At 31.8% G+C, this 72089-nt stretch overlaps 2 protein-coding genes and 1 pseudogene across 3 annotated transcripts; 2 read left to right on the top strand and 1 right to left on the bottom strand.

Moving 5' to 3' along the window:
* Nucleotides 1-36188: 36188 nt before the first annotated feature.
* On the top strand, nt 36189-38617 carry LOC130982729 (transcription factor HHO5-like). The gene is made up of 5 exons (XM_057906803.1): nt 36189-36451; nt 36550-36686; nt 36966-37290; nt 37635-37711; nt 37827-38617. The coding sequence occupies exons 1-5, from the start codon at nt 36253-36255 to the stop codon at nt 38130-38132; spliced, it is 1044 nt and encodes a 347-aa protein (XP_057762786.1). The 5' UTR covers nt 36189-36252; the 3' UTR covers nt 38133-38617.
* Nucleotides 38618-39684: 1067 nt separating this feature from the next.
* On the top strand, nt 39685-49036 carry LOC130980384 (uncharacterized; annotated as a pseudogene).
* An 8823-nt stretch (nt 49037-57859) lies between these two features.
* Nucleotides 57860-61066, bottom strand: LOC130982820 (LOB domain-containing protein 36-like). 2 transcript variants are annotated; one of them, XM_057906923.1, is made up of 3 exons: nt 60811-61066; nt 59291-60515; nt 57860-58121 (listed from the first exon to the last, which is right to left on the bottom strand). In XM_057906923.1, the coding sequence occupies exon 2, from the start codon at nt 60273-60275 to the stop codon at nt 59352-59354; it is 924 nt and encodes a 307-aa protein (XP_057762906.1). In that variant the 5' UTR covers nt 60276-60515; nt 60811-61066; the 3' UTR covers nt 57860-58121; nt 59291-59351. The 2 variants fall into 2 exon arrangements, with proteins under 2 accessions (XP_057762906.1, XP_057762907.1); XM_057906924.1 differs by lacking the exon at nt 57860-58121 and adding an exon at nt 59029-59057.
* Nucleotides 61067-72089: the final 11023 nt, after the last annotated feature.

Here is a 72089-nt window from a genome sequence, read left to right as displayed (position 1 = left end):
AATTTTTTCGCCCTTTTTCTTTTTATTTTGTTTTCTGGTCTTTCAATCTTTGTATACTTCATTATTTATCTTAGTATTTCTGCAAATTCTATCATCGATTCATCACTATTTTCTAGAGATTCTATTAATTTTTCTAACTCTTCAACTTCTCTTTTTAATTTGTCATAGATTATTTTTAGGGCTTTAAATGCTCCTTGATTTATTTCAGAAAACTGTAAATAATTCAACCGATTTTCTCTTTCAAAGAGCTCTTGTTTCTTGTCTTGATAGGTTACATATATTTTTTCTTTATTTATTGTCATAACTTAGTGTTTAGGGTTTCATTTAATTTTTCGACCTTTTTTGTTAATTCTTTTATTTCAGAATTTTCTTCTTTAGACTTTAACTTAGATAAACTTAAAGGGCTATTAATTTTGGATTCTCTTATTTAAAAATTCGATGAAACTAATTTTCCTGATGCTTCTTTTAGTAAAAGAACTGGGTTTTCAATAGCTTTATATTTTGGTATTTCTGTCTTTACAATTTTCTGAAATAATTCATCAACATAAATTCTTTCTCTGTTTTTAAATATTATACTATGATGACTATTTGTTAAAGCATAATTTATTGCATATGTAATTGAAAATGGTTCATCATCTTGTTCCATTAGATTCTTTCTGTGAAATTTATAAGCCAAACTTATAGATCTTCCAAGATTTTCAGTTGACAAAGGTATAGCATATCCAAGATGGGCATTGAATTTAACATTTACGTTTGCCAAGTTTCCATGAACAATTCTAATTATTTGATCTATTGGGTCATCAGTAATTCTTTTGTCACAGATTGCTAAGCTTATTGGTGAATTAATTCCTTTCATATATGTGGATTTGATTAAGACTTGTATAGTACTAATATGAATCCATCCAATTTTAGATCTTTTTTGTTGATCCTTAATTTTCTCAATCTGTTTACTCAATTCTTCATCATTTATCAAAGCTATTTCAAGTTCTCCATTGGCAGATTTTATCTTTATAGGGCTTCAAGTTGAATTTTTCCATAGTATATTATATTTTTTCTATTAAAAACTTCTTTTAAAAGATTTTGTTTATTAAAATTTTCATTTGATTTGAGATTTAATTCTGTTTTTAGAACAGCCTGTTTTTCATTATCTAATAATGCAGATAATCTATAATAGTCAGATTCTTCCGTTAATTCTAAACTTTCTAAATAATTCATAACTAAGAGATTAGGATAAAGGCGTACCTTTCTGGAGAAAAACTTCTTTTATTTAGAATATTTTACATGAGATGTTTTTTATCTCCAGAGGGGAGATTGTAGATACTAACTCCAGAGGGGAGTTTAGAATTGGTTTTTCCTAAGGGAATTCTTCTTCAAACTATAGAATCGCCTCGGCAGCTTCCTCTTTGCTCTCCTAGCATATGAGTACTCTTAGCCTCCTGCTTTCTATGGTTTGATGATCTCTACAATTGCCTAAGCAACCTATTTATAATGGTTGGGTCTGATGGACAATTCCCATCCTTACCCTTCTTATGACGTCATTGCTTACGTCATTGTTTATTATCTTGCACCAGCTACATTGTTGGTGCTCTATGACCTAAGCGCTTACGTCATTATGCAATAATGTTGAGAGATGCTTCAGATGTGCTGTCCTCTTCTTTCATTATGTGGCCTTCAGATGCGTTGTCTCCTTCCTTTATCATGTGGATTGATTCCGTTTCATTATTGCTTTCTTCAGATAACTCTGAGACACATAGCTGGCACTTGTGGTCTTCTCTGTCTTTTATCAAATAGCAGAGATTCCTTTTTATCCCTTCGGGGAGCTTTTCTAAGAGCCCAGATAAGTTGTAGAATGCTGATTCAAATTTCACTAAGAGTCTCATCTCTCTTTCTTCAATTTCATTCTTTTTACTGGATACAAGCAAAGTATTTCTGCTTTTATAATTGATTCTTGTGTGAGATTCCCTTGTTATCCTTTGAGTTCTTTCGAAGACCCTTGCTAGTGTGCTGGCTAGTCTTCCTTCATGACTGTAGATTGTTAAATCTTGAACTTGATCAATTGGTTGAAAATTTCCTGGGAAGACGGACATGAAGATTACTTGATGTGCTGGAACCAAGCATTCTTCTTCTTCATTAAAAATAGGTTGACTATTCGTAAATTTTAGGGATATATCCCTTGGATTTACGTTGTCAATCATATTTTTAAATCTCTTTACTGCATCAACGAATCCTGCAGGAAACTCACTAATAATTTTTAAATCATTAAAAATTAAAATTGTATCAATTAATCCATACTGGAAAAACTGATAGGTGTCAAATGGGGAAGCATCTGGAAATATAACCAGCTTTGTTAGCTGTTCTTTGGCAATAGGATAATATCCCAAGATTGCCCTTTTTTCTTCAGTCCAATTTAGGACTATGTTAAGGGTTTCTCTGAGATTTGATCTACAGACCCTTTTCTTTTCCTTGATTTCAACCCTTGTAGGAATGTTTCTTATTATCCCTGTTCTCTGGGTTTGAATTGGGGCTTTATCTACTCTTTTTAGGGTTTGCTCTGGATGAAGAGCTTCATATTCCCTGAAGGATTCTTTTGCTTCTTCCAGTGTTAAAAACCCTCCTTTATGAATTATCCTTGATTGGTGTGTAAATGGTGCTGCTTTTTCCCAGGCATCATATACTCCTTTCATGGAGCCATTATAAATTACATAATATTTTTTATCTTGGGTGGATTTTTTGATAATTTCAGCAATTGTTTTGTTTTCTGAAATTTTTTCTTCACCTGATTTGTCCACCACGCTTAGCTGGCTGAACTCTGATGGTTTTGGTTGTTGTGTTGATTTCATTGCTTCGATGGCCTTCTTGAGGGATTAGATCTGTATCCTTATTTGCTGACAATGCTTGCATTTTTCGAGTTCTTGTTCGTATTTTTGAATTTCTTGATCTAATGCGTTGTAGACGAACTCCATTCTCTTATTAATGTATCTGCAATAACATTTTTGTCACCCTTAATATATTCAATTTTTATTGGATATTGTAACAAAAATAATTGCCATCTTACCAATCGTCCATGATTATAATCAACTTTTAAATTATATCGTATAAAACCTGTTAGGTAACTTGAATCTGTCCTTAATGTAAATTCTTTGGGTAGTAAATCGATTTTCCATTTCTTAAGAGATTTAATTGCTGCCAGAGTTTCCTTTTCATGAGTGGTATATCTCTGTTCTGTCGGAGTAAAAGTTCCTGAAATATACCTGCAAAGTAATTCCTTTGGGGGATATTTAGAATCTAGTGATTCTTTTTCTTGTTCTAAGCTTTTTATAGCTTTCTTAGCTTTTAGACATCCTGACCAGGTTATGTCTGAGGCATCTGTTTCTACTATTAAGTAGTCATTTTCTTCTGTAATATAAAGTTCTGGAAGTTTTTCACATAATTCTTTAATTCTTTGAATTTGCATACTATCCTTTTCATCCCATTTCCATTCTTTTTTAGTACTTATTTTTGGAAATAAGCTTTTAGTGTATTCTGTTATATTCTTTAAAAATCCTTGATCAGAAATATAATTTATACACCCTAAAAATCTTTGTAATTGTTTTCTATCTTCTATTTTATTAGGGAATAAATTTACTTTTTCTAAAACATTTGGTTGTAGTTTTAGCTTTCCTTCAGTGGATAAAATTAATCCAAGAAACTCTATTTCTTGTTTTGCTATTCTTGCTTTCTTTTTGCTAAGAACTAATCCTTTTTCTTTACATCTTTCTAAAACTATTAATAATTTTTGAAGATGATCTTCTTTATCCTGTTTTGTAAAGATTAGTATATCATCAATGTACACTAAAACAAATTCATTTAACTCCTTTAGATTTTCTTCCATAAATCTTTGATAAATACCTGGGGCTTGTTTTAATCCGAATGGTAATACATTCCATTCATAGAGCAACACACTTGTTGATTCTTTTGTTGGGCAAGTAAAAGCAGTTAATTTCTTTGTTTCTTCGTCTAAACGAAGTTGCCAATATCCTGATTTTGCATCAAGAGATGAAAACCAAGTTGCTCCTTTGATTTTTTCTAAAATAGAATCTTTTCTTGGAAGTTTATGAGCATCACCAATAGTTGCTTCATTCATTTTTTTATACTTTATTACCATTCTTCGTTTTCCCCTTTTAATTTCATTATTGTTTTCAACGTAAAAAGCTGGAGCCGCATGAGGACTTTTACTTAATCTTATAATTCCTTTTTCCAAAAGATCTTTACATTCTAGTGAGAACTCTTCTCTATCTCTTGCGGAATAAGGAATTTTATTTGGAACATTTATCTCTTTTGTGGGTTCTTTTAATTTAATGCTTACTAATTCGTTATTTGTATTTTTAATATCTAAAGGATTTTCAGCACAAATTTCATTCAAAAGTTCTTCTATCTTTATTTCAAGATTATTTTTTGGAATATTTATCTGAAAGTATAGATTTAAATAACATGTTTCTAATATAGAAAATATTTTAAATTTTAAGATCTTATCTATAGTAGTAGTTGGTATTTTTATACGTTTTGATTTTTGATTTATTGAAGAATCGTGTGGAGCTTTTAAAACTATATATGTTAATTCTTGAATGAATGGATGATATAGCTTTAAAAAGTTATTTCCTATGATAACATCCATTCCAGAATCTAACATATATATAGATGGAACAATGAATCTATAATTTTGAATAAAAATTTCAACCATCTCTGCTTTTTGGTCAATTTTATGTATTGATTTATCAGCTATTCTAACTCTTAATGGTTTCTTTAATTTTTTCCAATCAAGTTTTATATTTGAACTAGCAAAGCATTGTGTTGCTCCAGAATCTATGAAAGCATTTATAAATTTTTCTGTTATTTTTATAGTAATAAATGTAGCATTATTACTCAGTCTCTGAGTCTGTTTCTGAGACATATTCAAAAATATAGTCTAAGTTATCATCAGATTCTTCTAATGGTTCCATGAGACAAGACTTAGCAATTTCTATTTGTTTAGTAAGATCCTTTTTATCCTTCTTTTTTGGGCATTCATTTGCGTAGTGTCCTTCTTCTTGGCAATACCAACATTTATAATTTTCTTTTTTATTCGGACAATAGTTATTTCTTTGTCTTTTGTTTTTATTGTTATTTTCTTTCCTAAAATATCTCTTTTTTCTCCAGTTTGGATAGTATTTTCTTCTTCTAAATTGATATTTTCTTTTTCTTTGAAAATTTTTATTAAGACCATATTTTTGAGGTATCTCTTCATTATCCTGACAGCAAATTCTAATTATATTTGCAAATCTTTTTTGAGTTGCTTCTTGCATACAACGTTCTTTTATTTCCTCTCTTATTGCAGAGGTTGCTCCACCAAAATTATTTTCAATTGTTCCTCTATTTATTTCTCTTATAAATCTTCCCATTATAAATTCATTAGCAGGATATGGAAGTTTTGTTATATACATACTGAGATAATGATTTTTATCTTCTTCTTTTAATTTGTAATAATGTATTCTATATTCACATATATAAGACTCCACATTACATAAATCATATATCTGAATATTAGCTAAATGGTTTTTTGCTTCTTGATATTCTTTATTATAGACTTCTTGTCTATGATCTATAATATTTTTTCCAAAAAATTCTTTATATAGAATCATCATTATATATAATATCTTATCATAAGCTGTTGTTTTTGTTTCTAATTCTTCTATTATTTGGTTTTCTATTGATGTCATATAATCTCTTATAGTTCCTTTAGTATGAAATCCTATGTAATTCCAAATGTCTCTTCCAGACAATTCACTAAGTTTTGGATTAGTAAAGGCTTCTAATAAGAAGGAATTCAACCAATTTTCGAAAATTTCTTTTTCGTTCTTTTTGCAGTCTAAATCGAGCATTCTTTCTCCTTCCATTTCCTGGATTTTAGGAACGTATTTTGATGGTATTTTTGTATATTTTGAATCTTTATTTATAAATCCTTTTTTAAAAGCATAATTATCAAAACCTGTTTCCCATTTAAATTGAGATTGATTATCCTTAGATGTTCCAGCTTCATTTTTTACTTGTATTGGTATTGCTGGTTCTTCGTCACTTGAATAGTCTAGAATGTGTTCTTCATTTTCTATATTTTCATCATTTACTAATTCTTCTTCTATTTGAAAACCATGTTCCATAATATTATTTTCTTGAGCCATTTTTAATTGTTTAAAAAGCATTGTAACTTCTTCTAATTTTTCTTCAATATTCATAATTTCAATGGTGGTTTTACTTTTAACTCTGTTATGTTGATTATATTTTGAAAATTTTCTTCTTTGGGATTCTCTTTTTCCTTATTTCTTTGAAATTTTATAGATACTAATATTTCTTCAAGCATATCTACTATAGAATTTAATTGTGGGTTAAAAGTATGATGAAGATGTGGGGAATCATTTCCATGGTAGCATTTTTTAGAAATTCCATGTGAAAAATAAGTTTTTTCAAGTTTTTGAAGTCCCTCAATAAAACTTATAGTAAAATAAAGATTTTGAGAAAAATCATTTTGTATTGATTTTAAGAATTCAGTGTCATTACAATTAACATTGGTTAAAATCATTAATTTTTGATCTATTAGTTTTGATAATTTAATTATTTCTTCTCTTAAATCTTCTAATTTACTTTTTTCCATTAGGTGACGCTTTTCTTTGTAAAAGGCTACGGTTTTAAGTTAAAAGTGTGGTTTTAGAATGTGTGATTTAGATTTTGTCACATAAGCACATCTTTAAAACAACATCTTTACCATATATTTCACCATATAATATATGATTCTGAATCATGAACTCTCTGTGAAGTAACCTTATTCTGGGTACTTCCAAATGAATTATTGTCTCTAAAATAAGGTGAAAGATATTTTCACTTAAAATCAATTAACAAGATACGAACCCCAAGATAATTATTATATATAGTTGAGACTTTGTTTGATGGCAGCGGCCATGGGAAAAAGGGGAAAACCATGTACACCGTGCGTGGACAGTTGTTTTTAATTTGTTGCTTCAATTCCTTTGAAATTGCTGCTACGTTTGAAATGTATGAAATTTTTTTATGTCATATGTCAAATGAATCTTCAGGATGTAGTGTAAATAAAAAATGTCAAGTTGTCAACACCATTGACACACTGAATAACGCTAATTATTTTTTAATACGATAGATGAACTTGTATAATACACTAATAAGAGTCTAAATTGGTATATTCTGAAAAATCGTGAGTACCAATTTGTAGATTTTGTAAATTATAATTTTTTTTAAATTAAAAAATTGAAATCGTGACTTATGATTTCTGATTATCTTTTATCCTGTTTGAAAGCGTGATTCACATTTTTTATTTTTTTATTTTTATTTAAAATTATTACTCACAATTTTTTTTTATTTTATATACGTTGACCCATTATTTATTCAGGTCCAAAATGAATAAAGTCCAATCTACTAATATTATTCAAATCAACACTACGTAACCTTAATAGAGGTCGAACACGACGACATGAGTTTAACCCTACTTATTTAAATAAGTAACTAACTCTCTCAATATCTCATGTTAATCTAGAAAGGAGATTTCAACAACCTCCCTAATAAAAGGGAACGACTACCTACTATCAAAGATGGAACAATTCTAAAAGGTAGTTATTGATTCCATATCTACACTTATAAATATCTTGACACCCTCAAGTATTTTTCTAACTCCAATATACTAAAAACATGCCTAAAACACTTGCTAACTTAAACATCGGAGTCCCTTACAAATACTACCCCCACCTCCTCACAAGAAACTCAAACGGCGGCACCTCGACACCAGAAGACGTCGGGCGCTCCCCAAAAAAGAGTCTAGACCTCGCGTTCAGACCCAAATCCATCCATTTCAGGTAACCCTCAGAACATTGGCGTCGTTGCTGGAGACTCGAAAATTAAGACCTTACGATGGCGGACGACATCCCAAAAGATGGACACACGACTTCTGACTTGGAAGCCCTAGAAGAAGAGTAACACAACGACGAGCGAGCATTAGTCATACCTTCCCGAGCTTATAAAGGGAAATGTATAGCCAGAGATGCGCACCTTTTAGACTCAGAAGGACACATGATAAGTTTGGAAGTACACTGACCTAAAGGATCTGGGCCAAAGATATCCCACAGAGATCATGAAACTTGTCTACGAACATTAAGAACGGCTAGAACAACTCAAGAAGGAGCTAGAGCAACAACGAGAAACTGAAAAAGCCTTGAGAAGGGAGGTTAGATGACGAAGGAAGTTAGAAGAAAAACTCTTGAAACTAGAGTCTGACTTTAAGGTTCCTAAAAACTTTAAGAGTCCGGACATGGATCTTTATGATGGACTACCGATCTGAGGCATCATTTGAGAAATTTCAAAAGCCCATGTATTTGAGAGACGCGTTGGATGCAACTCGGCGTAAAGTCTTTCCAACTACATTAACAAAGGTGGCCATGAAATGGTTTGATAGTTTATCATCTAAATCGGTCACATACTTCGATGATTTAGCAAGAAGCTTCCTTACCCGATTTTTCATCCAAAATGTTGAGTTTGAAAATAAATAATATTGATGATGACAAACATTTGGTGTTTAAGTTGAAAGTCCAATTGTATTTGTGATTAGTGTGTTAGTGTGTAAGAAATTAATTAAATCACATTGGCCCAAGAGAATGAAAATAAGCCCAAACTGAGTTTGACCCATTTACAAAAGTTCATGGAAATAATTGTTCATTACTAAATTTTTGTCGGAGATGAAAAGAATTCTTCAGGAATCAAAGAAAGCAACTGGCCTAAAGAAATAAACAAGCCCAACGGTGGTCCAAATCCAAACTAATTCTCTTGGTTCTAAACTATGTGATTCAACTTCTATTTCATTTGAACCATACTCAATCCACCGAAACCACATTCTCTCTTCTCTCTCTTCTCTCTTTTACATCACTCACGTGGTTTCTCCACATAAAGAAATCAACAGCTGGGATGCCAGGTGTCCTTCGAGTATAACACATAAGAGAAAAAGAGAGTTCTTTATTGTAAATTTTGTCTTTCAGATAATACACAAAGAAGAAAAAGGAGAAGAAGCTTCTTAATGAAGAGGTCAAATCAATGTAGCCAAAAGCAAAGGGCTCCTCTAGCTTGATCAGAAGATAAAGGTAGATTATTTCCACTTATATGCATGTTGTTTGCTTGATTGAAACCTACCTTCTTCTACACATACTATTTATGGGCATACAAAAAGAAAATGGATTCATCTTACCTCTGCTATGAATCAATGGCTACAATTATTTCTTAGAGGCAAAGCACAAATTTAAGGGTTTGAATTTATCAAATCCATTGAAAATCTATTTTCAAAGAAGTTGTATTACTTATCTATGATTTTAAATCCCTTATTTGTAGGCCTGATGGAAGAAAGAAGAAAAAAGATCTTAGCTAGTCCTAGATTCAAGAAGCTGACTTTGTGAAGTAAGCTCTTGATGCTGAGACAGAGTTCATACAAATAGGAAAATCACTTCAGTTTAAAAGCAAAGAGAGAGAACCCAAAAGAGAGAGCAAAGAGAGAATCCTCACTACTGAGTTTGAAGTCTTGGAAACATTGCACCTACACTAAAGGGAGTACTCTGCCAAGATGAAGAACAAGGTTATGAGTTCAGATGTTAGATTCAGTGCATACAGTTAAAGCTGTGATTTATCAATCTCCTTCATGTTTTACTGTTTTATAATTCAGTTTCAATGTATATCTTTCTTAGTTCTCTTTGAGAGGTAAGACAAGAAAGAGAGGTATTGAGAAAAATTCATAGAGTGAAAAAGCCTAAGAAATACACTTGAGAGAAAAGCCAAGAGTGATTTCAGATTTTTTTGTTGTTGTATCTTTTGTCTTGTGTCATATACCTAAGAGGTATTCTTTGCTAAGTTGGGTAAGCACTCAGTGTAATGAGTCTAGGTATTAGCATAATCAAGTCAAGTTTATGTTGAAGCTTGTGTACCCAGATAGGATTGAGTTGAGTCCTAGGAAATTGGTGTATGTAATACTTGGATCATAGTGAAAATTCCACTAAAGTTGTAGTAGAGACTAGATGTAGGTTGCATTGCACAAGGCAACTAAACTAGGATATATGGCTGTATCATCTTCTTTTTCATCTTCTCTAGTTTAGTTCTATTTTCTAGTTTTTATGAGACAAAACGAAATTGTCTCCTGATTTATCCGCTGTGCAGATCAACAGAAATCAGTTTTAAAGTTCTATCTTTACAGGGTTAATAATTAAAAGTTAAAGAAGGCCATAGATTGAACCCCCTTCTCTAAACCTTATGGAACCTTCAATTGGTATCAAGAGCCAAGGTCTCAAGAATCAAGCTTAACAGCTTGGAGCAAAGATCCAGTGGCAAATAACTGAGGGTCAATCAAATAACATGCCTCCCTTCTTCAACGGAAAGAACTATGCCTACTGGAAAGAGAGAATGAGGATCTTCATTTAGTAAATAGACTACAACATATGGAAGATAGCGGTGAATGGTCCCAAAATTTTAACAAAGACAAGTGCTAATGGAGTGGTGACTCCAAAGGAGAAAGCTGAATGGAATGATGATGACAAAAAGAAGGTGGAACTGAATGCTAAAGCTATCAACCTGCTGTATTGTGCTATCAGCTTTGAAGAGTACCGAAAGGTATTTAGATGCAAGACAGCCAAAGAAATCTGGGAGAAACTCCAGGTTACACACGAAGGCACCAAACAAGTTAAAGAAACAGGGATTGATATGCTGCGAAAAGAATATGAGATGTTTACCATGAAGGATGGAGAAAACATTGATGAGATGTTTGAGAGATTCTCAATCATCATCAACATCCTTGATTCTATGGGCTTAACATACACTAAACAAACCTTAGTGAGAAAATTCCTTAGAAGCCTCACATAAGAGTGGAAAACAAAAGCCACTATCCTAGCTAAGAGTAATAACCTAAGTTCTATAACCTATGATGTGCTAAGAGGAAAATTTCTTGCTTATGAAACCACACACACTAGCCAAGACTCAAAGAAAAAGGAAATATGCCTAAAATCAAAAGTAGAACCAAATGAGAGTGAGTCAAGTGATAGTTTTTTAGATGATAAAATTGTGTGTTTTGCTAGGAGGCTAAGGAGGCTAATGAGAAATAAAGGCAGGTTCAAGAGCTCGAGCTCAAAGGAATACAAGTAGGACTTGAACAAAGTGATATGCCACAATTGCATGGAGGCTGGACATTTGAATTACAACTGCCCAAAGCTCAAGAAGAAGAAAAAAGAAAGAAAGAAAAGAAGAGAGTGCTCATGGCCTCTTGGGAGGATCTTGAGAACGATTCGGATGAGGAAGAGGACTCCGAATACAAAGCTCAAGTTTTTTTCATGATTGGTGAAGATCGACTGGATGAGATAAATTACTATGACCTATCTATGGATGATTTACACATCATTGTTGATGATCTTACTTATCATTCTGAAAAGTTGCTAAAAGAAATATAACAAATGCAAATCTGAAAATGAAATGTTGAAGGATGAAAATGATTTCTTGAAAGAAAAGGTAAAAAAGAACGAATGTGCAATGGACTTTATTAAAGAAAATAGATTTTTGAATTTTGAAATTGAAAAATTTAAAGGAAAGCACATTATGGATCCTTCACAAGAACTTGTTGCTGAAAATGAAATGATTAAAAGATTGAATAGTGATTTAGTAAACTTTGCTCACAGTTCCAGTAACTTGGACAAATTACTTACAAATAAAAAACCATTGTTTAGAAAATCTGGCTTAGGATATGTTACAAAAGAGAGTGCAGCTTTTGAAAATTCTACTACAAAATTTATGGGCTCTTCTTCAAAAGCAAAATCCAGTTTCAACAAATCTGGTTTTGGATATGTTCCCACATAGAAGATGAATTTGAAAAGCCTTATTTTGATGAAATTGCATCATCTTCAAGAACCAAACCTATCCCAAACAAGTCGGGTTTGGGTTATGTCTCAAACAATGAGGTTATTTTCAAAAAATCACATTCTCACAAAAGAGCCTCATATTCAAGAAGCCCATTGATTCAACATAATTCTGGTTTAAAACCTTTGGAAAATAGAAGTGCATACACTAAAAATAATTTTGTCAGAAGAAATATTTTTCCAAGAACCAAAAAAGTTAACTCTTTTAATCATTTCTAACATCAAAGCTTCAATCAATTTCAGAAACATGCAAACAGAAACTAGTTTTCAAATTGTAAGAAACCTGGTCACTCTTACTCCCAATGATTTATTGACAAAAAAGAGTAGGAAAACAAACTTACAATGTTGTTTGTGACTTTAATGCACTTGGGCAACCAAGGTGGATTAACTTCAAAGGATCCAAATTAATTTGAATACCTAAGGTTACTTGAGAATGCATGCAGATTTGTCTAGCATCCAAGAAGAGCAAAGATATGTGGTACTTGGATAGCGGATGCTCTAGACACATGACGGGAAGGTCAACCTTCTTCATAAAACTCAACAAGTATGATTGAAGGTTTGTGACCTTTGGAGATGATGGTAAAGGTAAAATTATAGTTGTTGGAAAAGTAGGCAACAATCATTCTACCTTCGTTGATGATGTCTTTTTGGTTGATGGTTTCAGGCATAATCTTTTGAGTATTAGTCAGTTGTGTGATTTGGGTTACTTGGTAATATTCAAAAGACTAAAATGCCGTGTGGTGAGTAAAAAATCTAATAAAGTTCTATTTGTTGCAAATCGATGTAATAATGTGCATGGTCTCACTCTTGACGAACTAAATAATCAAAATATAGCTTGTTTTCACTCAAAAGAATTTGAAAAGTGGCTATGGCGTAAAAGATTGGGTCATGCAAGCATGTTTCAAATAAACAAGCTTGTCAAGAAGGGATTAGTAAAAGGTCTTCCTTTGGTAAAATTTGACAAAGACATCACTTGTGATGCTTGTCAAATGGGAAAATAAACAAAAAATTTATTTAAATCAAAGAAATACGTCTCTACTAAAAGTCCACTTGAAGTGTTACATATTGACTTATTTGGTCCAACAAAAACTCAAAGCTTGGGTAGTAAGCATTATGGTTTGATAATTGTGGATGACTACACAAGATTTGGTTAGATTTTGTTTCTTGCTCATAAAAATGATACATTTGCGGCCTTTGAAGTATTTTGCAAAAGAATCCAAAATGAAAAAGATTTAAAGATTGCCTCTATTAGAAGTTAGGTAAAGAGTTTGAAAATCAATTTTTTGAATCCTTTTGTGATGAACTTGAAATTTCACATAAGTTTTCTTATCCAAGAACACCACAACAAAATGGTGTTGTTGAGAGAAGGAATAGAAGTCTTTAAGAAATGACAAGTGCCATGTTATGTGAATGTGAAGTTCCTAAGTTTCTTTGGGTTGAAGCCGTGAATACGGCATGCTACATTTTAAATAGAACAATCATTAGAAAGTTTGTAAAGAAAACTCCTTATAAACTTTGGAAAGGAAACCCACCAAATCTAAAATATTTTTATATCTTTGGATGCAAGTGCTTTGTTTTAAATACCAAAAATAATTTAGAAAAATTTGATCCAAAGGCCTTTGAATGTATTTTTGTTGGTTATTCCACAACTAGCAAAGTCTATAGAGTTTATCATCAAGAGGCTAGAATCATTGACGAATCCATACATATTACATTTTGTGATTCTAATACTATTCCAAGTATTTCAGAAGATTGTGATGCAGGAAATCAAATGGAAAATAACATGAGTGAAACTCTTAATCAAGACCAATTTGAATCTAATCTGCCCCTGTCTCAGCTGATGCAAACAATTCTGCAGGAGATAATATGATTTTATCTCCTGCAACTGATGAAATTCTTGGGAATGTCAACTAGACTGAACCTTCTCAAGCTGAATCTGTTCCTAAATCATTAAGACCCCGTGAATGGAGATTTCTAAAGAACTATCCTCAAGAATTCATCATTGGGGATACCTCTCAAGGTGTCACTACAAGATCCTCAACAAGAAGAGTACCAGAAGAAAACAATTTAGCACTTCTCTCTCAAATTGAACCTCAAACTGTCAAAGAGGCTCTAGGTGATCCTTCTTCGGTCAAAGCCATGGAGGAAGAGCTGCAGCAATTTAAGAAGAATCAAGTGTGGACTCTTATACCGGATCCAATTGAAAAGAAAGTGATGGGTACTAAATGGATTTTCAGGAATAAATTGAATGATGATGGAAGCATAGCAAGGAATAAAGCTAGATTGGTGGCCCAAGGATATGATCAAGAGGAAGGGATAGATTTTATGAATCATTTGCTCCTGTGACCCGAATGGAAGCTATAAGACTTCTCCTTGCTTATGCTGCCCATTGTGGTTTCAAACTTTTTCAAATGGATGTGAAATGTGCATTCTTAAATGGTGTGATTGATAAAGAAGTGTATGTGGCACAGCCCCCTGGTTTTGAAAATAAAAATTTTTCAAATCATGTTTTTAAGCTTTCTAAAGTACTTTATGGTTTAAGGCAAGCTCCTAGAGTTTGGTATGAAAGACTTAGTTCTTTCTTTTTGAAAATTAATTTTCAAAGAAGCACCACAGCCACTACTCTATTTATTAAGAATTCTAATGATTCTTTTATTCTAGTTCAAATTTATGTTGATGACATAATCTTTGGATCAACCAATGAATCACTTTGTTCTGATTTTGGTAAACTCATGACAAGTGAATTTGACATGAGTATGATGGGTGAACTTAACTTTTTCCTTGGGCTTCAAATTAAACAAATTTTAAATGGAACTTTTATTCACCAAGAAAAGTATGTCAAGAAATTAGTTAAGAAGTTTGGTATGAAAAACGCCAAACCCATGGGCACTCCCATACACCCTAACTCAAAGCTAAAAAAGGGTGAAACTGAGAAAGATGTTGATGAGACCAGGTATAGAGGCATAATAGGTTCTCTCATGTATCTTACATCCTCTAGACCTGATATTGTACAAAGTGTTGGAGTTTGTTCTAGATTCTAATCACAACTTAAAGAATCACATCTTTCTACAGTAAAAAAATCATTAGATATGTACATGGCACATCTAACTATGGTTTATGGTATTCTAGGTCTGATAAATTTTTTATAGTTAGGTACTGTGATGTAGATTTTGCTGGTGATAGAGTGGATAGGAGAAGTACTTCTGGTATATGCTATTTTCTGCGAAGTTCATTAAATGTATGGTCAAGTAAGAAGCAATAAACAGTGGCTCTCTCTATGGCAGAAGCCGAATACATTGCTGCATCTTCTTGTTGTTCCCAATTGTTGTGGTTGAAAACATAATTAGCGGATTATAAATTGAATGCTGATAATATTCTCTTATTTTATGATAACATGAGTGCCATTAATATTTCTAAAAATTCTGTTTTGCACTCTAGAATAAAACACATTGAAGTGAGATTTCACTCAATTAGGGAACATGTTCAAAAAGGAAATATAAGCATTCAATTTGTTAAATCAGAGGAACAATTGGCTGATATATTAATTAAACCTCTAGCTGAAGATAGGTTTTGTAAATTCAGGACAAATTTAGGCATTTTGAGTTATGATTCTTTTTTTAATTGTGATAATGTCTTATTTGAGAATTTTGTTTTGCAGATCAAAGAGACATTTTTTGGATAAGAAATGAGTAATCTGACTTTTGAAGTGTAGAAAAGGACACGGACCATGCTTGAATCTTATTACACATGTGGTTACTTTTATTTTCTGAAATTTTCTTTTTGGGTCCATATGAGTTTTTACCAAGGATATCTTAATTTTTTTTATAGCTCTATTTGGTACTGGGTGTACTATTGTGCTACATATATGATGTTATTTTCTTTAAACATTACCTTCATTTGCTTTCAAGTTTATTTTCACAATATTTTAAGACATTAAGTTTGAAGTCTTGAAGAGAGAACCCGAAAGAGAGAGCAAAGAGAGAATCCTCACTACTGAGTTTGAAGTCTTGGAAGTATTGCACCTACACTAAAGAGAGCACTCCACCAAGATGAAAAATAAGGTTATGAGTTTAGATGCTGGGTTCAGTGCATAGAGTTAAAGCTGTGATTCATCAATCTCCTTCATGTTTTACTGTTTTGTAATTCAATTTCAATGTATATCTTTCTTAGTTTTCTTTGAGAGGTAAATGGCAAGAAAGAGAGGCATTGAGAAAAAGCCATAGAGTGAAAAAGGCTGAGAGATACACTTGAGAGAAAAGCTAAGAGTGATTTCAGATTTCTTTTGGTTGTATCTTCTGTGTTGTGTCATATACCTGAGAGGTATCCCTTGCTAAGTTGGGTAAGCACTTAGTATGATGAGTCTAGGTAACAGCATAACCAAGTCAAGTTTATGTTGAAACTTGTGTGTCCAGATAGGATTGAGTTGAGTCCTAGAAAATTGGTGTATGTAATACTTGGATCATAGTAAAAATTCCACTAAAGTTGTAGTGGAGACTGAGTGTAGCTTGCATTGCACAAGACAACTGAACTAGGATATATGGCTGTGTCATCTTCTTCTTCATCTTCTCTGGTTTAGTTCTATTTTCTAGTTTTTATGAGACAAAATGAAATTGTCTCCTGATTTATCCACTATGCAAATCAACAGAAATCAGTTTTAAAGTTCTATCTTTATGGGGTTATTAATTTAAAGTTAAAGAAGGTTATAGACTCAACCCCCCTTCTCTAAGCCTTCTAGAACCTTCAATTGGTATCAAGAGTCAAGGTCTCAAGAATTAAGCTTAACAGCTTGGAGCAAAGATCCAATGGCGAACAAAATAGGAGATAAAATATCTATTATGGCTCGCTAATGTGGTGCTCGGGAAGAAACAAAATGGAAAGTAGGGGATATGTATTGACTATACCGACCTCAACAAAGGTTGTCCAAAGGACCCTTATCCCCTCCCCAATATTGACGCTCTGGTAGATTCGGCCTTAGGTTATAAGTACTTGTCTTTTATGGATGTATATTCTGGATACAACTAAATTCTAATGTACAAGTTGGATTAGGAAAAGACCTTTTCATCACTCCTAGAGCAAATTACTGTTATGTGGTAATGTCCTTTGGGTTGAAAAATGATGGACTCACGTATCAACGATTAATGAACAAGATATTTTTCTCTCACCTTGGAAAGTTGATGGAAGTCTACGTGGACGATATGCTTGTCAAGACAAGAGAAGAAACCAGTTTGGTATTCGACCTAGCAGAAGTGTTCAACACCATAAGGCAAGACAGGATGAGATTAAATCCTACAAAGTGCACATTCGCAGTAGAAGCCGAAAAGTTCTTGGAATTCATGCTCAGTCAAAGAGGTGTTGAATCCAACCTGGATAAATGCAAGGCAATATTGGAGATAAAAAGTCCAATATGTCTGAAGGAAGTTCAATAGCTAAACATTAGATTGGCAGTTTTGTCCAGATTCTTAGTAGGATCAACTTTGAAATCCTTGCCTTTATTCTCAATACTAAAAAAAGGATACCAATTCTAGTGGACTCGAGAATGTGAGCAAGCCTTTTAATACTTTAAAAAATTCTAAAGCCAACCACCTATCTTGACCCGACCTAAAGAAGGACAATAACTCATAATGTACCTGGCCGTAGCAGACATGGCCATTGCCTCTGCTTTCATTCGAGAAGACAAAGGCGGGCAACGACCTGTGTACTTCACGAGTAAAGAATTACAGGAGGCAGAATTGAACTTTCAAAAAATAGAAAAAATTGCCCATGACCTCATCCTAGCTTTCAAAAAACTCTGACCTTACTTCCAAACCCACACCATCCGAATCTGAACTAACCAATCTATGAAGTACATCCTCCAAAAGACATATATTGCAAGTCGGATGCTACAATGGTTGTAGAATTATCCAAGTTCGACCTAAAGCATGAAGCTCATACAGCTATCAAATTCCAATACCTGACCGACTTCTTAGCCAAATATAGAGGCAAACTACAAAAAAACTCGGCAGCTTGTCAATTATATGTATATGGGTCATCAAATAATGCTGGTAGCATAGTAGAAATCATTTTTGAGAATGAGGAAGGAACTCGGATAGAGTTTTCATTAAAATTCGAATTTCCAGCCTCTAATAACCAAGCTGAATATGAAGCCATACTTGCTAGCTTAAGGCTGGCCAAAGAAGTCAGAGCAACAAAAGTCATAGTGTTTAGTGACTCCAAGTAATAATTTCTCAGATAAATGGAGATTACTGATGCGTGAGCATCTTTCCTATCTTTTTCTAGTAAATTTGCATCTAATTTGTTGAATTTAATAAAGAATTAATTATCTTTTAGCCAATATGGATGCTACTTTGAGTCTTTTGCAATTTTGTTTATTTTAGGTAGCATTCGACTGGATTTGATGGAGTTTCTGCAGCACAAGAACAAAAGGAGATGGTAGCGAGGAGCGACGTGTACGTGTGACTGACGCGTACGCGTGATTTGGAGCTTTTTATGGCGATGTGTGCGCGTGACTGACGTGTACGCGTGATTTGAAGAATTGCACAGCGACGCGTGCGCGTGACCGACGCGTCCGCGTGACTCGCGAAAAAGACTATCGATGTGTACGCGTGACATACGTCACGTGTAGAAAATGCAGAAAAATGTTGGAGGCGATTTCTGGGCTATTTTAACTCAGTTTTCAGCCCAGAAAACACATATTAGAAGCTACAGAATGGACAAAACATGTGGTCCCCACCCATCAATTGAAGACTTGTCAATTAAATTCAAATTTAAATTCAAATATTATTTTTAGGAAAAGATATTATTTTTAATTTTAGATAATTAAATTTTAAAATTATTAGGATTAGTTATAAAAAGGAGAGACTTCTCTTCTATTGAGGAGGTTCCATTAGGGGGATTCCATTAGGGAATTCTATACAAATTTATATTCCGCATTCTATGAGTAACTAAACCTCCATTGTTAAGGTTAGGAGTTCTGTCTATTTGTATGGATTGATTCATTTGCTCTTTCTAATTTAATTCATGTTTTGATTTATATTTCAATAATTATTTTCGTTCTTTATTTTATGAATTTGGGTGGAACAGAAGTATGACCCATGTTCTAATTGAGTTCTTGTATAACTTGGAAAAGCTCTTTACTTGAACAACAGCTTGAAAACATATTATCCTGAATTTCTAATTGTTTGTATTTAACGGGATACGTGACATATAATCCCTTTATTTTTGGATAATTAGGATTCTTGTGGCATATAAACTGGAATTTGATCATCACCTTCTAATTGGATTTAATTGACCAAGGAATTGGCAGTTAATGAATTTTAAAGGAGACTAGGAAGGTCTAAGGAATTAGGGTCTAGTCACATATAGTTTGCCATGAATTAAATCATACATGATTAAAAATAGTTGAGTCAATCCGAAAAATAGGTAACTCCGAAGCCTTAACTGTTTTTTCCATATTTTATTCCCAACTTATTTATTTATCTATCCTTTTCATATTCTGATTTTCAAATTTAAACCTTTGAATATCTTAAAACCCTTTTCTGCTTGCCTAACTAAGCCAATCAATCAATCAATCATTGTTGCTTGATCCATCAATTCTCGTGGGATCGACCCTTACTCGCGTAAGGTATTACTTGGTACGACCCGGTGCACTTGCCGGTTAGTTTGTGGGTTGTTAAATCACCGCATCAAGTTTTTGGCGCCATTGTCGGGGATTGACTGTGATTGACAACTACTGGTTGTTTGATTTCTTAGATTAGGCGTTTTTACTTTAATTTTATTTAACTTATTTCCTTAAATTTTCAAAAAAAAAAATATTTTTTGATTTATTTTGTTTAAATTTTTTTTCTTTCTTTTCTCTTAATTTTTGAAATTAAATTTTATGTCTCCGTAGTAATTTTTCTCTAAATATACATATATATATATATATATATATATATATATATATATATATATATTTAAAATCATAGTATCTTTCTTTGTTTAATTTTTGAATTTATAGTTCACTTCTTTTCATTTATTTTCAAATTTTTTTATTATTTTTTATTTTATTCCTTTTTAAAAAAAATTCTGTTCTGTCTTCTTTGCTTTCCTGTTTACCACACGGTGCGTTTAATCCTTTTTGGTGTTTTGTGCTAAGGAAAAATAATGGAGAGAGATCACATGGGTTACTACTCCCACCCAAGTAGTGATTCATATTATGGTGGATGGGGGAACTATCCAAATTTTGGTTGGCAAAGTAAAAACCAAAAAAACTTCAATGCTCCACGTTCCAACTATCTAGAGCCACCACCTCCATGTTCATATCAAGAATCACCATCTCCATATTCATATCAAGAACCACCACCTCTCTATCCATATCAAGAATCATCAGCCTTCTACCCATATCAAGAGCCACCATCTCCCTATTCATACCAAGAACCATCCTCTTTTTACACTTATCAAGAACCATCATCTCCTTCTTATGCATATCAAGAGCCACCATCTTCTTATTCATCTCAAATACCATCTGATCTTGAGCTTCTCATGAAAGAATGCTTACATGATATAAAGACAAGTGTCAAAATGTAGAGAAATATATGCAGACAATGATCAAGAACCAGGAAGAAGAACAAGTAACTTTCTTTCCAAGAGATACAATGCAAGATCCTATGGAAGAAAGTGAGGAAACCAATCAAAAGAGTTTATACTTCAGTGAATTAGAGAACTTTCCACCCTCACATATGGAAGAAGAGGGAGATGCACAACTTCCCATGCCCTTGGTAAGCAATGAAGAAGAGATTGAATTAGAAGAAAGCTACCAAGAGGAAGAGGTTGAAATTGAAGAAGCTTGCAAAGAGGTAGAAGAATTCAAGGAAGAACACAAGGGAGTGGAGCTTGCAAGACCTCTTCCAAAGCCATCACCATCCAATACAACATTCAAGTGGGTAAAATTCCTATCCTTAACCTTTACTTTCCCACTTGAATATGGGCTACTGGAGACGGATGGTCAACTTAGAGCTCTTTGTGGCATTAAGAGTAAGAGGAAGATGGTTAGTGGCAAGAGTTGTCAAGCAAGATTCAATATGGTTGCATGCTCCAAATTGAAGTGCAAGGATTGGTGTAGAGCTCAATTGAATGGATCTAGAAGGTTGTTTGGATGTCTCTGTGAGAATTCAGATTACTTGCCACCCGGTGGGAACAATGGTGATCCACAAGGAGACGGGTATAAAAGCAAAGTTTGGGACCCTGGAATTCATTCCCACAATCAACACTCTTGGGGCCTTGTCACTTGCTTCAACTTGCTCAAAGGCGTTAAGCGCCTAGTTTGGGATCCCGGTAGCCATTGGAATTACAAACATTGGTGGAGATTCCTGGATCAGTACAAGCACAAGCCACCATGACAAGGAGCTCACCACATGTCCAACTTAAGGACTTTAACTAAAAGTGCTTGGTGGGAGACAACCCACCGTGGTATGATCGCTCCTTTTCATCCTTAGTTATTTTTTGTAGTAGTAGTTTTCTTACTTATTTGATTTTTATTAAGTTCTTACTAATTTTCTGATCATGTAGCTATTTTAGAACAGGAACAAAAAAAGAGAGGGCACACGACGCGCACGCGTCAGATGGGTGTGCGTAAAAAATAAAAATGAACAGAGAGTTGCGCGGGAGTGGCGCCAGAATGATGCCTTTTGCACGAACAAGCCCACGCGTACGCGTCAGTGATGCGTGCGCGTCATTCGTGATTTTGGCACTCCACGCGTACGCGTGACCTTGAATTTCAATGTAAATATGTGTTAGGCAGAGAGTTGTGCTGGCTTGGGGCTGAAAGTGTGCTAGAAGCACAAAACTTGTTCACGCGTATGCGTCCATGACGCGTACACGTCATTTGCACAAATGGCCATCCACGCGTGCGCGTGCATGACGTGTACGCGTCGATTGAAAATCTGGGTTCCCAAGCCACACGAACAGCAAGTTGTGCGTGCGCGCGGTTGCCTTCACGCGAGTCGCACAAAACCATGGGCATGCAGACGCGTGCCTGACAGTTACGCGTCATTACGAAAATTTCGCGTCCCACGCGTACGCGTGCTGCACGCGTACGCGTCGCCTGCGCCGCACAACTCCACTAGTTCGCCGCCCAGTTTTTATTTTTTCTTTCCCCCTCTCCCAATTCTTAATTCTCTCTCGTTCTTTTATCCTTTTTATTCTTTTTCCATCTTACTATTTGTTTTTGTTTTCAGTTCTTATTTGCTTGAGGAAAAGTAAACTTTCAAGTTTGGTGTTGACGCTCCGCTTAAGGGTTTTTCTGTTTATTCCTATGGCACCAAAAGGGAGGCGAATCATCTTCACAGAGGAGTACAACCTGAAGAATAAAGCGACCGCTAGGATAACTAAGGTGGTTGAGTTCCTTTCATATTTTTTATTCCTCCCCTCTTTTTCTATGTTATGTTCCGGTTTTCTGCTAGTTTGCTTTGTCTGTTGCATGATCCTTTATTAGTAAGAATCCTAGGTCTAGTTTAGTTTTCCCTTAAATGCTTTAATTCTGAAAATATGTCTCATGTATTACCCACTGAGCTTGAATTCAAATAAAAAATACATAAGTTATGTATTGCATGAGAAACTGAGTTAATTTTAAGAGTAGTCTTATTTACTTAAATGTGGTGGTATTAATTGTAATTCTGAATGCATGACATGAACAGTGCATATTTAAATTTGAATCAAAGAATGTTGATGTATAAGGAACAGGAATTTAGAGAATTATTATGATTTCTCTGAAATTAATAAAAGTTTAATCCTTGAAGCAAAAGAAAAATAAAAAGTAAGGTCCAAGGCTCTGAGCATCAATGACTAGGGAGGTCAGACATGATTAAAAGCTCAAAGAGTTGTTTCCCTAGTCACATGCTTGTGGTGTTCTTGTGTCAAGTAATCCTTGAGACAAAATATTTAGAGTCGAAATCAATTGCAGAGTACGCCAAAGACTTTGAGCACCACTGTCTGGGAGTAACTGAAAAATAATAATAATAATAATAATAATAATAATAATAATAATAATAATAATAATAATAATATATTTATAACTTAAAGAGAGTTCCCCAGTTAAGTGCTTGTGGTGTTTCTGTGTCAAGTAAAACTTGAGACAAAAATATTTAAAGTCACGGCTAGGCTCAAGGTGCAAAGCACAAAAAAAATTGTTGTGTTCAAGGATTAAATTGAATCACAAAAGATCAGAGAATTTATAATATTATCTGGATTCTAATTCCAGATGACAGTAACATTCTTCTGATTCAAAAAAGAGTGAGATGCCAAAACTATTCAGGATTGCAGTTGTAAACCCCACTATAAGAAGAGACATGAGCTTAATCGAATTCTTATTCTCATGCAAATTCACATCCTAAGCTTATATTAGTTTTGGTTGCTTGAGGACTGATGAGAGAAACTTTTGCGTGGTCTAGAAATTTGCGGATAAATCATCGTGGCAAGTATAGTTTCTAAACCTTCAAAAGTCCTTTCATACAAACGTTTTGGGTGTCACAAGTAACAAACCCCTTTAAAAATTGTTAACCGAGTATTCAAACCTCGGGTCGTCTTCTCAAGGAAGTGCAAAGAAGAATGTTCTTATTATTGGCTATAAAGGTTGTGAATTCGGGGTTTAGAAGGTGAGAAGCAAGTGATTTAAATGACAAGTAGAGTAAATGGCAATTAAAAATAAATAAATAACTGTAAAACAACTTTTGGCAAGATAAGGGAATTTAGAGGTCTAACTTAGTTATCTCTCTCAACTATAATAAAAGTTGAATCTAAACTCCACTTGGTCAACCTTTACCAGGGCAAAGGAAAGTCAAGGGACTAATTAAATTGACCTTTGAATCCTAATTATTTCCTAAGAAAAGGTTGGGATTATTTAGGTTCAGCTCAATTAGCAAGATAACGATTATTAATTACGTTGAGTTCAACAACTGTTGAATTACTAAATTCTTAATCAGAACCAAAAGGGGAAAAAATAAAATTGCTGGAATAATAAAAATATTCTCAAATCGTAAACAAAGATAACCATAAATTAACAAGAGCAATAATAAACTAAAAAATGCCTCAATACCATTAATTCAAATAATTGTCTGTAACATGGAATAATTCATAAATTAAATTATAAAAATAAATGATCAATTCAAATGCTGGAGTAAATAATTATAGAACTAAAATAAAAGAACATTTAAAACCTGGATCCAGAGTTACTCTTGAAACAAGAAGAAATCCTAAATCCTAAAAGAGAGAGAGAGAACCTCTCTCCAAACTAGATCTAAATCATTGAAAACTAAAATTATGCCAGCCTCCTTCAATGGATACATTCCCCCACTTTATAGCCTCTAATCTGTGTTCTCTGGGCTGAAAACTGGGTCAGAAACAGCCTAGAAATCACTTCCAGCGCTTTCTGGTCCGTACAGGTCGCGGAAAAGTGACGCGGCCGCGTCGTCCACGCGACTGCGCGGATTGGGTGTTGGCCAGGTCACGCGTCCGCGTGACCCACGCATTCGCGTCGCCTGGCGTCGGGGCAACTATGATAAATTATATATCAAATCGAAGTCCCGGATGTTAGCTTTCCAACGCAACTGAAACCGTGTCGTTTGGACCTCTGTAGCTAAAGTTATAGCCATTTGAGTGCGAAGAAGTCAGGCTGGACAGCTTAACAGTTTCTCCAACTTCTTGTATTCCTTCCACTTTTGCATGCTTCCTTTCCATCCTCCAAGCCATTCTTGACATGTAATCTCTGAAATCACTTAACACACATATCAAGGCATCTAATGGTGATAAGAGAGGATTAATAATAAGCAAATATAAGTCCAAAGAAGCATGTTTTCAATCAAAGCACATAATCAGGAAGGAAATATAAAACCATGCAAATAGTATGAATAAGTGGGTAAAGAGTAGATAAAAACCACTCAATTGAGCACAAGATAAACCATAAAATAGTGGTTTATCAACCTCCCCACACTTAAACATTAGCATGTCCTCATGCTAAGCTCAAAAGAAGCTATAAAGATGAAGAGGAAAGGTGAAATGTTATGAAATACAACCTATGTATATGAATGCAACTACATGCAAAATGTTTCTACCTACTTGGTTTAAAAGTAAATAAATTCTCCAAGAATAAATATAAACCAAATTCCACTAATTCAAATTACACAATAAAAGATAAGTAAACTTGTAAGAAGATAGCTCATGAAAGCAGGGAACATAGAATCAAGCATTGAACCCTCACAGGAAATGTATATGCACTTCTAATCTCTTAACTGTTTTCTCCATATTTTATTCCCAACTTATTTATTTGTCTATCCTTTTGATATTCTGATTTTCAAATTTAAACCTTTTGAATATCTCAAAACCCTTTTCTGCTTGCCTAACTAAGCCAATCAATCAATAATTATTGCTTGATCCATCAATCCTCGTGGGATCGACCCTTACTCACGTAAGGTATTACTTGGTACGACCCGGTGCACTTGCCGGTTAGTTTGTGGGTTGTTAAATCACCGCATCAATTACCAGGCCAAAGATCCTAACATGAAAAGATACTTGGAAAAGATACTAGAACAACTATCACACTTCCAATAAACAGAAGTCAAGCATATTACTCAGGAGCTCAATTGCCGAGCCGATGCCCTCTCCAAACTGGCTAGCACTAAGCCAAGGGGCAACAATAAAAGTCTAATCCAGAAAACTCTCTACGCACCATTAGTGGCCAAGGAAGTCGACAAGTCAGATGTGCTAACAATCTCCAATCTAAACTTGGGTTGGATGAATCTTATTATTGAATATCTCAAATTCGATATTGTCTCTAAAGAAGAAAGGGAAGCACGGAGACTTATAAAAACTTTATTGGTATCAAGATTAGAAGCTCAATCCTAACACTCATGAAACTGGCCCACTACACACTCCTCTACTTTGTCTAAGTCCTCGAGATTATATTTGATAATGTTAGGGACCTCCTTCCAATATAGGCTAAACACGAGTTTATCTCTCTCATTTAAAAAAAAAGGTCGGACACTCTCCACAGGTCGAACTTTGAAGAACTAATTCTTAAAACTATCAAATGAATCGTCAAAAATGGAGAATACTTTCCTTCTTTGAATAATTCGGAAAGAAATCCAATGTTATTTTTTAGAACTAAATGGTTTAGTAAGCTGAAAAAGGTAAAAGAAAACTTTGAAAGACAATGAAAGATCAAGCTCCTGGCTAACTAGCTGATAGACTTTCATGAAACTCCAGGCATTAGGATGAAGTTGAGAAGGGGTAACTCTATAGATACGAAAGATTTCCAACTCAAAGTCGGACTCACCCCCAACCTAATGAAAAAGCATTCATACATAAGAATGAAATGACACTCCGATTTATCAAGTCAGGGAAAACAAATCCTATCCTCAGAATTGGGGGGCCACTATCTCATACTTTTTCTCATCCTCCCTCCCCTTACAAAGCCTATTCTACCTACGAAAAGTCTCTATATACTCGTTATCGACTATGGGGACAGCAGAAAGAATAGTAACATTTACCCAATCTAAGTCGGACAAAACTTTAGTATACATGTTGAGAATTACGAAGCGAGACATAAAGGGTTATACCTATAAAACAAAAAGGAAGTTGTTACCATAAAAACTCACAAGCTACAAATCGGGGACAATAGCACACAAAAAGAGGTCGGGTCATCCTTAAGGATGGGACCTTCAACCTACTCTACTAGAACGCAAAATGGCATCATTACTCAGAATAAAAAATGGCACTATTTGGGGCAAGATAAAATCTTCAGAAATTCAACAACAAAGTCACAAATTAAGATTTTAACAAATTCTACAAATTATTTCTACCAAATTTCACAAATTCTTGCAAACAGTAATAAAGATTCACGAAGAAAGTTCACGATAACCAGAGTGAAAAAGCAGAAGGAGAAAGGGTATGAACTTCTATGAACAAGCAGAGAGAACCCATATTTACAGGAAAACAAGCCTTTTTTAGAAGAATATTTGAAGCAACAACATAAAGCTTTAGCAAAAAAATCAACTAAGCAAAAAGCAGATAAAGAAAAAGAAGAAAAAACTAACCTTGTTGAAAAATAGGAGGAAATAACTGCGACGGTAACGTTGAACAATCTCCAAACGTCTGTTCGAATCAAAATTGAACTCCAAGATAGAGAAATCTTAGAAGAAGAATCGATAGAAATGGAATCTCAGTAAAGGAGATGAAAAATTGAAAGAGACAAAGTAAAAGCATAGAAGATGAAGCGAAAAAGAAGAAAGAAAATGGCAATATTTATATATAGTGACTAGGGGAAAAATGATACGCTTACCCCTTATTTAATGGTAGGCGCGGTTACCAAGATAACTAAAAAGACACACGAACGGTTACGAAAAGACATAATGTTCAAATTCAAAATACACATCGAGTACCCGACCTATCCCTAAAAAAGGTGGTATATCCGACGTGATGAACTGAATGCTAAGAAAGATCAAAATCGGTTTGGGAATGCGTGAGTCCGAACCGATGAAGTTTGGCCTCAAGTAGAGTTACTATTCATACCCTGACCTATCACTTAGTCAGGCCCAAAATGAATAAAGTCTATTCTATTGATGTTATCCAGACCAATGCCTACCTAATCTTAATAGAGGTCGGATACGGCGACATGGCTTAATCCTATTATCTAAATAAGTAACTAATCTCCCCCAATATCTCCTATTAATCTAGAAAGGAGATCTCAACAACCTTCCTAATAAAAGAGAACGACTACCCACCATCAAAGGTGGAACAACTCTAAAATGTGGTTATTGACTCTACATATACACTTATAAATACCCTGACACCCTTAGGTATTCTTCAAATTCCAATCTATTAAAAACATATCTAAAATCCTTATTAATTTAAGCATTGAAGTTCCTTACAGGTACCACCCCCACTTCCTCACGAGGAATTCAGACGGCAACATCTCGATACTAGAAGACGTCAGGCACTACCCCAAAAAGAGTCCAAACCTCATATTCAGACCCAAATCTATCTATTTCAGATAACTTTTAGAACAACTATATTACACCAAAACATCATAATATTAACAAAAATCACCAATAATATTCTACTATTAAAAAAAAAAATTAGCCATTGAATCAACAAGCTAATTAGGGCGAACCAAATGTACAAATATCGGATTAATAATTTAATCGAATGCACTTTAATAATAATATTTTGTTACTTTTCCAAATTATATTTCACTTATTCTATACGTTGGCAGCTGCATTTTTGTGTTTAAAAACTAAAGTGATGACATAAAAGTTACCTAAAAATTTCGTGATGTGGATTATGGAATCTATTCCTCATCATATATCAAAATGTAAGAGATCGATGAGTATCAAATACTTTGGCATATAAAATATCTAGATTCTAAGAAGCGTGTACCAATTATATTACAATAAATAAATTAAAATTAAGGTAGTTTCGATTGTTTAATTTTAAGGGGCACTTAAGAAACAAATTACAGTTAAACTCTTAAAAATAAATTAGATGAATAAAATAAAATAATTCACTCATATTATTGCATTACCCTCAACTAACTGAGTCAATTAGGAAGTTCACACCGTACTATAAGAAATTTATTATTAAAGGTTGGCTTTTAATCTTTTATTTTGTTAATAATATAGTTTTTTTTCTGTTTTGCACAATTATTAAAATATTCGTGAAGTTCTATTGTTGAAAACTTATAATCATAAACACAATTATTATACACTTTTTATTTTTTCTACCATTATAATAATATTAATGTTCTCTTTTCAATAAATGTTTAAAAAATATAGTATTATTAAATTAATTAATGAGTTTTAAATTTGAAAATAATAATTAATTAATTTGAAAAAAAATAAAAGAGACAATTAATTTAAACAATCATACTAGCTATATACAAAAAAATCAATCACTAAATTAATTATTATATATAATATATAATAATTAATTTAATGATTGATATTTAGTGTGTACGTAGTATTTTGTTAATTTAAATCGATGACATATAATGGATTAGATGCTAAATGAATGCATATCCCTGGCTTCCCTCACCTGAAATCTGATCTAGCATCAAATCTATCCGGATCTATATATATTTATTTTGCCACCACAAAGAATCTGTCTTATTATCGCTGTGCATGTATCATGAGGGTTTGTTTTCCATTTCCTTTTTCCTAAAAAAACAAAATAATGAATAATCCCAAGTCCCCAACCAATCAACGATCAAGCAATAAACATAGTAAAAATTATAAAAACTAAAAAGCAAAAGGTGTGAAGACAGAACTAATGGTTCCGAGTAATGGTCCTTTATTTGATACAAATGAACGAATGAAATGAGGAACAAAAGGAAAAGTGTATGTTTCAGAAAAAAAAAAAATAATAATAATAATAAGAAGAAGAAGAGGCATCTCGTTCATTGTCTTTTTGTCTTTGAGCAACACAAACAAAACCAACCAAGCCCCATCCGAGGCGAATCCTTATCTCTATGACCAGAGAGAGGATTGTTTATTAGCTACGGTAGGACCCATATACAATACCATTACATTACTCTTTTGTTATATACTTAGTATTGGTTGTATCATTGAATTATAATATGTACTGGAAGTCTAAAATATTTTATATAATTATATAATTATATTTATTTTTTAAATGATCATTTTGTATAATTAATATAAAAATAATTATTTTTATTAATATAATATTATATAATTAAATATATATAAAATTATTTACACAAGATATTAAAATTAAATTCTATAATGTATTAAAATATTCACATGTGGGGAATTATTATGAGATGCTTCTAAAAACGTGTCGAAGCTGAAATAATGGAATCCCAAGGCATAATGCAAGTCTTGTTGTTGTTGTTGCACTTATAATGGTCCTGTCTTTTGTGTCGTTGGATTCAGAAATTCTGGAAGCAACGATTCTCTGGTTGCGGACCAGGACTGCCGCACAGGAATCTCACCGTTCCGTTCGTCAAAAGGTTTTGTTCGTGACACGTGTCGTTCTGGCATTGGATGTGACAACCGTTTTTGGTAATGTGTGAGGTACGGTTCTTATTCGGAACATACACAACAAAAGGACCACATACGCTACTTTAGGTTTAGGTCATTTAATTTGATAGGTGACGAATGAGGATAAAAGAAAAAATAAAAAAAAATAAGGGCAATCTATCTCTCACTCTATCACTCATCATCTTCTTATTGATAGACATAAAATACTTATTTACCGTAGCTAGAAAGAATCTTGCACATGAGAGACACGAAATGAGACATATCCATCCCAATAATGGTCGAAAATATTTGATAATAAAAAAAATTATTTAAAAAAAATTAAAATTTATTTTATTTAATTATTTATTAATTATTATAATAATTAATAATAATAAATTTATTTTTTTATTTTTTTAATATTATTTAATAAAATAAAAAATATTTTATTTAATATTTATTTATTAATTATTATAATAATTAATAAATATTAAATAAGATAAATTTTAATTTTTTTTTATTATCAAATATCTCCGTATCCATCCCATGTTGCTTTCCATTTCAGGGGAAATTGTTATATTGGCGTGCTTCTCAGATACCTAAATATAAAAGATTAGAAGAAACAAAATTTTATGATCTTTATTTTCTTTTCACGTAGCTTTTTGGTTAAGCAATGATAATATTGTTGGCGAATTACATTTATTGTTTAAATATAAAAGGATTGTAAAAGGTTTGTTGAATTTTTTTTAATAGTTTTTTACGATGACAATCTTTTAATTAACAATCAACTAATAAAATAATGGCGGACAAAAATTAAAAAGGGAGAAAAGGAAATTTAAAAGAAAAGAAAAATATACCTACAATTTTTTTCTATCCATATATTTATATGAAAAAGGTAACTATTCTTAAAAGTTTTGGATCTAAAATTATTTATTAATAAATTAAAAAATAAATTAATAAAAATATTACTGGCTATTAATCTTCTAATAGTAATCAAATCCATGCCGTATTGTTTCGGTAGTAAGTATTTTAATACAAATTTAATTTTTACAAATTAACAAAATATTTTTTTTATACAGACATCCAATATAATATTATAATATTGATAAAAATAATTTATTTTAAATTTATTATTTAAAATATTATCTAAATACATAAATTTAATTAAATAAAAATTAAATTTTTTATGTAATTAATATATTAAAATTAAATTCTTTTAATATGTGTTACGTAAAAAAGAAAGATTCAACTTATTAATAAGAGACTTAGCTTCTTGCTCTAAAAAGAAGACTTGTTTGTTGTCCATTGGTAGTTGGGTTTACTAACAAAAAAAGAATTGGGAGTATTATTGAAGACTTTTTTCTTTTGTTAATAATATTAGCAATATTCTTTTGGCATGATTAATGCTAACATTACATAAAGGCATTAGCGTACTATACATTATCATATGGAAAAATATAGGGTACCAATATATTATGTGCCAATTTATTGTCAACAATGATTAGTTATTATATTTTAAACACATATATAAAGAGACACATCCCAAAATATATATATATAAAGACACTTCTATTAAAATACAGCTATAAAAAAGATATTTTTATTAGACATATCCACAAAGACACTTTCATTAAACATAATTATAAATAAGAGTTGACAGATGTTGGTAGAAATGGTATTAGTAACGTAGCGGGATTGTTATCATATATAAACAAAGGAAAAGGAACTTAAATAAATTAAGGTGATTGAGTACTAGCCAATAAGTTTTTATATCATATGAAAAAGCTTTCACTAAGCTTCATTTACTTAGCCAAAACACTGGACGTAAATATCTCTTTTTATTATGCAACGAGTTATAATTTAAATGACATAATTTTTTTATATTTATTTAGAGGTCAAAAATTTAATTTTTATTTTTAATTTTTTTTAAATATCTCTTTTTATTTGACAATTTACACACTATCTCCTATTTTTTTCATAAATCGTATTTATATCTTAGGATTTTTTATTTAAATAAATAAAATAAATATAATAATTACCAAAATAATTAATTTAAAAAAATATTTACTGATTTAAACGAGATAACATTGTATATATCTCGTTTACAGTGTAAATGAGATGAGACACGTTAGCTGCACCGCAGCTATCTCGTTTACACTATAAACGAGATAAAGTCTGACCGCACTTATAAGTATAAGTTGTTTACAGCATGTGTTTGGGTCCCATTTTGACTTAGTCAACCTCTTTCTCCCCTCTTTTAACCCTTTCCTATTATATTTGAGATTAATACGGTGATGGCACGCCAGGCAGAGAACGACAGAGATATCAACAGACTGAACGAGACGTCGCATTACGCCAGGGCGGCCGACTTCGAAGTTAGTTGCGTTCTGTTTGGTTAATCTAAGTATGTGGACATTGTTAGGGTAGTCCCATAGTGACAAGCATTGAGTAAAATGCTTTAGGGATTGGTCTGTAGGATGAATTTAGAACTGTATTTGCTTGTGTAAGATTGTTATGACTTAATTAGGATTTGTTTACTGGCATATGTAATTTAGAGACATGTGTAGACTAGAAACATGGAAGTATGTTTTTAAGTAGAAGTAGCTCTAGGTTCTTAAGTAGACTACAAAAATTTATGATTATCTCTTTATAAGTTAATTTTTTTTATTCCGCAGATGCTTCGCCTTCTACTACCCTAGGGGTGGATTGTAGTTATGTATATTGTTATTTATGATGGTGTTCTTTCTTATAAATATTTTCATATACCTTATTGGCATAGTTAAGAAAAATACAAAAATATCATAAAGTAACACTAAATCATAAAATATTGCATTCAAAGTTAAAATATAACACATCCAAAGTTACTAGAACATAAAATATCACACTACCAAAAAAACACCAACACATGCCAACTACAGTAAACCTAGAAGCATTGTACGACCTAGGCATCTCCCGTGGGCTGATTAGGACATCCCCTTCTTGAATGACCGTCTTGCCTACAGAGGTCATCCCACTTCTAATGAGGTATCTCTTGCCCTCGACTGACTTGAACCGAGTTATGAAATTCGCAGTCATGTGTCAGATGCAGTAAGCATGGAAGGCTCTTGGGAGATGCCAACCACTATCATTGGAGCTTAGCGCAGCCTTAATGACCTAAGATCTGTCGGAGATAACCAACAGGCCGTCTTGTGGGGTGATGTGGCATCTCAGATTAGTAAGAAAGAATGACCACGACTCGGTGCTCTCGGACTCTACAATGGCAAAAACAATAGATAGGATGTTGCTATTCCCATCTTGCGCCACCGCAATAAGCAACACTCCACCGTACCTGTCATATAGATGCGTACCGTCTACATAGACAAAGGACTTGCAATGCTTGAAGGTCTCGACACATGACAGGAAAACCCAAAATACCTTGTTGAATATACTGCAGTCGCGTACTAGGAGGTGTCCATTGTAGAACGGTTTGATGCGTAGGTAACAAATGGTACCAGAAAAACAGCTCTGCAGTGCCTAAAGCAGCTTCGGCACCTTATTGTACGACTTTTTCCAATCCCCGTATATCTGTGCAATTGCCTTCTGCTTGGCCATCCACATCTTTTTGTAGAATGGTTTGAAGTGATAGCTTGCTTGGACTGCACCTTGCAAAACCGGAATGCTTACAGAGGGGTTGGACTGAATCAACTGCAAGATGACCTTGCAGATCAGACTGCTGTCTAACTGACAATGGTCTTGAGACATGGCGGGTGCTAGACAACTATGCACTTCACCAACCATCCGAACCTCCCTGAATACAACAAAACAGTATTACTTTAGCCATGTCGTACACCTACTTAATATATCGTACAGAAGTACTGAAAAACGCAACTAAATTTAAGCTTACCAGTACCCGAGGTTCTATCGAAGGGCCACACGGAGGCTCCATTGACACCCATTCTCAGCTTGACGGCACTGCACATAGTAATTTAACCGGTCTGATCCGATCACCCGGTACTCCGCACTCCTGCGAATACTGTAGTTCTTCACACCCTGAAGCACTGCCTCTTGGCTTCTAAACTTGTGGCTGACCCAAACTCTACACCGCCGTCTTGGAGGCAGGACATAGCGCACCACAGTCTGGACAGGTGTCTCCGGAACACACTCATCCTCATCCCTACCATCGGACGAGTCGCTGTCTACATTGTCCGCCACGTAATCCTCGTCCGACTCCTCCTCACCTTCCTCTGCCTCATCCACTAGAATGGCGACATGAATGGGCGGCGGTGCGAGAGGTCGGTCATCCTATACACAGGTCGAGTGTACGGAACTCCCACCACCATGACCTTCCCATGGATCTCGAACATCAGTCGCACATGCTCGTCCCCTTGAAGTCGGAATAGTCAAAATCGGAAGACTCCGTTACCCATGGGTGCCAGAAACCTATACGCCACCCTTCCGATTTTTCTCGCTTGTGTTCCCCCCAACTTGCTCTATATCAAACTCTTCAAATCCGACAACGTTTTCACATGCTGAGTGCGAAACAATATCGGATCCTCACACTCACATGTCACTCCGTTGTCGCCATTTCTCGTACGACAATTTGGATAAACAAACACAACTATGTATGGACTATTACTGGCCATTAATGCCTTGTATTCGTGAGAAATATGAGACACAAAAAAGATAAAAAAAATTTGTAAGAAATACCAAGTGTTAGACATCCTTTTATAGCTGCTGCGATTGTCTTCTATATATCTTGTTTACAGTGTAAATAAAATATGACTTAAAAATAAAAACGATAAATATTTTTTAAATTATTTATTTCGATAATTATTATATTTATTTTATTTACTTAAATAAAAAAATTCATATATCTTATAGTAGGATCTGTATTGACGAGTCCATAAAATATACTTGGCCAAATCTTGACCAATGCGAAAATTTGTAGAAAATTTTAAAATAGAAACATGCCACACACGAGAGAGAATAGTGAAATGATCAAAATGCCCCTCATTGATTATTAATTATAACAACATATAATGATATAATGCATAAATAATGTAATAGTGTTAGGCTAGTCAACTATAGAGCTGGCTTTATTATTTTCACAGCGCCCACAAAACGAAGAATCTTCGCAAAAGCATTAAACTAATCAAATTGGTAGAATAGGATCGATTAATTAATTTACATTTCGCCGCGTTAAGTACGGAATCCAAAGATTCGCGTATGAACATAACTACATAAGTACTTAACCACCCCCCAAAAACAACAATTTTTTAAAAGATAAGTCTCTACTTTTCGCACCTCAAAGACCCTTTATTGTTCGGACACCTCCCCCCCTAAATCAATTTTTAACTCATTTCTTTTGTCCTCATCCAACCTTGAACCCTCCTTTAATTTATTCTCTTCAAATTAAACAAAAAAATATTAAATATTCGGTAGATTTTATTATTTATAGTTAATAATTAATTATTAATATTTAAAAATATGAATTAAAAATATATTATTAAATTATTAGACTAAAAATATTAAATTAATAACAAAAAAATAAATTTTATTAATTTTCTAACATTTTTTTTAAACAGTATTAAATTGGTAGTGTGTGTGGAGTGTCCATAATTTTTGTATGGATTTTATTAATTAGTGTCTTAAGTTATATCACTAATACTCAAATTTTGTGCTATTAATTAGTATATCTTTGTTTCACCTAACGTTGTTATATTTAACCCTTTAAAAATCCAAAATAAAATATCCTAAAATTATAGGTATGCTAATTTTTTTTTCAAGCATGGTGAATTCGTCTGAGTTGACTTTCTTTTTGGATTGTTGTTTTAAGGACATGGGTGAGCAATCAAATTTTAGGGTAACAATAAATTTTGATGAAAGTTTTTTTTAATAGTTTTATTTGGATTTTTATAGGGTTAATTTCATTATAAAAAAAAATATATCAATATTCATTAAGCGAGTGAAACATGTATTAAGAGTACAAAATTTGAATATTAGGCATGTAACTAATGCCTGCTAATATTACTCTTTTTAACATTTTAGTAACTATTAAGAGAAGTGTGTGAGTGGGACACATTACGCGACGGCCCGAATCCGAGTGACGGAATCTTTTTGTCGTGAATCTGAATTTGAAGTTATCTTTTTATATTATAAATAAAAATAAATAAATAAATGAATCTATATCCTCTTTGGCTATGGCCTATGCTCCTCTTCGTTATTAGTGGAAGAAGTGAAGAAGTGGTTATTGGTAACAGAAAAAGGAAAAGAAAAAGAAAAGAAGGCACAGTAATATTATTATGGAGCTGAGCTTGGATTTGAGTTTGTCCTTTGTCCCAAAGACCATATCAATGTTCTTGGGCGATGTTTCTCGGAGCACACAAATCTCTGACAAATTGGCCATGCTTGATGATTTCCTCAACCGATTGGAGGATGAGATGACTAAGATCCACGCCTTCAAACGTGAGCTTCCCCTTTGCATGCTCCTCGTCACCGATGGTCTCTCTTCTTTCTTCTTTTTTTTTTTCCCCTTTTAATTGCATCTTTACTTTTCATAATTCATAGATTCTTAGAGTTCTTTTCTTTGTGACATGCAGCTATAACAAGATTGAAGGAGGAAAAGCTTCGCTGTATGGGAATGCAAGATCCACAACCTCTCACCACTCAAGAACCACATCATAATAATAACAACTGGATGACTTCACTTCAGCTATGGAGCACTCAAACCAAATCGGTAACTATTTCTTTTTTTTTTTCCAACTCGATAAAGAGGAAAATGTTTATCTTCTTAATTTATCATCCTAAACATCTTCTTAATGATTGTATGAATGATGGATTAATTGTTTTCCAAGATTCTAAGACATTTACTGAATTTAATTTTTATTCCATTTAGTATCTAGAAGAATGTTTGAGATGAATTTTAGGGTCCTCTTTCACCACTTGTCCAAATAAGATGAAATTTATGTTTTGTTTGTTTGTTTGTTTGTTTTCGCTTTGTACCTTGTAATGGCAGAGGTGTGAAGAAGATTGTTCTGTGCCAGAGAACCCAATCAAGAGAAGGGAGAACAAGAACAGAAGTGGAGGAGGAGGAGGAGTTGCATTGTTGAATGGGAACTCAAAGGAGGTTTCGAAAGTTCCTAGCTTTAGTTTGATGACCACTACTCCAGCACCTGAACTGAAAAGTAGCAGTTCCAAGAGTAATTCTTCTTCTCTGTTCATGAATCGTGTTGAGATTCAAGCCCAACAATCTCAGAATCCTAGGAAACAAAGGCGATGCTGGTCACCGGAGCTTCACCGGCGTTTCGTCAATGCTCTCCAACAACTTGGAGGAGCACAAGGTAGTTCAAAATTATTCATTAAGGCATAGTTGTATGTTATTAATGAAAATTGGGTGAGAATGTGAGATAGGGTCCTCTTTTTTAGGAGTGTAACATCCATAACATCAGCAATAGTAGATGTCTTGATGATTTATAATTTGGGAATCTTACTTCCCCAATCTAGTACTGAAATTGCAACCTAGAAATTTGGGATATTTAACTTAACAGATTAAAACTTTCACGACTGAGTATGTTGTTTTCCAAAGTGAATCTTATCTGCTTAATTCAACTTGAAATTTGAACAGAATTATGGGTAGCATGTGCCTAATTAATTGGTTTTGTTATATGATTATATTGTGTTGCAGTGGCCACTCCTAAGCAGATAAGGGAACTGATGCAGGTGGAAAGCCTAACAAACGATGAAGTCAAAAGTCACTTACAAGTGAGTGTTAAACTGTTAATCTTATTTGTACTTTATAATTGGCCATTATTCATATATCCTATTTTCTGACCCATTATTTTGTTCATGTTATAAATTTGTGGTTGATTTTATTCAGAAGTACAGACTTCATGTTAGAAAATTCCCAGTTTCATCTTCAGCTGAGCATGATGCTAATAATAATAATATTGATGATGATGATGAGGATGATCTATGGGAAATGAAGAAGAAAGATCAATGTGGAAAAGGGAACAAAAATTCATCATCACAATCACAATCTGGTTCACCACAGGGTCCTCTACTATTAGCAGGTTCAGTTAAGGGACTCTCAAGCATGGATGCAGATGATGAGCACTCAGATTGCCGCAATTGGAAAGCTGCTATTCACCACCAACCGCCAGAATCTGATAATCACAGCCGCTAAAAATTTTGCAGACAAATATAATATAGTCATAATAATACATAAGTTGAGACCCCCCGGATTTGACTAAGAAAAGAATAATAGTCTAACATATAGAATTATTATACAAGGGAGCATGAGATTTTGCAGATCTTTTAGGCTTTTTTTTTTTTTTTAATTTTAATTGTGTTTTGGTCTGCGGTGTTGAATTTTTGTCAAATCCATTTTGTTATGATTGAGGGTATTGAGGGGACATAGAAAATTATATACTGGTGTTGTAAGTTGTGAGTTGCAACCATATCCCTGCATTGGAATATTGATAGGGAAAATTGGCTCAGCATTTTGGTGGATATTATTGCCAGGCCACAAGAGTGTCAGAATTTTTGCGGCAGCATATATATCACTTGTCATTTGTCAAGACTCAAGAATGGCCTCTTATACAGACATAATCCATGTTGCTTGTTATTTTCTTCTAAGCATCGATTCTCGTAACATATATAATGCCATTGTTTTCTCTACCAATCAAGGTCACTGCACACTTTTCAAATTTCTTGTTTAATTATGGTCATTTCTTCTGCAAGCTTTAGCTAATTTAGGAAACAATTGATTCTACTTTATTTTTTCAAAAGTGTCTCTTATTTTTTGTAGTTAACATATGTTTTAAGCGTATATATTAAGATTATTATTAATAAAAATATATTAAAAATTTAAATTTTTTTATAAAAAAATTAATTGGTAATTTTAATCTATATTTTAGCTAAATTCTTTTGTTTTTTTTTTAAATATCAATTTAGGTAAAATTAATTATTGTATTCAGATTTCAATAACTCATTAATTAATTTATACCTATCATATTTTAAGTATTTATTGAAAATAAAATATTAACAGAGATTATACTTGTAAAAGAAAAAGATGCGTTGTATTTAATAAAATATATTTTTTCTATTTCTCTCTCAATTTATTAATATATTTAATAAAACTTAGTGATTGTTTTGGCTAGTAATTTATTTTATTTATTTTGTCTCTAGCAAGTAATTAAGAGGGACTGTTAATTTAAGAAAGAGAATAATACAATGCTGCTTTTGTTTTCTCTATTTATTATTATTATTATTATTATTGTTGTTGTTGTTGTTGGCGGCCTTATGACTGATCACAGCCCGAAAAAGCAAACCCACACTACTCAAACCCAACAACCCTAAACCTTAAGCTTAAGCCACACCACGTGGGATACAGGAAGGGATAACATGTCGGGTCGGGTATAACGGGTCGGTTTGAGGGGGCATGAATCTCTGTTCTGGACTTGGGCTGGTCTGTTGGCCCGGGTCCCCGTCCAAAAAAAAGTCACACCACGTGTTGTCTAATTTATTGGGTACCTAAAAATTTTTGTCCTCTTGGGCTTAGGCCCCATTACCATACCAAAATATATTTATTGCGTACCTAGAATTAGGATTGTCCAATTTATTGATAAAAAAAAAAAGCACACCACGTCACCACCCTACAATGTCCGAAGACAGTAAAGAAGAAAAGAAAAAATTTCGCAGTATCCGACCCGAACCCGTCCCAAAAAACCCGGTCAAAAAAAAAGTAAAAGGCCACCCTTGGTCTGACACCCCCACCCTCTACCATTTCTAACCTGTCCCGCCGCACCGTCCTCCACCACCGCCATTGCATAATTGGCTGCGTAGGAAGTAAATATGAAAGAACTTGTAACTATCCAAGTCGGCGATTTTGCCCAATTACGTTGGCTCTCACTTTTGGAACTTTCAGGTTTCACTTCCTACTCGATCCCTTCCCTATGCTAATATCATTTTCTATTTAATATACTTTCATGTTGATTTATGATTTTTAATGCCTTTTTAGTTAAGCGAGTGTGTTTTTGCATTTATTGCTGTTTATTATTGAAAAGAGTGAAATTTTGTTAAGTGAGAATCTTTCAGCTACGACGATTCATTCGGAAGCTTCGGTTCAACATGTAGTCAGTAAAATACTTCGTTTGATTATGCTATGCGATCAAACTTATTGTCTCTTCCTTTTCAATTTGTAGTCAATGGAGTTGTTATTACTACTTTTGCTTGTTGTGAGCAATACAACATTTTTGTTACTTTTATGAAGATCATGGCATGTCTAAAATTTTCAGTGAGCATTTTAATACCCCCACCAAAACACCACCACCACAAAAAAAAAAAGGTGCCATTCATTTATCTGTGTCTACTCCTTTCATTTTCTTGTTAGAGCTATTTGTCTCAAACATTTTGCTAGCATTGTAGCATTCTTTTAAGAAAATTTTGTCTGATCAAAATTGTGTTGGTAGAAGATTTAATGAGATCACTACATGTACCTATTCTCATGACACGAATACAAATGAGTATCAGTTAATTCAGTTGCGTTATGATTAACTAATAGATTAGTGTCTAGTTGGCATATTTTAGCTGTGGGAAAGGAAAATGGCAATGGGATGATATGAATATGTGGATAAAAGTCATTCGAGTTTCAACTAATACTCACACTATGCTACTCCAATATCTGCAGGGCATTCTTACATTCACTCCTCGCCTACTTTCAATAAACATGAGAGGTACTTGACGTTGTCATGATGATATCTATTAGTGAAAAATATTTAGCATAATATTAATTCTTTATGCTTTTATTGTTCTTCCTGGTGCAAAAATGAAACGTCATTCCTTCCCCATTTCCTACTGCATATGTTTTTACACTTTGTGTTGACTTTTTCAGGTTCACTCGGATCTTTGAGCTCACATGGTACATTATATAAGGAGATTACCTCCTCTCCATCAGATGTTGTTACCTGGTGAGACCTTTCCATCTATGTCTGTATGAGAAAACTCAGATTTTATAAGGATGAATAAAAATAAAAAATGGAAATTTTCTACAAATATCTAGCTTGAGCCTTTTGGTGCTCTGTTCACTTGCTGCTTGCCTGTTTTATTCGACATGAAACCTACTTCATCAGTTATATTTAATTATTTATCATAAATCTTTAGTTTAAATTTTGTTTATGTGCTGAGCGTCTATAGACCAATGCGCAGGACAGGTAAGGTTTCCACCCAGGCCTCTGAATCTCATAAGAAAAATTTGTTTCTACAAAGACTGTATGAGGAGGAGGAAAATTTGATTCTGGCTAATGACATTAGTAGTTCAAGCAATGGTTCTCAAAACGAGTATCAGGATAAGGATGTAGTTGAAAGTCTAGAAAATGGTGCAGAGTTTTGGACAGATTACTCAAAAGTACATTATCACCTCCGGAGTGTCTATGAATTAAATGGAGTTTGAATAGATACTGAGGACTTCAACAATTACGGAATTGGAAACGATTCCTTTTCTTGGGCTTTGCAAGGGGAAGAAATTAGTGATAGGCTACGATTTTTTATTGGAGTGTGATCATATACAGGTATACTACCACTGCTTTTGTGTCTTGTAGTTGTTGGTTTTAGGGGATGTTCCTCTTATATCTTTAACCCTTTTAGTGAAGCAATATCTTTTGGTATCTACTATGTTACCATTCAATTCACTTTTCATTTTCTTTGATTTCTTTTCCATATATATGGACCCATTTTCTCTTATGGCATGTATTTAGGAAAATATTATATTTAATGAACAAAGCTACTAATTTCAAGGCCTATTGTTCTACCCAATATTGCAGGAACTTGAACAGAAATTGTTACCAGAAATAGTAATGGCTATGTAGAAAATATTAGTGCAATAGTTTTTGGTTATCCCACTTTTCGTGTTCCTCTATGTAAATTTTGGTTTGGGATTTTTCAATCAATGGTTATTATTGGTATGATGACTCGAAGCATAGTGTTTGAATTTTGATCTAACCATAATCTTCATCTATTAGGTCTTGGGGGAACAATCATTTTGGTTTGATTTGTCTTAAACAAGTTCAAATTTTTGGCAGGGCTTTCAATTTGTTGTTGACGACTCTAGAGGATTCTCTGCTGTGGCTGAAGAGTTTTTAGAGAATATTGTAGATAAATATACAAATACTCCTGTTTTGCTGTATGCTGTCCAAGGCCATCGTGCATGCACAAGTCTTCAGAGCAAGAAGCCTACAGTCTTGGAGGTAGGGGTGGCAAACGGTCCTAAACCTGCTGAGTCGACCCGTATAACCCGTCAAAAAAGGCGGGACTGGATGGAAAATTGAGACCGCCACACATCAAAAGCCCGCCTAACCCGTCCCACTTAAACCGTGAGTTTTGGCGGGACGCGGCGGGCTTCCCCACTGGGCTTAGAGTTTTTTGAAGATGTTCTAATTTAGTATTTTGGATTATGTTTACGCTTAATTGATTATGTTCTAAACTTGTAGATGTTTAATTATATGTTTTGGACAATATTTATTTTACTTTGGACAATGTTGGTTTTATTATTTTGTTTCAAAAAACTTGGTTTATGATTACGTTTATTACATATTTATAATTATAAAGACTTTAATGTTTGTGAATTTAGAAATTATAATTTTTTTGTCTTTAGAAATTATAAATTTATTAAAATGATTGTGAAATTATATATATTATTTAATACTTAATAGTAAAAAAAGAGATTTGGCGGGTTTGGTCCGTCAACCCGTTATTAGGCGGGCCGGGATGAGATTTCAGGACTGTCTCATTAGCCGGGACGGGGCGGCCTTTTGGCAGGGTGGGCTTCTCCCCTTACCCCCCTTACTTGGAGGATCTTCACGATGCTGTATCATTTTCAAGACTGTTATCCTACTCTAAACTTATTGTGCCTCTAGGTCTGTCCTCTTTGAGTAAAAGTAATATTCTCTTTAGTGAATTTATCACGTTTGACAACTCATTAGTCAACACGCTTCTTTGGTAATTGGCAGAAAGAGCTGATGTTTAACATTCTGATTAGCTGGTTAGATGTTTCTACAGTCCTGAATTTTATCTAAATTATGCTTTTAGTGTTGATACAATTTGCCTCACTGATAGTGTTGGTGTTGGCTTGCAGAAACATGGCTAGTACTGTTATTCACTTCTTCTGAACCTTTTTTTTATATAATTTCACAGGTAAAGTTTCTAAATTCCTCCACATTGAAGATGAGAAACATTACCATTCAAGTGCAATTTATGCTGCTGCACTACACTCCATTAATCTTTCTTTTAGAATGGAGCCAGTTGGCCTGCATGCGCATTTTTAGTAGTTTTTAATTATTATTTTTTTAAATAGTGGTAGTGATTTAGTGCTTTTATTAAAAATTTCATGCTTTTAATCTATGTTATTAACATTTCTTTTCTTAAATTTAAGATAGAGACTATCCTTGCTTTAATTAAGATTTTTAGTGTTTTGATCATGCTTTTTGAAGTTGTTTTATACTTTGATAAGTATAGAAAATGAAACAAAAATCAAAAGAATAAAAGAGGAAGCCAAAGACACGCTTTGGAAGAAAGGACACGCTTTAAAAGCTTAGAATACAATTTTTCAAATTCAAAAGTTAAACCTAAAAGCTTTGCCGTCCAGCGTGGTGATCCTGGCGTCCAACGGCATTTGTGTGTACGCACAAGTGGCGATTTCAGCAATGTCATGCGTACACATGACCCCCCGTTTCATGTCTTATGCCAGTTTTGTGACATCCTACGCTGAAGCAAAACAGAAGCATCATTTGGGCCATGAAATTGGAGCAATGTTGCAAGCGTTCCACGTCCCTTACTTGGCGTGCCACAGCAAGTAAATAGAGGCCAATTTGGGTAGTCTTTGAAAAGCAAATGTCATTAAACCTCAACTTCAATTTTCTCATTCGTTACTCCACTCTCCAAACTTTCAAATGAATCAAGCCCAAAAGACAAATTCAATTTAATCTTGAATTTAATGTAATTTGAATTTCATTTGAATTTGTAATTTAGATAGATTATAAATTGAGGAAGAAGGGCACATTTTGGGGGATCTCACTCTCAGATCTCTTCCTCCATTCTTCTCCTATTGTTACCTTTGACATTTTGTAAGCCATGAGTGGTTAATTTCCTTTTTCATTGGAAAAAGAGGTTTATTGAATTTAATGGATCAATTTTGATTTACTCTTCATCTTAAATTTATCTTTTATTTGCTTCTTTAGAATGAATTTTTGTTCTTCATTCTAAGGATTCAAATCTATTGAGAGAGAGTTTGAATCCCACTTAAATTCTCTAAAAACTTGAAAGAGGGATTATAGAATTGAGCTTGAAGATCTTTCTCCCAACTCTTGTGAATTTGGGTTTGGAATTGATATGTGACATGTAATCAACCCATAACTTGATTCATGAAATTGTGCGACTCTAAATCAGAGACCAATCTTCATCTCTTCTCATAAGCAATTAGATCAAGACGTGACAATTGATCAAGTTAAAAAAGATTGAATTATCAACACATTAGAATTTAATCACTTATGATTTGTCAAGAGATCAATGATTACATGATTGAAGTGGAGATGAAAACCTATTTGATCAAGAGAATTCAATATATTTGCACCCCAATGATCTTCTCTTATTCTTTTATTCCCTTTCTTTATTAATTGCTTTCAATTAATGCTCATTTACATTGCTTTCTTTACATTCTTGCAATTTACTTTTTCAGTATTTACATTTTAGCAATTTAAATTTTTAACAATTTACATTTATACTCTTTATTTTCAAGTCATTTTTTACTTTCATTTACTTATTGCTTAAGTCATTTACATTTCACATTTCTATTATCAATTGTTCATCATCATACTGTGAATTGCTTGACTAGAATACACAATCAATTATTGTTTTGATTAATTCCTTAATTCTCGTGGGATCGACACTCACTCACCATGAGTTTATTACTTGGTACAACTCGGTGCACTTTTCGGTAGTTATGCAAAATTGTAAAATTTTGTATCAAGTTTTTGGCGCTATTGTTGGGGATTAACGGTAATTAATAAACTACTGGTTGATTGATTATCCAGATTAGGCACATTTCCTTTCTTGTTTTAGTCATTTATTTGCTTTTACTTTTTCGTTTCTTTAGTCCTTTAATTGTTTGTGTTATTGCCTAACTTGAAATTTTTTTTTAAAATTTCTTTTCTTTTGTTATTTTCTTTGTGTACATGCGAGAAAATCAAGAAGAGGAACCTCTCCTCTTTGATTTCGAATTTGAAAGAACTCTCTGGAGGATAAGAAAAGAGGCAAGAAACAAAAAAGTGCTAGAAGAAGGTGGGGGACCCTCAGACACAATTCTTGCAGAACCTCACAACAACAATGAACTTAATGGTGCTTCACATGCTAGGAAGACATTAGGATCATATACTACTCCTGATCCGGGAAATTGTGGGTGTAGTATTTTAACCCCAAATGTCAATGCCAATAATTTTAAACTTAAAACTTCCATTGATCACTCTTGTTCAACAAAATTGTCAATTTGGAGGAAGTCTCCAGGAGGACCCAAACCAACACATTTTAAACTTCATCCGAATTTGTGATATGGTGAAAGCAAATGGAGTGTCAATTGAAGCATATAGACTCCTCTTATTCCTATTCTCTCTCAGAGATAGAGCCGCACAATAGTTGGAGTCACACCCAAAAGAAAGCATTGTCACATTGAAAAACTTAGTTAGCAAATTTTTAACTAAGTTCTTTCCACTTCAAATATTGATAAAATTGAGAACAGATGTGCAAATTTTTAGGCAACTTGAAAGAGAATCTTTATATGAGACTTGGAAAAGATACAAAGAGATGTTGAGTAGATGTCCACCAAATATGTTTGCGGATTGGATCCAACTACAAATCTTCTAAGGTGGAATTACTCAAATCTCAAGAAATTCATTGGATAATTCATCAGGGAGATCATTACACATGAAGACTCCTAGTGAAGCTATGGAACTCATTGACATTGTTGCAAATAATCAATACCTCTACTCTTCAGAGAGGAATATGAACACAAAAAGAGGAGTGATGAAATTAGAAACTCTTGATCAAAATAAAATAATGTCTCAACAACTCTCCAGACTCACTAAGCAAATGAGAGGAATGCAAGTCTCTGCCATCAACACGCAAAACTCATTGTATGACATGAATGGAGAGAATCAATTTGGTAAAAATTTTTGACTCATTCAATACTAATCAATCACAAGTAGAGCAAGTCAATTTTATGGGAAACTCCTCTAAGACACAACAAAATATCCATACTCCAAAACATATAATCTTGGATGGAAGAACCATCCTAATTTTGAGTAAGAAAACCAACAAAATCAAGACCAAAGAAGCCACAATTTCAACCATACAAACAATTCTAACTTCTAACCAAACACTCAAAACCACTTTTAAAATCCACAAAATATCCCCTTTCAATTCTTCAAACAATTCTTACCAACCACAACCACAACCCACACAACCTTCTCAAGATTCCTAAAGACTCTCTAATCTTGAACTTATCCTAGAAAAATTTATGGAAGAAACAAAGTCTAATTTTCAAAATCAAGATACTTCACTCAAAAAATTAGAAATACAAATTGGCCAAATTGCTCAACAATTAGAAAAACCCACCAACATTTTTTCAAGTGATACTGAGGATAATCTAAGGGAGGAATGCAAGGCAATCATGTTGAGAAGTGGAAGAGTGGTGGAGAAAGAAGCCACTTATCATGAAGTGCACAATGAAAAAGCTTTAAAAGAGGAATTGAGGAGCAAAAACAAGAACAAGAAGCTTCCACACAAAGTAACACACCCAATGAAAAAAGAAGCAGTGGAAGCATACAAATAAAAAATTTCATATCCTCAAAAATTCAAGAGGAAGATTAAAGAGAAGCAATACTCCAAATTTTTAGAGATATTTAAGACACTCCATATCAACATTTCTTTCATAGAAGCACTTGAACAAATGTCAATGTATGCCAAATTTATGAAGAAATTGTTATCAAAGAAGAGATTCTTGAAAGGAGGACAAACTATGGTCATGATTAAGGAGTGTAGTGCCATAATAAAAAAGGACTTGCCAAAGAAGAAGAAAGATTTAGGGAGCTTCCAAATTCTCTGTACCATTGAAAACATAATATTTTTGAAAGAGTATTATGCGACATTGGTGCAAGTATCAACTTAATGTCTCTCTTTGTAATGAAAAAGCTCTAAATCTATGAATTAAAACTAACAAAAATTATCCTTCAATTGGGCTGACAGATCCATGAAGCAAGCACATGGGGTTGTGAAAAATATTTTAGTGAAAGTAGAAAAACTCTTCCTTCCAACTGATTTTGTTATCCTTGATATGGAAGAAGACTATAACACTCACCACTATTTTGGGAAGGCCCTTTTTGGCTACTGAAAGAGAGAATTGATAATAAGAGTGCTTGATGAACACTTGGTGTTCTATGTTTTCAAAACTATGCATGAGTCCAATCATGAGGAGAATTGTATGAAGATTGACTCCAGGAATTCAAACTTAAAGGAGACACCTAATGAATCACTTCAAAAGCTACCACTCCCATGCTTGAAAGAGAGCAAAGAAGTAGAACTGAAACAACAAATAGGGATCCTTGGAGTCAAAAAGAATTTACAACCAAAACCTTCATTTGTGACAACCAACAAGATTTCTCCTGACATTGAGCCTAAGATTGGCACTGAGTGTGAACCACCACCACCAAAATGGAAATAAAAGACTCTAAACAAAGTATCTAGAGGGTGAAAAAATAAAAAGATCTTTACTGAAGATTTTTCACTAGGAGATAAGGTGATGCTAGTTTACCAACCAAGAGAGTCTTCTTCGCATTTTTCTAGATATTACACAGTCAACAAGATTCTTTTTCTTGAGCATGTTGAGATCATTAAAGAAGACACTAGAAGGAAGTTCACAGTGAGAAAGAAGAAATTGAGGCACTGTAATCATTATCCACCATAATAAAGATCAACCGTCAAGTTAGTGATATTAAAAAAACGTTTATTGAGAGACAATCCAACCATAATATTCTTTGATTTTGTTGTTAATTCTTAGTTTTTATTAATCTTCTGTTTTTACTGTTAAAGGATGCATGCATAAAGAAAATAAGTATTTAGAAACCAAGATTTTTAACCATAGGAGGGGCTAAGTTGAGGTGTTCCTCAACCATGCAATAAAAAAAATAAGTTGATGTTTGAATGCTTGAGCATTGCATTTCATGAAAAATGGTTTGGTGAAAGAATTTTGCCTTTTGGGTTCAAGCAAGAAACAAATTTGGTATTGGAGCATGCATGCAATGTAACAATGCAGGGTTAGAATGATATATATATATATATATATATATTAACATGTCATGCATGCAATATAACAGTGCAGTATTAATTTTTTAATTTTCGTGGGATCGACACTCACTCATCGTGAGTTTATTACTTGCTGGTAGTTATACGAGATTGTAAAATCCCTTATCACCTATTACACCTGCATCTTCTGTCTCTGGTTCTGTTGATCTTCATGGAGTCATACAAATGTTATCGGGACAAGAAAGGCAGAATCTGGTGTCAGTTCTGGATGTTGCCATACCAGCGCCTACTTTATCTGGTACATGTGAAGTGAACTACTTTTTATTCAATCTTGATAGAACTTTATTTCATTGGTGTTATTCCTGTAATTCAGGGGAGCAGAATGAACTATCTTTGTTGGAAAATTTGCCTCCATTGACCCCTCAAATAGCAGAGGATGTTGAAGACACGCAGGCAGTTGAATGCATGACAGTTCATGGAACTCATGCATCAGGTATTGTCTATGAAGGTTACTTCATTCTCTTCCTCTCTGTTCTGTTCTTTTTGCCCCTCTCTTGTCTGTGTCTTCCAAAACAATACTGTCCAACTTAAACTGGATGAAGTAAGCATAATCGATTTTCAGTATATTCTCTGCATCTCAGCTCAACTTCATCAATGAGTAAGACTTATTGTGAACATGATTGTGATGTTGACTTCCTATTTCATTATCTGTTTTCCTCTTCTGTTGCTTCCCTAAGTTGACTTCCGATTCGGATTAGAACATATACGTTGTTCTTTTAGAGAAACCATGTGAGGAAACGTTTATAACTTTGTAAGGTCATTGCATTGGATAGTAATGATTAGAACTGTGCCTTTCGGCGATCAATTTCCCAACGTACATAGTTTTTATTTGTGTCTTGGGGGTTTTACTCACATGTATCCCACTATCCCTCTATCAAGGTAGATCTTGCTATGACACACCGTTGCAAAATAGTTTAACACCGATTATATTGCACTTCATTTGTGTTGTCTTTTAATATATGTGTAGTAATAGTAGTGGCAGTAGTAGTACTTTTGAATTTGCTCTTTCATAATTCATACTACTCAGCTCGCAATTTATGTAAATTGTCATCATGTCACTTAATGTAATAGACCAGGGAAAATACGACAACACTTGACAAAAATATACTAGTGATACTAGGGAGATAATAACACAAAGTTATTTTATTTAACTTAACCTCTATAATTATATATTTATCATATATAAAATTATCTATTAATTTCACCAATAATTAAGAAATACAAAATAAAGAAACAAATATATATGTTCTTGTAGAGGTTAAGCTTTCGAGGTATATATATCTCGCCTTAGAGGAAATTGAACTTGTTTCTTCGTCTCTAAAAGATATATACTTCGATAAAAAGAACAAGGAGGGTGGGTACCTGTAAAAGGCACTCTGACACTCAAGTCAGTATATATTTAAGAGGTATATAATAATTTTATGAATATAGAATGTTAGACATAAAATACAACTTATCATGCGGTCCTTCTTGAAATATAAAAATTGGTGCCTTTATAGGCATAGGGTTGATGAATAGAGTTGATATTATGACAGTTGGTTATTAAGTTAGAATAATGGTTATTAAAATCGTGCGTTACAAACTTAGAATGAAGGCAAATAAAGTCGAGTTATGACTCATAATGCACAATAAAAATCGAGCTATAAGGTGACAGATCACAGCCTCCAAGCTTTGTCTGCCGATCATATGATCCAGGCTAAGCTTAAAAAATAAAATGAGTTATAATTCGGTTAAAAGATAAGTGAATAATGATATGGTGAGCCCCCAAACTTAGTCGGATTATTATGTCGGCACTTATTACAAAAATAATTGAGTGGTAAGAGTCATTCAATCAACATAGTTGTGTGAGGGATAATTTTCTGCTTGAGAACAATTTTTCATGACATGCGTATAGCATTTGATTGTATGTGAACTGAAAAGTTCAGAAATATATATCCATTGACAGACGATTGTATGATTCGAGGATATAATAATTAATTGTCTTGAGAATTTTTCCGACCCACAACAACTTATTGATGAATTTCTCGCTCAAAGCAATTAGTTATTAAATATTTACAATTTATATTGAAGGTCGTATGACATGAATACGATAAATTGAGAAAATAAATATGTATAAAATCGTAACATATATTGAATAATATATATTGTAAAAGTACAGGAGTTTAAAGTAGAAAAATATATCTTGAAAGTTCATCATTGTAGAGAAGAAGACGACATATGAATGTCATACATACCAAATGTGAATTACTTAATTTTATTTGTTAATATTATAACTTTGTTTCGTAAAATCTGCATTAACTTGTTAATAAAGCGATAAAATAATTAGTCATTTAATAATATAATAAATCTTGTTTAGCTACGAGGTATATTATTTGTGCAAAAATAGTAAATTTGCATGTTTGTAACTATTTTTTGCTTAACTTTTTACATTAAACAATCAATAACATAAAATTTAATAACATAAAGCGAATTATATAATAGTTATATACAATTGATATACAATTGATTTTTTATGGAATCCAATTTTAAGATTTGAACTCATTATTACTGTCATTTAACTATATAAATGAAATTATCAAGTAATAAAAATATAATACATGATGAAATAAAAATTCAATTAACATGATTTTTATATGTCATTGTTGTAAATGAATGACTTCGTATCCTAATATAGGATGTGTCTTTCTCATTTTTTTTTTCAAAATAAAAACACAAAAATCAATGATTTTTAGTAATAGAAATAGGAAACGATGAGTATTGTCTTGCATAAATATAGATAAGAATATATATATATATATAGAGAGAGAGAGAGAGAGAGGATATATTAATTGTAAGAATGATTCAAAGTATAGAATATATATTGAGGTTTGAATATAACTAATAAATTAGTAAATATTAGTTACACAAAATATAAATGTAAAAGTATGTGTGAATAAAATATATAATTTTAGTTGTGTAAGTAGAGAACTTTGAAAAAATTAGTAAAATTGATAGGCGAGTTTGTACTCAGATTGATTAAAAACCGAGTTTCTTTTTTTCTTAGATTGATTGAAAAGAATTTGTTTTCGGATTGGTTAAAAGTCGAATTTGTTCTTGAATTGATTAAAAGCCAAGTTTTTTTTTTCCGGATTGATAAGCCGAATTTTCGCATTGGTTAAAAGCTAAGTTTATTCTCGGATCAGTTAAAAGTCGAATTTGTTCTCGGATTAATTCATTGATCATTATGACATGTGAATATGATATGTAAAAGTGAAGTAATTCGAATGTATAAAGTATATACTTTATAAAAAATTACGATAGATTAAAATTTGATAAAAGGTATTAAATAAAATCTTAAACAAGATTATTGAAATTGGTTCAAAAATTTGAATGTAATTCAAGTTTTATGAACCTGAGGGGAGTAGGAATTATTTTACTCGTCCCAATTGTTCTTGTAGAGGTTGAATTTCCGAGGTATATCTCGCCTTAGAGGAAATTGAACTTGTCTCTTTGTCTCCAAAGGATGTATACTATGGCAAGAAGATCACGAATGGTGGGAACCTTGTAAAAGGCACTTCGACGCTCAGTGACGGACCTAGAAAATTTTAAAAGTGGGGGCAAAAATATATATACTAAAATAAATTTTGTTAAATATTATTAATTATATAGAGATATAAAAATTAATGAGTTAGTGAACACTTTCATTCTTAAAATACTATTCATTATATATAATTTATAAAAAAATAATTTTTATTTCTAAAACTTTAACTTAAAATATTTTAATTAAATTATAAATACCTTATAATCCTAACTAATTTTGTATACACATTTAATAATAAAAGACTGAATTAATTGGTATATTAGCACCTAATGATACACTAATATTTATAATTTGAAACTAGAATTATATATAAATACTAAAAAAATTAAATCTGTATACAAAAAGTATGTTTATATAAAATAATAGAAACATAATTCACTATTTTTTCTTTCTTTCTTTTTAAAATAATTAAATTTGTTATATATTTTTTAATTTAATTTTGATATAATGTTAGATGAAAAATTTTATACATCTGTTTAATTATGTATTGTAATTAAAATATTTTTTTATTACTATTTCTAAAAATAAAAAATATATTCTAAATTAGTAAATTAATCAATTTATTTTAAAATTTTATACGCAACATAGGTACATATAATAAAACAAAAGATAAAAAATAAGTAATAAAAATGAATAAATCGAAAATAAAATAAAATATATAAAGTCACGAAGAAAATAAAATATTAGATTAATACCTAAACTACAATTGTTTGAATTAAAATTTACAATTGAAAATATCAAAAAGAGAAATACTGGAATTAAAAGATACATAGGTCATGGAAAACTATATAAAAAACATAAAAAATTTAAAATTTATTTTTTGATAAAGAGAAGATGACCACTAGATAAGGAATAGAAAAAAAGTTAAAAATATAAAAATACAAAGAGGGTTTAAGGGAATAAAGGAGTGACGACACAAGAATTAAATTTGATTAAGTTAAATAATAATCAAAATGATAGAGAAATAAAAAAAGTGAATTTGGAACTTTAGCTAATTGAGTTTAATTTATTTATAGTGGGGTCATTTAAAATTTAAAGTGGGGCATATTATATATAACTATATATTTTTTTAAAAAAATTAAAAACACTGTGGGGGCAAGTGCCCCCTCTTCTTAACTAATGGGTCCGTCCCTGTTGACGCTCAAGTTAGTATGTATTTAAGAGGTATAATAATTTTATGAATATAAAATATTAGACATGAAATACAACTTATCATATGGTCCTTCTTGAGATATAGAAATTGGTGTCTTTATAGACATAGAGTTGATAAATAGAGTTGATGTTATGACCGTTGGACATTAATTCGGAATAATGATTATTAAGATCGTCTATTAGATAGCGTTTGGAAAAGAGACAGGGATTAAGAGACTGAAACGGAGAAACAGAGACTGAAATAAGTCTTAGTATTGTGTTTAGTGTAAAGTGGGAAACTGTGACTGAAATAAGAATGAAGTTCTAATTTAATTTGTGCAAAGTGTAAAGTTGGAATTAATTAATTGAAATGGGATATTTTAGGTATAAAATGTTATTTAAGTTTCAGTCTCTGTCCTTAAAATTTTTAGTCCCCTGTGTCTTTACTTTTTGGAGGCAGTGAAATACTGAAATTTTGGAGACAAAGACTAAAATTTTAGTACCAATCTCTAAACCAACAAATATGATACTGAATCTCAGTTTCTCAATCTCTATCTTAATACATCAGAACAAATGCTACCTTACAAACTTGGAATGAAGACAAATAAAGTCAAGTTATAATTCATAATACACAATAAAAATCGAGATACAAATGACAGATCAAAATATATTTAAAAAAAAAAAGTAAATTATAGCTTCTTATGTTCAAATTATAGCTTCCAAATATTTTCCAAATGTATTTAAAAGTTGAGATGAATCATATCTTACAAGTTACAACGTACGTACTTAACAAATAATTTTCAAATTCAGCAATTAAAGTGATTTTCACTTGCAATGAGGGGCCAAGAACTTTTACTCCTTTTGTAAGCACTCATTTATGAAGTCAAGGGGAACCCATTCACTTCATTTGTGAAGGTAAACGTACAATGCACATTGTCTAAAGTTTGGTTAAATATTGCCAGTGTGACCAATCATACTAATCAAATTAAACTTCCTAATTTAATATACTAAGTTTATTCACATAAATCAATTGTGGAATAATCATACTCCCTAATTTAATATACCAAGAAGTTTAACAAATATTTTTTGCATACATTATCTTTGGAATAACATGCATTCCAATTTAAATTCTATTTTAAGCCATCGGTGATTATGCTTTTAATCAGAATCCTAAAATAAGGACTCTAAACCAGCAAAAAACTCAAGTATTTCTGCCATCCTATTTGTGACAAAGAAGAGAAAGAAGTGATGTTCATTTTCTATTTGTTGGTTTCCTCGCCTTCGATATTTATTTATGGTTCATGGATGAATATATAAATTAAACTAAAGATATATTGTTGATGTCAGAACTGAGATAGCAGACGAAGCTAAACATATATTTAGTATTTACAACCTCCACCTTGTCGTATAGTATATGTAACTCATTATTTTATGTGAAAAAATATTATGTAAAGTTGTAAACATCTATATTAAAAATATTGATTCTCATTTTACACTCTTGAATTTTAATATTTAAATTTTTTTACCTATGAGTAATATACTAATATTAGATATTTAACTGATATTTATTTTCATATATTATTAAAAGAGTAAAGTATTAAAATTGACCAAAAAATATTATAACACTGATAAAACTGATCATATAAGATTTAAAACTAACTTGTAACCATAAAAAATATCTTACGCTTGACAAATATGACTCACGATCTTATGTATATTGCTAATCATTAAGGTTGTGTTTAGAAAGAAGACTGAGACTAAAACTCAAAGACAAAGACAAAGATTAAATTAAGTCTCTATATTGTGTTTGGTATAAAATATATTAAATTGAGTTATGTCTCAAAATTATATTTAGTTTAAGATAAATATAGAAATTAAGGGATAGATTTAAAATTTGAAAAGTTAAATGAATATTTTTTTTAGAAGAAATATAATTAAAATTTCAGTTTCCATCTCAAATAATTTTAATCCCATGTGTCATCAATTTTTAGAAGTACTGAAGGACCTGAAATTTTGTGTCTCGAAACAAAAACTTTAGTTACAGTCTCTAACCACTAAATACAATACTGAATTTCAATCTCTCAACTTCAATCTCAAACTCAATCTATGAAAATAAATATTACCTAAATGGCAGTATAAAATGAAAAAATAGAATGAAAAAAATAAAAAATAAAAATTATTTCAAAAGAAAACGCTAGAAATTCTAAAATAGGATCTAGCTTTGTCACAAAGTTCAATCATAATAGCTCTTCATCATCTTCTACGACTAGAAAATCTCACTTTGTTAATCAATTACTATTGTTGTTATGCTCTTGCTAGAAGGGGTGGGTTTGTGAAGAAGGATTTGAGTTTTGGGAGAAAAAGACAAAACTAGTCAATATTTATTTATTTTTTAATTTTATTTTTTATTTTACAATGCCAGTAATGACTAATAGTACATGTAGGTTCATTAACTAATGGTATTATTGTCCAGTTAACAATTGATCATATTTGTCAAGTAAAAAATATCGTTGGTGGTTACATGCATGTTAGTTTTAAATTTTATATGTTAGTTTTGTACTTCACTCATAAATATAATTTTAATATATTATTAATATAAAATAATTTTATATATGCATTTAATTAAATAATCCTTCATTAATAAAAATAACTAAATTTATATTAACGGGTGAATGATTATAAAAAAACAAATTGTGATTAAATAGTTACGATCAAACATTATATTCTACATTAAAATTAAATTCTATGAAAATATATAAATATAGATATAGTACATGACACCAACTCATCTAGCTAGCGCACCGAAGTTAAAGATTCCCTAATAATCTCCTATTGTGGGGTTATGTTGGCTCTATGATACGAGGAATTCATTATGCGTGTTTTTTTTTTCCTTCACTTCAATAATCCAAATTCCATTCTTCCCTCCTATCTCTGACTCTTGAATAAGACAATAATACATAATGGATACAAATACAAACAACATAACATAATTTGGATGCTGTACCACACTACCATTTATATTATTTTGTTTCCTTCCATCTATGCATTCCCTTCCAGTTATTATTTTTGGCATCAGAATTCACCTGGCACTTCCTCATCATGTCGATGCAATAACACTTAAATGATGATGGATAGAGATTATCATGTTGGAGACGCAACCCTAATGTGATGCAACGTCTCATAGTATATTAGAGACTCAGAAATACATCAAAGGAAACTAACTAACAGCGACAAGGAACAAATCAGACATGCTAGCTAATCACTTTATGATCCATTTATTTAAATGATTTAACATATGAGTAAATTACATTGCGAAGGATTACTATTCTAAATTGAAGCAATTTAATAACTCATTTTGTGCGTATTTTATATTTAGTACAACGTTATATTTAGAATATAATTTAAAGTTAAGATTTATATTAAGGTAGTCAGGTAGAACAATATGCTACCGATTAATTTTTGTACTCCTCCTTGTGTGAAGACGCTTATTATGGTCAACGTTCTAAAATATTATGGTCACAAAAAATGTACAAATCAGGTGGGAAAAAAAATATATTATACACGGCTTGAAACTTGAAAGCATATTTCTTTGAAGTGTTTATGCCCCCATTTTTTTTTTCCCTCGAAAAAGGGTTCCCAGCGACTAACGAAAATATATAGTTGTCAAATATTTATTGTCCAAGTCGGCAATCATATTATGGCAGTGGTTTTTTAGGGTACTGGCGTAAAAATTATATATTTATTAAAATTCGTTTGATTTGGAGTATTTAAAAAGTTCATAGATGCATTAGTCTTGGTCTATATTAAGAAATGTCATAAAAGCACATGCACTATGTGAAAAACTAGACCTTTTTGCGCTTGAGATTCATGACTTCATTAGATTAGACTAGAATTGATAAGTCAAAATTATAAAGATTTAATTTTAATGGATGGTGTAAGTTCATATGCATAATAATTTACTTATGGATTATCCCGTCATATGATGTTACACGTGCATGTTATAATTAAGGGTCAACAACTTGGATGGTATAATTATTTTTAGTTAGTTTGGTTCTTAAAATATTTGACTATTAACCTATTATGCATAATGCATGCAAAATATTCTAAATTTTGCATAACATAATGCCGAATAAAAACTAATCGATTATACATTGATTTATTTAGAATTGTTAAATTTTATGGCTATTTACACGACGACGACAATTATATATATATATATATATATATATATATATATATATATATATATATATATATATATATATATTTGATTAAATATATTAAATTATTGAATAGTGGTTAATTATTATTTTTGCATAAAAATATTTTTGTTGGATAGTCATTTATTTGTTGGGTACGTGGTTTTAATCTAATTCCACCGCAGAAAATTAAGTTGTTTAGCCTTAAAACCTAAAGAATAATTAACATGGGATGTTTCAGGCGGATAAAAGTTTAATGTTCTGGTTCTAAATATAATTTTAACATTCAAATATAGAACCTAGCGAGTTACAAATATATGGTGTTTTCCGTATAAATAAGGCAACCAGAATCAACAAAACCGACTTCTACGCAGTTTTTTTTTTTTTTTCTCAAAGTTAAAAGTATAACTTGAACTCAAAATCTTTAAATGAGAATAAAAGGACTATACTATTTGAGTTATAGCTCTTTTGTTACTATCCAATAATTCACCGATATAATTATCAACAGTTTTTTACATCTAAATTACTAAGATGATATAGAGTGTTTAACAAATAAGGCGAGCTAATAATAAAGTCTTTAAAAGCTTCCTCGATTCTGATTTACAATTTTGTTCTTAACAAAAATAAATAGAGAAAATCAAGGCTACTACTTTAAATTAAAGAAGAAGCTCGATTATCTTACTTTTTTTCAATTATGTCTACATTGGTAATCTCCTTCAAATCCAGGACAAAGCACGCCGGACATTTGAATCTTAAACGTATGCTCTACACACTCTCTTTTCAATCCGATTTTATGGGGATAAAGAGGAACAAAGAAAGATTTTAAGAGTGTTATGCTTAAAATGTTATAGTCGACCTGCAAATTAAAAGAAAGCAATATAAATAACCAATGAAATGTTAAATAGAGATGCATGTTTGTAAAGTCTTTACACCAAATAATGAAATAACCAATTCATGGCACCTAAATATATTCCATATTCAGTATTGGCTAACTTATCTTTATTGATCGTGACACAACATGAACTACTTATTAGACATTAAAAGTCCATGGCAAATCAACATTAAACTTTTTAAAAAAATCATGGTAATGAAAGGCCTCAAGAAACATGAAAAGGGTGTGGTGTGATCACTATTTGAGGATGCGACAAAAGCAGAAGACTTAACTTGTCGAACCCCGCAAATGGAAATCTGTATTATTTTACACCAACTTAAAAAAAAACAATAAAACACAAAAAATTGGCTGTCATGTCGATTTCTCTAAATTCCCTTTTCAGACGATAGAAAGCTTAAAGTCTCTTTCATTAGGTAAACATGAACGATCACAAGGAGGCTAATGTTTTTTATTTATTTAAAAAAAAAAAAAAAAGAGGCTAGAATGGCAAATCTATTGCAAAAGCCAAGGCATTGAATTGATAGATTGCCGAATTTCAGTGACACCGCTACAGTTACGTTACTTGACTTCAGAGCATAATATATATGGTTTTCTTTTTTTTTTCTAATTAAAAAATAAAACACACGGACATGTAGAACATTGTTTTGTTACCCCAGCAAGCATGAGACTTCTCCTTCACAGAAAACAAATAAATAAATAAATATGCTTTAATTTGCTGGCAACCCCAAAGCGGCAATTAACTGCTCATGTTCTCATAATTGATGAACAGAAGCCTTTATCTCCTCTCATTTTGAAAAGACCATTCCCCTGAACCTACCCTTTTGCTTACTACCATCAACACTCACATTTGTTCCTTTCTGCTCCCACCAAACTAGACTTGACCCCGCACATCTTTAAAACCTTATAGCAAACAAATACTTACGTTCACATACACACACAAAATAATAGCATGGAAATCATTCGCAAATAAATGCACATCACCATCCGCTGTTTAACTTTAACCAAGGAATAATAATCTATGAAGGCTTAATTACTTTTTTATTACTTCATGGTTATAGGATAGATTGTGAATGTGTGATGAGTACACCAACAATTATTATTAATGGACTCAAAAAAAGTGTTGAAGAACATACCTAATCTGAAAATTGTTGAAGCAAAAAAGGAGGAAGGCGTAAGATGTGTCAAAATTGGGAATCAACAAGATGGACCGACACTCCTACACTCCTCGCTTTCCGAAGGTTGTTGGTGGTGGTGGCCGGGAATATGCTGTGACTGTGCTTGCTGTTGAGCCTGCTTTTGCTGCGGTGGGAGAAGCAGCTGCGCCTGAAGAGGAAGATGGTGAGCATGGCTTTCCCCTTGCTGCATATGGTATGGATTGTCAAAAGACCCCAAAGCCAACGAAGGAGACAACTGATCACCAGAACCGCCACCACTTCCACCGCCACTAACCTGGCTGTACCCACCACCACCGGAAGAAACCGAACCCATATCAAACCCTCCACCATTAAACCTCAGAAACTCTTGCTGTTGATGATGCTGATCATACCCTCTGAACATATCTTGTTGATCCCTCACCACCACCGCAGCAGCCAGCTGCTGAGCCTCCAAGATCTGCTGCTGCGGAGGCGGAGGGGCAGTCTGAGCGTCGCGAATCATCAACTGTCCGCCATGAGCAATAGCTGGCGGAGCAGCCATGGCGCCGTTGTAAGGGAACATCTGCGAGGCAAAGGAATGGTGATGCTGGAGAATGCCGGTGGTTGGGACACCCTGCAGTGCCTGAGGGCCAATGTAGGTGGCGAGCTCCTTCTTGGCGTTGGTGAGCTCCACCTGGATCTGCCGGAGCCGGTGCTGCAGCACCGATATGAGACCCACGCAACCGTAGACGGGGTCTCTTAAACGCGCCTCCGCCTCGTACGCCAACGACTTCACGGCGTCGTCTCTCTGCGCGGCGTTGAGTTCGTTCAGCAGCTTGGCGACGTTGCTGGCGCCGAAAACCTTGTGCACGTATGCGAACCTCTGCGGGTTGTCCGGCGGGAAATACGGCGCGAAAACGCACTCCTGCGTGCACTTCCTCCGCAAGAACTTGCACGCTGCGCAAGGTGAATTCGACGACGACATTTTCTTCTCCGATCTCTCTCTCTCTCTCTCTCTCCTCTATAAACCCTCGCTCAACAAACAAACCTCTTTTCTGTTTCTCTTTCTCTCTCTTCCGTTAATTAAACCATGAAATGATGAATGGTGTTAAATTAATCTCCAAAGAAGGATTTACCGTCGCTGCTTTCTCTTTCTCTCTTTCTGTAAATGAGCGATCTGACTATCTAGCTTTCACGGCCTCTCTGGTACCATGTTTTCGATTTTCTACAAACAAACAAAGCAGAGAGGTCAAACGGTGACAATAATTAATTAATTAATAATTATTAATTCTTGTGAATAAATAACGAGCATGGAAATCGGGAAATGAGGATTCGACGAAACTTCATGTACAGATTTATTGATCAACGATTTAAAATTACAATTTTTAAATAATTAGGGATTTTAAAAAATGACAAGTGATTAACCGACACAAGATATGGGTGAAAACGACGACGATTGCAAAAACTGCGCAACACAGTGAAAATTAAAACTAAAAGAAGAAGAAGAAGAAAAGTTGCACCAGTGGATCTGGATTGAGTTAGGTTGCGTGGAGGTGAAGGATGAGAGAAATGGAGAAAGGAAACTGGGTGTGCAGTGTAGAGATCTATGAGTGGCTCACGCCTCGATCGAAATTCGTGAGATTTTCATTTAAGCAAACCAAAATAAACCTAACTCACATATAACATACTAATGCTAATATATTCAAATTATGCAGAGAGAGAGAGAGAGGCTAGCATAGTGTGTGATGTGTGAATGGTAGCGCAGGGATAGGTACATAGAATGTGTGCGCGTTGAGGTTTAGGGATAAGAGAACAGAGCTAAAACCCGCAAACCAAAACAACCAAGTACTCATATATATATATATATATATATAGAGAGAGAGAGAGAGAGAGAGAGAGAGAGAGAGGGGGGGGGGTGAACTGCACTCCTCCAAGTTCCCACTACTCTCTTCTTCCTCAATTAAATTATATGTTTAAGAAAAATTATGATTCACATTTTTAGCTGATTATTGAATTTTCAATTATATTCTTGGTTAATAAATATGTTTAGTTTAGTTTACTACATTTTTTTTAAATAGATGTTATTTTAATAACCGTATATTAAGTTAAAATGATTGGTAAAAGAAAATTAAGAGTAATATATAAGATACATGTATTGAAGAAAATATGGTTTCTTAAATCATACTATTTCCTTCAGTAGACACCAAGATAATATTATTTCCTTCAGTCAACTATCATTCTCATTTTATTATAAATCATCAACCATTAATTTCTCTTAACCGCCTTCCCTTTTTTATATTACTTTTACTTGTATATCGCTGACATCATACACTTCCCATTTACCAAATTTATTTGTTATTTGTTATTTATACTCTCCTATTTATAGTATATATAAAAAATAAAAAATATATAAATTATGTATACTTAAATACTTGATGTGTCCCATGGCACTGAAGAGAACTTAAAAATATATATATTAGAAAAAAAAAAAAACGCGTATATTCACAGTGGATCCATGTGAGCGCTAAAATCACTCTAGTTTGTTCTTGAAATGTTTAGTTTCGATTCTTTCTCAGTATAACTCATTAATAAATTATTCTAGATTTTACCAGAAATTATGGATAAGATAATAATTTCCGAATTCGGTGACTTTGATGATCGTATTTAAAACTTTCATATATTTGACAAACAAACAAAATATACCTAATAATATTTAAAAAACAAAAAAATAATTAAAATAATATAAAAATTTATTTTATTTTATATTTATTAATTATTGTTATAATTAAGAAATACTATATTAAATAAAATAAATTAAATTTTTTTAATATTATTAATTTTATCTACTTCTTAAAACTTATATTAGTGAAAAAAAAACAGATAATATCAAACTTTAAGTTTGGTTTTTTGAATTGCATTGGTTTTTTATAGAAGGAGTCGATTTTGTAAGTGAAATTTAGTATTTATAAAACTTACCACAAATTTAAATAAATATTTAAGAATTTTTTTATTTTATGATCATGCTAAAAAGAAGATTTTCAATTTATTTTGAATAGAATGGCTAGCAGACTTAACTTTTAAAAAATTTAAAATCTTTCTCTTACCTGGAGAGTTACTTTAACACTATTTGCGCTAGTTAACATCTTTTCTTATTTAATACAAACCATGAAGATTTCGCCGAGTGTTTATAACAAAAATGATAGTATTTGTAGAAATTTTATATGGAGAGAATTTTTTGTTGATAAAAAGCCTTATCTTCTTAGTTGAAAAAATATTTGTCTACCAAAAATGCAGGGAGAACTGAGTTTGAGATTCGCCAGAGCTCTTCATAATACTCATATGATAAAACTAGCTTGAAAGATGATTTAGTATTCAGATTAGATATTCTATAGGTACAGGTCTACGAAGCAAATATAGATGTAACAGTAATCAAATTCTAATCATTAACAAGCCTCAATCTTATTCTAATGTAGGAAAGGTATCTGCCAGCTTTAGACCACTTTTGAACAAAATCTCATTTAAAAATTAGGTGCGGGGCTGAAAACTCAAGTGAACATATGGACTGATCATTGGATACCTGGTGTCAGAAATTAGCTAATCTTATCCCCGAATTTCTTATAGAAAATCGGATGGAGGACAAAGTAGTTGAATATGTGTCCAGCTCAAGTTGAAATTTTAATCTCCTTGGTAATTATCTAGATGAAGATCGGATTCCTATCTTGACTGCAATCAAACCATCGAAGAGTGGTATGGGAGAGGATCAAGTTGCTTAGTTACATGCATTTAATGGTTTCTTTACCATTAAGTCAGCTTGTTCGATTTATTTGAAGGCTAAGAATAACTCTGCAGCTATGCTTTTCACGAAGATATGAAAATTGCAAGTCCCACAGCGATTTCGTGCACTTTGTTGGTTAGTAGCAAACAATGTTCTTTTCACAAATGAGCTTCGTTTTCGAAGAAAAATGGCACCGAATGATCTTTCTTGTATTTATGGTCTTTATCTAAATCTGTGCTCCATGTCCTCCAAGATTATAAAGTCATGCACGAGATGTGGAAGAGTATAGATAATTCATTGAGCGTGGATACTTTTTTTAGTAAGCCTCTTTACCCATGACTCCTGAAAAATGTATTGGCTCAATCCCACCACTAAGGTGTCTCTTGTCCCCAAATCTTTGTTTGCACAATGAATACGCTCTGGTTTCTGCGGAATAATATCTTTGAAGCTGACCACTCTATGCAAGAAGATTCTATTTGTTGGATGGCTCTACCTATAGCTAAAGAGTACTATTTTGTATAATCCAAACTTTCTCGAACCAGGAATAGAGTTGGTTTCTTTTTTGAGAAATAAATAAGATGGATGCCTCCTGCCTCGCCATTCTTTAAATTAAATATTGATGGCTCAGTCACAAAAGAAGGAACTGCGACTTGCGGTGATATTATAAGGGATCATGATGGTAAGCTTTTGGCATGTTTTAGTGATAATTTAGGTATTTGCTCTGTTATTTAAGCTAAACTATAGAAAATTCTTCTTAGATTGGATTTGGCTATCAACCTTGGTATTCATAACCTAAGTATTGATGTGGATTTAAAGATTGTTGTGGAGCTTCTATTTGCAAAATACTGTTAATTTTTATTTTACTAAATCTCTTGTTGCTATACAATTCATTCCAGATGTCACAGGTTTACTGCTTAGAAAATTCAGCATAAATTCAAGAAAGCAAATGCTTGTACTGATTGACTGGTAGCACAAGATCATAATTTGCAATTAAGATGCCATTTTTTCTTTAGTTTACCTTCTGCTATTTCTTCTTATTTCTTGACTAGGGGTGTTCGCAGTGCGGTTTGGATCGGTTTTGAGTAAAAAATCCATCTGATCCGAACACTAATTTTATTTGCAGTGCGGTTTGGATTGGATGATTTAAAAAAAAATCCGATTTAATCCAATTTCAAGCGGTTTGGATTGGATTGAATTTGCAGTTTTGTAAATTAAAAAAATTAAATACATGTAATAAGTCTCAACATCAAATTTTAAATAATTAACAATGGTATAACAAGTTTCAACAATATCTTAAAAAGTTAACGATAACATAACAATAGAAATAAAATTATAAGTTAGTTAAAATAAATAAATAAATAAGTAGCTTTTTGAACATAAAATATTTATTAAATAATAATACATGAATAATATAAAAATGTATAACAAATTGAACATGTTATAAGTATAATTGTAATTTGTAAATATAATAATAAAATAATAATATTATAGCACATTGTGCAGTTTGAATTGGATTGAATCAGTTATGAAAAGTTGATTCGAAATCCGATCCGATATGATAGTTTGCAAAAAATAAAATCCAATCAAATCCGAATTAATATAGTTTTAATCGATTTTTAATTTAGATTGAATTGAATGAACAGTTTAATTTGGATCAGTTTAGATTTAAACACTCCTATTCATGACAGATATCATTGATACGTCTTTTTCTAAAATTGTTTATATATATATATATATATATATATATATATATATAATTGATTCTTTTCGTATGATCCTATGATAGTTGCTCTTATCGCGTCGAGTATATTTATATTTCCTCGTGCTTTAATTGATTGCCCGCCATTTCCTAGTTACGATACGATATTGGTTTATAGAATGCAACTTGTAAAATGCAATTTTATCTTATTTTCAAAATTACACCTCATTTAATAAGCAAAAAGGTAATAACATGCTAAAGAAATATTTAACTTTAACCATCTGCTTTGCTTAACATACTAAAAGTAAAAATTTAGTTCAAACTAGTTAAGATGAGATGTTATTCTCTAATTCGTCATTTTTCTTTCTCTAAAATAAATCTTAAAATAATTAATATTTTCTTATTATACATTTTTTTACTTATATACTTCATTTGTTTGTATTGTAATTACCTATGGTTCCAATTCTCATTATTTTGGTTTCAATTAAATTGATACGAAGAAATCAACATTTACGGATTTAAATCCACAAATATAATTAATTGAAATTGAATGTATGGTCACAATAAATTTATTTTTTGAAGTCTAAATTAAAATTGGGACGTAGAAGGTATGCATAAAAGTATAATAAAGCTAGTAGTGGTTGGAAAGAAACAATGATTACAAGAGTTTGATTTTACTTATAAAATTAAATTTTCTGATAAAGCAAAATAAAATGTTGTTCCATAAAATAGTACGACTGTAAAAATGATATTAGAATTTAGTTGAATTTAGGTGTATTTGTGAAATAAAAACAAAGGAATCAAAATCGACCAAATAATAAAATTATTCTATTTATCGTATTCTTTCTGTTTGTGTTTTATTTGTTTAAAGTCGTATCATGAAAATGGAAATAAAAGAAGAGAGGAGGGTTTTGATAGAGAAGGCAATGATGATTATTAATAGCGTCCGTGTAGCGTGCGCGTCAACCCTACATAGGGGGATATTTTGGTAATATACCATGCATGCATCCATTGGGGTGCACGAGGAACGAGGAGGGAAGTGATGACCTGCTATTCCCGGTCAAAGAGAAGTTGAGTGAGTGACTGTAACCTAACATACACTAGGTGCTGCTGCTGCTGCTAGAATTAATTCATTGATTGATGCACTGAGCACGATGCAGCAAGCAGGTAGCTAATATAAGAACACAGTGGTTTTGATTGACGCGCGCTTTTCACTACTGAGATCACATCCTTGAAGTGACAAAACCTTAAGCCTCCCCCCCGCAATTAACTGTTCTCAATCCCCGGCCCCCCCTCTCTAGCCGTCACTCTCCATCTTCTCTTTTCCCTAATCCAACCCTTCAATTACCACTACTATTAATTCAATTCAATTATTCTTCGCTTAATTTACACGCCCAACTACCACTTCAATTTTATAACCTAAGCCTACATACTCATGTCTCTTCGCTGCCAATCACATTTCTTCTTTTTCTCGTTAGCCCTAAAATACAAGTATTTATACAATATATAATAGAATTTAATTTTCTTGTACTGTTAGTGAAAAATAATTTTACATGTATATTCAATTATATAACACTATATCAGTAAAAATAATTATATTTTATATTCACTATGTGAATAGTAAGTCATAAAAAAAATATGTAATTGTATCACTATGTAAAGTACTTTAGTGTATCAAAATTAAATTTTATATAATATTAAGAACTTAATTTTGAAGTACTGTCAGTCTAAAAAATTGCTTTACACGTGCATTTAATCACATGTCACAACATTAACAAAAATAATTATCTTTTATATTGACCGCGCGAATGATCATTCAATAAAAATTGTGATTACATGACTATATAAAACGTTTTATACTATCAGTACATTAAAATTAAACTTATAATATATTAATATAAAAAGTTTGCTGTATATTTTAAGAAAAATATTGCTTATCATATATATAGTTCATGAATAAAATATATTTTGTTACTATAAATCTATAATACTTGAATAAAAAAACTGTTAGAATATGAAAAGAAAGTTATTATATATGCTGGTTAATTTTATATTTATGATTACTACGGCTCATTTTAAAATATTTTTTATTTAATAATAAGTGTTATATTTTTATTAATTAAGTAGATTTTAACTTTTTATATATTAATAGTTTAGATTTGATATTTGAGATTTGTGGTTTAAATTTATAATTTAGAGTGTTTTATTTTTTATTTTTTAATCTATAATAATAAGTTAATTTTTAAAGAATGTTGTACTTTTCAAATTTTTTTAGAGCATATTAGTATTTGATGATCAAAAATATTATTTATATACTAAAATTAATCATTATTATATTTATATATAAATACATGTATAGTTTAATTTATTTTTAATATGTATTTTAATATATATTTTATATTGACAATTAATTTTGATAGTTAATTTTGGTATATACATCACATAATCCTTTAATAATATATGTATATGAGTGAACTATAATTTTAGTACCTTAAAATATGAGGTGGAGTATGGTGTATTAATTTTGTTTATACCATGAACTAGCCGATCGATTGCCCCAAGTTTTGAAAATCTTTTTCGCTCAAGACTGCTGGCGTGCATGTGCCTTAAATTAATTAATTAGAAATGTTGCTGCGTTTGGGTATACGCATATATATCTTTATATAAGTTGAGATCGAGTTGAATAAAATTATAGAAAAAGCGGTGCCAATGGTCAGCTTAATCATATTTTCTCAGTCCACCAGAATCTAATATTGTTTCAATAAACAAAACTACTTTGCGTAACGCTTGCTTTGCTTTTATCAATTACTACATGATTTAAATTTGTACGTATTCAATGAACTAATTTCTAAAAAAAAAAAATAGAAAAAGAAAAGCTTAATTATTTAAATCGAATAAGAAAACAAATAAATATTACTATGTATAGAAGAAGAAATACTATACTATATATAGAAGAAGATCGTAGGGGCAATTTAATATTTGATGCATTGGATCACTTCAAGAATCGTGCAAACTTATATGCGTGTAGCTGTACTTTGCACCTTTATTTCGTTACTTTTGAGTTTTGACTTGCTCAGCATGTTTATGTTATTATGTACTTGTAACTTGTATGTAGGGGAAAATACTGAAAAAACCTACATTATTTCTCCTAGTTATTATATGTGCATTTAAACTAACTCCGTAGGTTGTTCTTTATATTAAAAACTATACACCAACATATATAAAGTCTTGCTGACTCTTATAATTATTAGCTAATAAATAGAATAAAATTCATGTGAAGAAAGGTAGCACGTAGCAATAATAGCAACACTACGTAACATTTGTAATTATATTTTTAAATATTTGATTGATGAGTAGAATTTATTGTTTTTTATTAATAATTAATTAATAATATTAAAAAATATGTATGATTAGCAAGTTACTTGGTGATAAAGACGAGGTTTGAAGTTTCAACTTGTGGCTATACCTTTGGACCTTTGGCGATGAATATTAAAGTGATATCATGCCACGTGCAACATAATTTATAATATAGATATTGTCCTCTTGCATTGCACCTACATTACCTGATGAAAATTCATTGCTTAGAAAAAACTTAAATGAGTAGTGCAAATGCCAATAGTAACGCCCCTTTATGATTAGTCATTGAAATTCACGCGTACTGTGAAAATGACGAAATCATCCCCAAATTATTTTTAAATGGCTATATATATAATCTTTTCTAACATTACGTTTGTTTGAAGAGAAAATGAAAGAAAAAAAAAAGAAAAAAAAATAATTATTTTTTATTATTTGATTATAAAAAAAAAGAAAAAAATAAAAAAATTGATAGGATTTACCAATTTTTTTTATAATTAAAAAAAAAAGAAAGAAAAAATTTATTTTCTTTCACAATTTTTAATATTATTTTTTTACTTTTTTAATGTATTTTATAATATAAGGATAAAATTATTTTTTTATAATATTTATTTCTTTTCATTTAAACACATCTAAAAAAAATATTTACTCAATTTTTTTTTCTTTTCTTTCTATTTCTTTTCTTTTTATTTCTTTCATTCCAACCAAACATATTAATAATAATGGAGAGGAACTCACTCATCAAAAATAGTAATTAGATGAAATTCTTTAGAAATTATTTTTAATATGGAGATTAAGATGATATTTTTGTTGAATATTAATATTTGAAATATTATAGGAAATAGATTTGGGTAGATTTTTTTTATATTTATTTTTAGTCTTACTTATGAAATTAATGGTGAGAGATCATCATTTACTCTCTCAATTATTAAAAAAATTAAGAGAATGTATTTTTTATATTATAGTATTGTAAATATATAAAAAAAAAAGTGTTTAATATACATTCTGCTGTGTTGACAGAATATTGATACGTGTTCAATACACATCTTGCGTGTTACAATACACACCTTGCGTATTGCAACATACACTTTATAAATTGACTTTCTATCTGTAAAATCTACCCACTTCTAATTACACTAAATAATTTCATTTTTAACAAAAATACCAATATTTTTTTATATAAAAAAAATTAGCCGAAATTATTCATACATACCTAGTCCTATATTTATTATTATATTGTTGTTTATTCATGCAGAAAAAGTACGGCAATGTCAAACATATTAACATGTTTTTAGGTAATTAAACTAAAGTAGTCACTGGTGAAATTATTAAACCCATCAACGACAATGCAATCATTAAATGTAATAACCACTAACTATTAAGGAGATGGTAATTAATTACTAATGATATTGAATGTGAGAGAAGAGATGTTTGTATAGGTGCAGTGAGGAATGGAAGAAATTGAAGTAGTAAAAGGGAAGAAGGTGAAAAAAAGAAAAAGAGGGTGGGGGGGCAAAAGAGAGGGAAGGAGAATGATGGTGGTGAGTTACAGTGAGAACAGGGGAACAGGAGGAGAGAGCAGAGAAGAGAGCAGTGACTCAGTGTGTTGGTGAGCAATTGCGTACACAGTCACTCATATCATTAATGTATTCCCCTCCTTCAATTCACCCTACCTTCTCTCTCTCTCTCTCTCTCTCTCAGACTCAGTTGGGATCATTGTCTTTTCATCTTTTCAATTACTGTCTCCTCCTTATCACTGTTTCTGTTTTTGCTTTCGTTTTCCGTTACAATTAACTATGCTTGCTTCTTTAATTTCATCCCACTCATATATGCTACAAGTAATGTTCGGTAACCCATCAATTTTAGCCTAAAACACTTCAAATTTTCTATTTTTCATATTATTTATTTGGTCCAGTCTCATACTCTCATTTATGATCATGTTCCACCACCCCCTTTTTTTAAGCTACATTTAATTGATTTCGATCATCATGAGAATTAATGTGTAAATTATATAGATATCTTTGATATTTAATTGATTTTTTATAAATTCAAAAGTTTAGTCATATTTTTACTTTTAACACTCTGAGGGAAAAAAACATATGATGTTATTTTAAAAGAAAAAAAATTATCATCCATTTTAATTTTCGTAATTGTTCAATTTTTATTCTCAATGTAATAATTTTTTAATAAGCATTGTCTTTGTTATTTTTCATTCATTGTTTTTTTTTCTTCTTTAATTTAGTTTGGAGAAGGGATTATTTTTGAAGAACGAAATTTAATATTATCTCTTTATTTTTAACCTTAAAAGTATAGAATATATCTTCTTTTCTTAAAGAAAAATTACTCACTCATCTCAATTTTGTAAGTACTAATAATCATTGTTCATGATGTAATATTTTATTTTTTGTAAAAATTGCTTTTATTTTTGTCACTTATTGTTTGATAATTTTGCATGGTAGAATTTGTGAAAATATTTTTAGTTTAGCATCTATAATTTTATAAATATAATATTCATAATTTCACACTCATAACATTCATAATTTTATACTCATATAACATCTATAATTTTATACATATAATAATCATAATTAATAATTAATAAATTTTTAGAATTAATATTACCAAATTTTAAATTATATCTTATTATATATTTTAAATTATTCACATGTATACCAATTACTTATGATTCTTCAAATTATTTTTTTAATATTTTTATTTTATATTCATATGTATGTTTATTTATTGATTTTAACCTAATTAGTTAACAATTATAGCTAAAAATTTGTTTCATATTTTTTTTGTATTTCATTTTCTATATTTTATTTTAAAATAGTCTCAATGAAAAAATATGAATTTGTATAAAAGTTGTTAAAATATCTTTAACTTAATATCCATCATTTAATTTCAAATATATAACATTCATAATCAATGTAACAAATTGAGACTATTTATTTATTTATTTATTTTGCATGTCACAAACTAATAATAAAAATCATCGTGTGAAATATCACCTAATCTCATAAAAAATTGTATATTCTAAAACTTATAATGGTAAGGTAAAAAATTTGGAAACCAGTTTTTGAATATCCAGTCAATATTCAATTAATGTGTGAATTGTTTGTTGGCTTATCAAAATATATTAATTTCCTAAATGAATTAGTTTGTAAAATATTGTTTAAAAAATGAATATTATTTATATTTATAACATAAAGAGTGATAGAGAATGTACAAAAAAAAAAGAAGTCAGAGAAAAGAAATAAGAAAAAAGAAAAGTTGGTTAGACTTTTTGTTTAAGTATATTGAGCTGTCAAGTTAGTTATAAAGCACTTTTTAGATAATTTTCATTTCACTTTGTCTATATATATACGATTAATCACCAAAAATATTTTTGAATTATTTGAACGCTGATAAAAATACATTTAAATTTTATTATTAACAAAAATATTTTTAAATAATTTAAAAACACAACAAAAATACTCAACCATAAATATATTTTTTCAAAAAATACTTTAGAGATTGAATTTTTATCAATTTTTTGCAAGCATAATTATAAAAATAAGATATTATTATACATAAAATTGGTGATTTTTCATTAAATATTTTTTTTATAATTTGTTTTGTTAACAACCAATAATACTTTTAAAAAATCACAAAACGATATATACTTAACAAAAAATCTCCAAATTTTAAGAATAATAATATCTCATTTTTTTAATCATGCTTACAAAAAATTACATCAGAATTTGATCTCTAATGTATTTTTTAAGAAATACATATTTAATATTAGTTTTTTTGCAAGATTATCTAATATTAAATATGTATTTCTTAAAAAATATATTAGAGATTGAATTTTGATATAATTTTTTGCAAGAATGATTAAAAAAATGAGATATTATTATCCTCAAAATTTGGTGATTTTTCGTTGAGTATATTTTTTTTGTAATTTTTTTTGTTAACAACTAATAATACTT

The sequence above is a fragment of the Arachis stenosperma genome, chromosome 5 (genome assembly GCF_014773155.1).
Source record: "Arachis stenosperma cultivar V10309 chromosome 5, arast.V10309.gnm1.PFL2, whole genome shotgun sequence".
Classification (NCBI taxonomy): domain Eukaryota; kingdom Viridiplantae; phylum Streptophyta; class Magnoliopsida; order Fabales; family Fabaceae; genus Arachis; species Arachis stenosperma.
Note: the sequence above shows the minus strand (reverse complement) of the source record. Positions and strands in the feature narration are given on the sequence as shown.

Coding starts and splice junctions, on each gene's coding strand:
- LOC130982820 (XM_057906923.1), bottom strand. CDS start 60,275: ATGTCGTCGTCGAATTCACCTTGCGCAGCGTGCAAGTTCTTGCGGAGG.
- LOC130982729 (XM_057906803.1), top strand. CDS start 36,253: ATGGAGCTGAGCTTGGATTTGAGTTTGTCCTTTGTCCCAAAGACCATA. Junction 36,687..36,965: donor GGAGCACTCAAACCAAATCG/GTAACTATTTCT, acceptor TTGTAATGGCAG/AGGTGTGAAGAAGATTGTTC. Junction 37,291..37,634: donor ACAACTTGGAGGAGCACAAG/GTAGTTCAAAAT, acceptor ATTGTGTTGCAG/TGGCCACTCCTAAGCAGATA.